Genomic DNA, 51,059 nt, shown 5'->3' with positions numbered 1-51,059 from the left:
GAAAAAGATACACAATCACACACACATACACAATCATACACATTATCACATGTAGTGAAATGCTTATTATGATCTATTAAGATAATAGTCAAGTTAAAAATACTCAAGGAATGGAATTAACAGTAGACAAGAAAACAGAAAACAAAACGAGATAATAAAACAGAATATGTATAGAATATAGGGGAATATGGAGCATATGGGGAGATTTCATTCAAGTACTCTTATCTATGTACCTGGTAATGGATGTATCTGCCTCGGAGCAGCTTCTGTAGGCAAATCATAGCAAGCTCCTCTTCCTCCTTTAGTTAAAATGAATAAATATATAAATATATCTAATAAAATTTAATAACAATGTTTTTTTATTTCATGATAAAAATCTACAAATACTTACACACCTACTAGTACACTTCTATTTAAAAATGATGAACAAGCAATTAAAAATGATTCGAATTAAGTGTGTTTTAATTATATTCATAGGAGTGATTCAATTTTTGTTTTCATTTCTTTACTTTTCATCTATAATACCCAATTTTTGAAATTAGAATTGTCATTAGATGTCAGATAACGTTATTTAAGGCACAAAAACTAGAATAATGTTGAGTTAGAAGAGTACTGTAACAAAACTAGAGCCCTTGGCTATGATTACGGACCCCACATTCAGAACCATGGTTCTAGATAACACCGCTGGTGTCTAGTATGGGATCTGTCATGGGAACCATGTAGTCAGTCTTCTACAAAATGAGTCTTGTTTTTACAGGCAGCGGTTTTCTAATTCAGTGCCAAGAAAATCAAGATGCAGTAAAGATAGAGCGTGTTTATTTTTTTCCACAGCTAGAGTGTGTAAGTGGTTTACCTCAGGAGGCACGTCCACCGTGGGCGTTGGGGGACGAGGGGCTGGTTTCTCCACCCTATGAAGGAAGCGTAGGGGCTTCTTTTCCTCCACCTGGTCCTTCTTGTCTTTCAGTGCCTGCAGAAGAAGTATTGAATGACCAAACTGTCTGCACTGCAAGCTCAAACAGGCCATCTGTGCAGTTTATAAATTCAGCATAGGGCCTGAATGTAATGCAGATGTACTATATACTCCTAGCTGGTCAAAGAGGTGAGTAAAAGATTTTAAAAAATCACCACTGTTTAATTTTGAACTTTTTTTAAGTATTAAAAAGTTTTCAGTAAGTATTAAAAGCAAAAATGTTTCATATCAAATGCAACTATTTTTTTGTTAGTATATTAGTCCCACAGGATTTCATGCGACTCTTGTTGCTTGATTTTGCGCCATTTTTCAAAATTAGCAATGGAACTTTTTTGTGTTTTTTTTTTTTTTGCTGATATTGTGCAAGCACAGGAATCTCCTTTTAAACTCCTACCCGTGAAGACGTATGTATTATTACTTTCAGTGATAGCTGTGCTCATGTGCGATGCACAGGAATCGAAGCGGGCTTGTTATGACGACATCACACAACACGTCTTGGCCCAAATCTGTGATTTAGCTTGGCGTTTTGCTTGATTTTGCGTTAACTGCTAAATTTTTTCTGAAAACATCAGTCACTCTCGCTTAATTCACTTATTATATGCATAACTAATGAGATACACTGTTTGTTCATGAAATAAATCAAACAAAAATACCCTGTAATTAAGCAGTAAAATTAACACGAAGAAGGTCAGTTCTATTTGAAAGCATGTTGTTCTTCTGCTCTTACCCATTAAAAAGCTGCTGATTAAGTGTTTTCTTACCTGGTGAGTCTTCAATAACATCTCTATGCGTCTTGAGCGTCTGATGGCGTCTTTGTCCTTTCTTGGGACTTTAGGTGAAAGATCTGTCTCCAGCTCTAACAGACCATTCACACACACACACACAAACACACACACACACAAAACAGAAGACACAGTTAGAGATATGCTCTAAGTAACATCTCTGTAATTACACAATAGCAAACATTACAGGTCATACATTTTTTTATTTTCATAAACCAGATGAAATGAATTAGTATAATGATGAAAAACTAATGAACTTAAATCGTCACATGAATGCTGATGGACAAGTTTTTATGTTCTAGCCTGCTAATTGCAATAAAATATTGTGTTATTGTGTCCTTTTAGCTAATTTGTGTGCATAGGGATTGTGTACTGATTAAACCTGGTTTAATTTGTTGCTAGATAAATAAATGACACATCAATCTGCCCTGGAAAAATACCATGTATGTGAAGACAAGGACTGCTCTAGACAGAAAAAGTGAACCTGAACCACAGAACAGCAGATGTTGTGGTGTGAATTCACGATATAAGGTGCAATAAAAACAGTAACTGAGTCGGCTGAAGTGTGAAGATTGTTAATGAAGAGCAGACAGATGGTTTAAGTTCCAGTACTGTTGTTAGCCAAATTGTGTAGAGGCTACTGTAATTTTTACTACACGTATCACAGTGTTGCTTTTCTTTGTACTACAGCACTAATGGTTTCTTCATTCTAATTGGTTGAAAGGTTTTCAATCTTTTTCTATAAAGGCATAGGTTTATATAAAGCCCTTTGTTAACAGTGCTGTATAAATAAAACTTGAATCAAATTGACGTTTGGGGCTATAAATAAGATGAAGACGAAAGGATTATACTTTCACCATGGACTCTAAAATAGATGTGTTCATGACTGTTTTCAACCCAGTGGATTAAATTTAAACCACTGTTACACTGACCAGGAGAAGTGAAGATGTAGGAATGCTCTCAGAGTTTTGTAAAACAACTTGTACTTTCCCATGGTAACCCATGTAACCTTTCTTTGCTGTGCGTGCCTTCATATCTGACATCTTGTATTAAATTAAACACATGAAACACGTCTGCTTTAAGTTTGAAACGGAGGAATGGGTGCATGCTTTCTGTATACATTTTTATCATGGACTTCTTTTTATCAACAAGACGCAAGTTCACGAATCTAAGCAGAAAGCTAAATAAATAAATAATTTTCTTTTCTGATGTCTTCAGTTCTTTCAGTAGCTCTTTTCATTCTGGTCTGATTTGCATTCAGGTAAATAATGTTTGCATAAGCATGTGATTCTGTAACCTGAAAAAAATTGAACAGCTGGACTCAAAGAACTATGGCCAGCTCATTTTGCTGAAATAATTTGCTTGAGCCATCATCTGATGACCTGTGCTATACAATATTATGCCCTGTACTATAAAATGCCCTGTACTATAGAATGTAAACACTTTTATAAAAGAAAACCAACAAGCTGTCTGAAGGCTCTGAACTGAGCATTAGATATGAGGTGGAAGTGATCAGTGATACCTTGGTAGGTGTCGGGGAAGCAGCTCTTGACGACGTTGCTTTGTGATTGTTGATCAGGGAAGACTCCGTGGCGTGGCTTGTTGATAATGTCTCGTCTCTTCAGCTTCTCTTCCAAACCCTGTCTCTTTGCATTGAGTTTACGCAAAGCTGAGAGAGAGAGAGAGAGAGAGAGAGAGAGAGAAAGAGAGAGAGAGCGTAATTAACGAATTAACAACTTCTACTTTGTCTAATATTTATTCTCAATATAAATGCATGTATTTATTTTCATCAGTAATGGTACTATACTAACTAATGATATGTATGGTGAGCTACTATGTATGTAATTGTTTGCATAATATTGACAGATAATGGATGTGGCTTTTCCTCTAATAAAGATGTAAGAGTGTGTGGTCTTACAGCGTTCATAGTCACTGCATATTTTCTGGACTTGTTCTTCTTTCTCTTTCTGCAGCTTGTAAAAATGCTCATCCAGCCTCTGCTCTGTGACCTTCTCCTGTTGTGACTCTCTCTCCCATAAAAAACGCACCAAAAGAGTCAAACGAGTCTCTTGCAGCCTGCAGCACAAAAAGACAAATGTACAGACACCTAGGTATAACAACAATACACACATATTCATATTTACAAGCAAACAAACATAACAAATGACAAAAATTTTGTGAAAAATATAGGTTTGTAATGTTGTCATTACCATAACACGCGTGTTTTATTTCCTATCTCTTTCTACATACATTGGAACCTCAGCATACCACTTATGAATTTTCACCTTAAGAATTGAAATTTTGCAAAGGAATGTGCATCGGCATATGAAGAATTTTCAGCATACGAACAAACCGAACTGAACGCCAGCAAAGTTACGCATACGTCCGGGAGCCGTTCAAAACAAAAGGTTATGAATATTAACTTTTTTTTCCAGCCAATGAAAGCTGTTTGGAAAGAGTCAACCAACAATACTAACGTTGCCTTCGGCTTGTGTTCAAAAGCTACGTGATTTTTTTTGTTAACAGAATGGTGGTGTGGGTGGTCTGTTTTATTTTTAGCCCAAGCTTGGTGACTTCCTGTGAGGATCCTTGACATGGAATGCTTGGCTTGGGTCAGTTCTTTGTAAGCAGCCATACAGTTTACATTGGTCATATTGGTAATATAGGTAATATTTTTGGGTGGCTGGAATGGTTTATTTGTATTTACATTATTTCTTAAGGGAAAATTAATTTCGCAATACAAATTTTTGCCTTAAGAACTCGCCTCCAGAACAAGTTAAATTTGTATGCCGAGGTTCCACTGTAATTGTCTTGTGGCTTAAAAGCAAATACTTGGTTTAGATGCTACTGAAAAATCATCTTGGATACTGACATATCTTGAGACTGTTGTGTCTGTGTATATGTATGTGTTTGTTTAGTGAGAAAGAGGCCATAGGTCAGACCCTGAAAGCATAGCACAGATGTCTGTGGTAAGAGAACTGTTTCTCACTTTTCAATCTCCTGCTCTCGGAAAGCCCACTCCTTCCTCTCCATCTCATCCATCATCCTCTTCCTCTTGTCCAGCTGAGTGAGATCAGTCAGAGGTGGTAATGTGGCCTGACAGGCCCTCTCTTTCCTTGCACTTTCGATCTTCTCCCCCTCGTCCAGGCCAGCAGGAAGCCCATGACCTGAACATGCAATTCCGTTGGTTATTTTCCGGTCTCTAACATCTCAGGCTTATGGACAATATGTTTCTTCAAAGGTACATGAACTGGAATTTCATTAGTAAAGTCTCACAGGCTGAGCAACTTAACACAGCCGCATAAGAGACAAGCATCTTCTCTTAAAGTGTCTTTGAGCCAGATAGCTTAGCACATTCATGGATGGATCATAACAAACATGAGCCATCTGACTTGTTCTTTAGCTGGCAAAAGCCTTGTGCTTCAGCTGGTGCTCTAACATTACCTAGCTAGCTTACTAATATCAATTTAATGCTGTGCACAGCACAACTCGCAATAGCATTTTTCTACAAGAGAAGACGCACTTCCAAAATCCTGGAGCAATAGTTCATAATGTTTGTGGATGTACGTAACTATGTAGATCTTTATGTATATAATTTCAGAGAAACGTTTCTGTTTGCTGTACTGCTCTATTATACAAGTTTCAACATTTAATGTCTTGTATCAGTCGGAATGATAAGGCCAGGACTGTAAGCTCAGAATCTGAAGCAGTAGTTCCTGTTGTTCTCTGGATCATTTTACATTAGCGCCATTTGTAATCAACATGTTTTTTAATCTAGCTAAAGTGTATAGTGTTAGTTTGGGCCAAATTCTCACCTGCTGCTGACTCTCATTATTACTCTCACTATAACATTATAAGTATAGAATACTAAGAATTAAGAGCAGGATAAAGGGGGTCTTGCCTTCTTTGGGGGGAGTGACGGTCAGTCCCACATCCTCAGTCTTCACGGAACTGATGTCTTGCTTTTCCTCGTGGACTCGCTCATCAAAACCACAGCTGTCTCCCTCCCTGGTTTGTTCCATGCTTCCCTCTGTAGGTGATCCCTCAGCTGACTCGTCCAATTTAGTCCTATGCCTCGGCCTGGAGAAGTAAAAAGGCTGATGTTTAACTACTGAAGCATGAAGTGTAGACGAACCAAAGGTGGATTATGGGCTTCGGAAATTAGCAAAATGAGGAAATTAGGATTTATGATTTCCTTAAAAGAAGTGAAACTAAGCAGTATAAGGGTAAAACAAGACACTTCTGTAACTCTTTGTTCGCTAGTTGATTGCTGTTCTTGTTACAGTTCTTTCCACCTATACATGTTATTATTATAGCCATGATATAAACTAATGAAAAAAATTAGCTTTACCTCCTGTTGTGCTTTGGAGCGGGGGAACTTGGAGGCTTAGGCAATACCAGCATGGATCTGAGAGCATCCAGAAAAAAAGAAAAAGAATCACAGGACAGAGTAAATTTTTAGTACTCAGTCACGTAGAATACATTAAAATGGATTTAAAGCTCAAAATGCAAACATACGGTTCAGGAATACTCATGTTGTCAGGTCCATCAAAGGGGAGGCATTTGAACTTTGTCAAACACTGTCTGTTAGGAAGAGGGAGAAAAAAATGAATTAATGTGAAGAAGAGAATGGGGATAATATGATTCCAACACTGGCTGCTGTATTTTTATGTACTACATTCTGCAAATAAATTCTTATCTAAAAAAGCACAACAAAAGGGCATTCCAATTATCTGGTCTGGAGAAAGCAAATCATTTTTTGATATAGTTTTGAAGTGCTAGCTAATACAGGGGAAAAGGTAACAGGGCAGAACCAATCACTCTCAAAACCTACTGTGGAATTCTTGTGCTATTATAATGTCATATAGCATCAAATGCCATAGAGGAATAAAATTAAAATTTCCCTGCAGGCTGATAATCACCAAAGCTGTACCTCTGAAATGTAAGATCCAAAAGTACAACTGGAAAAGGTTTGGACAGTTTATTGATCATTATTAGGTACTAAATTTGGCCTGCAATCACATAGTTTAACCAAAACTGGTAAACACAGTGGCACAGATGAAATTACGCTGGATTTAATTGGGGCAAGCACATAATGCACATGTGAGCAGGAAGCGTGGAGCTATCATTAAAAAGAAAAACATCATAATATAGAAGCATCTTTTAGAGTGTGGCTATAGAGGGTTTCCGCTTACACTGAAACACACTGACACTGTTTGCATTACTTACTTCCTGACGACAGCAGCATCATCACTTTCTGCAGGTAGGGTGTGTAGCTTGAGGATTCTCAACCTGAAAACCTCTAGCTGCTTCTTCAGATGATCCATCTCAGTTTGGTTCACCTGAAACCAGAGACACAAAACATTACAATGAGATGTATATTCAGAGTTCATCAGAGCCTTGTTTTAACTTTAAAAATTAACTCATCTTTCTGATTTCACAGAATACCATATTGTGTTTTGCTTTTCTTTAAGGAAAGCTGCAGCACATTTAGTGTTCTTTTTGCTCTAGCATATAATTTACCTTACAACTGACTTGTTGACTGAAATCAAATGTGCTAGACCAAGCAATCACTGAACAATTCTGACAGGAACGGGAAACCCGTACAATGATATTTTAGCAACTTGTTTTTCAGCAGGCCCAACAAAAAGGTTTTTCATGTTAAGTCACAGATCTGCTCTGTTCACCTTGCAGTCCAGTTCTTGGAAGATCTTCTCATGAGCCTTTTCACAGGTCTCCTTATGGTCAGAGAAGTTGCTGAAAAGATCCATGAACTTCTTCTTCAGCTTGGCTGCTGTTTTATCACACAGGAGGACCTTGTTCTCCAGTGTCTGCATTTCCGATTTCTGAATGAGGGAGAAGAATTTCACCCACTGAAAGTGACATTCGATGGACTTTGTATTTGATAATGCGTTATAATTTAGGACACTCACGATGTCTTCTACAGTTTTCATTATCTCCTTGTCTGCGATCTTCTCGTCCAGCTCCTTCATAAACTTGTACAGTTCCTGAGAGATAAGCATATTATTACATGTATCTTTCTGTGTGTATAATACTGTAATGCCAGTGCTGAATTTTCCATGACTTTTATAACCTCATTATTCCTTACCTCGGTGTGACTTTCTTTCTGTTTCTTATCCTTCACCAGCTGGTGGGTGGTTGTGCGGAGCTTCTCATACTCAGCCTGTAGTTGCAGAACAGCCTCCTGCACATTTATAGGCTGATGTGTATCCTGCATTTCCTTCTCTAAGCTTCCCTTCTGTTCCCTGAGTGCCAGCACTTTCTGCTTTACATTTTGGAGCTCCTCATGCAGCTTCTGCACTTCAATCCTGTCAAAGTGTATGTTACATTGTAAGAAAGATTGTGAGGATGTATTTAGTAGAAATTTGTGGCACGGAGGACTGATGACTTATTCTACAACTGTTTTTTTTACTATCTGTTCAGATTTCCACATCCATACATTTTTCTCTTGACATTAATGTAACCTTGAATTCAAAATCCTGCTTTTTAAATTCATCTCTTTATGGTTAAAAAGACTGGTGTTTACGTCTGTGGCATATATATGTTACACAGATTACAAGTTAAAGGTTACAAGTACATATGTACATTGCATGTCCATGTAGCCCTAGCTAATAATATTTCAATTTGCATATACAAAAATACTTCCTCAGATTCTTAGATATAGAATTTAATGTAATGTAAGAGAAGTAAGAGAAGGATCTACAACTGTTCCCAGTGTTGCTTCCTTTGGCCTGAGAATGGAATTTACCTGAGGTCAGCTGTTTGCAGATGATGCTGCTGCCCTAATCCAGAGAAACTGTCTCTGCTCTGGCTGACTGTCACCTGAAACTTGGAAAACCTCTCCAGCATATTTTCTCTTTTTCCTAAGCAGAAAAATTAATACATGCTTCTAATACCTAGATTTGGACCAGCTACATATGCACAGCAGAAAAAGGGGCACTAAGACCTAAATATCAGACAAATCACAATATTTGAATTGTGTTGTTTTAATGTTTTTATCTATAAGACTCTCTTTTAAACATAGTTGTCAAACTGCAGTTAATGAAATTTGTATTATATAGTTATATGCCAATATTGGCCTATAGTTTATTTGCTCTTGTCTTAGTAGTTGCATAAGCATGTCACCTTCCAGGCGCTCCACATGAGCCTCCAGGCTCTTCTGCATCTTATCTAGTTGAGCTATATCCATCAGAGCTTCAGGTGACTCTGGGTTCTGCTCAGCCCCACTGCTGACCTGGCCCAGGGCTCTATCAGATATGTTCGTTGAAGGGTCTCTTGGGGTCGAAGAGACATTAATCTCCCTACTTGTATCTGGGAACCCGGTGCCAGTGATGCTTTCTTTCAGTTCCTGTATGAAAATGGATCATATATCCACCATTATGAAATCTTGAGAGGACGCAGTTCTCTAAATTAGGACTACATGCAATGCAATCAAGCAACCGAATCAAGCATTTGTTTGCTAAACATCTCAGATGGTATGTTACGTTCATTTCAGTAAATTATCACATTCTATCCAATCTGTTTTAATTAAGCAGGTTTTCTAAAGTATTAGCTATTCAAACTGCACACAGTGCCAATCCATCATCTTACCTTCAACATGTTTTGTCTCTCGATGACGAGAGCCGCTTGCATTTCCTCCAAAGTCATACACTGGATAAACAAGATTATGAGCAGGTTTAGGTTTTGTTGCATTTTACTGTTTACTGTGTGCAAATCAACAGACTTCAGTATGAACTGATGTTCTGATTTTGACCTAGTTGAATGTATTCGATAAAAAGGAGTGAGGTTTATGTATGTGCTCACCTGACTAAGCTGATTTTGAAGCCTTTCCACTTCTTTCTTCAGCCTGTCTTTCTCCTCCCTGAGCTCCTGATTCTCATCTCTTCCTGACTCTTGCATGAGACTTGTAGACTGAGGACAGAACATATGGGCCTTCAGATACTTATTAAGGTTTCAGTTCAAGTTTCTACACTAAGATTTCACAGACAGACCATTAAACATGTCAACATCACAGTTACTAACAGTAAGTAGTAAAGCTTAATGTGGAGGCTAATTTAAACAACGTGTAAAATGGGGTAGAAAACATTACAGGTATTTGTGTAGTGTTAGATTTCTGCTGGACAAGAAAACGAAGTTCAGACGATAGAGAATGGGGTCATACCTTGGACACTGCTTCCTCGTTGTCCTCCAATTGTTTGCTCATGTCCGAGATGGAGAGGCTTGGAGGCTGCGACTCATCTACATCCTGGCCAACGTCCTCTTTCCTCCTCTTCTCTGTCTCCATCTCCATCATGTCTGCAGTCTCCATCATGTCCACAGTCTCCTCGCTGTCCTCTGTGTCACTCATTAAAGCGAGCAGCAGAACTCGTAGGGACGTAAAATTCACAACGTCCCCTTCACTGCTGAAGGACTCGTTCAACAGCTCTAGCAAACTTTCTTGTGATATTTCTTCACGAAATTCACTCATCGTGTCTCGCTAACAGTTTCGTAAATAACAAATCTGTCTATCGCGCTGATCTGACCTTGACTTTCGTTCTGGTTCTGTTCTGTTGCGTAACAAATTCGAAAACGTCACCGTAGAGAACTGACCGGTCAGCGGTAACTATTGGCAACCGGAAAGTAGTCTTTCCCAGTCTCTCCTTACAAGAGCAATGAAAAACACTTCACCAAACCCCAAAATCAGTCATGTCTGCCATATGGCAACAAAAAAGCGCCTAGCTGCTAACTAGCTAGGTCAGTTTTACTGACGGAGTTTGTAGCTTGCTGCACCAATAAATAAACCTAAAAATGAAGAAACAAACACATACGTTAATAGTAACAATTTACAGCATTTACCAACTACACACATATAATAACAGTATAATTGTGTAAAACTGAATGGCCCAGTGAGCACATACGTCTTTAGTATGTCCCCATATTCATCTGTACGCCTACATACCTCTAGACTGGTATTATTTCAGTCTATAACTTCATTCAGTCACACAAAAGGAAGAAAGTTGCTCTTCATTCATCAGGTAAAAGGGTCAAACCATGATGTTGTTGTGAACAGGGCAGAGGGTAAATGATATGGCAAAGTACATGAGAAATACAGAAATACATCTATGTCATAATTTTCCAAAATCATGCAGAATGAAGACAATAAATGTAGAGGATCCTGATTATGTTCCAGGGCATGCAGGTTGCACTGATGATGATGATGATGATGAACCTAATGATATACTAATAACTTAATGACACAGATATTGCTTGTAGCCAAAAGCAATTTTTTTTAAGAAGACACAGCTCATGTATATCCCAGATCAGACTGCAGATGCTCTGACCAGCACCTTGGCTAAACATCACCCATGGCTGAAGGTGGACATTACACCATTTACCACCCCTGACATTGTTCCCCCTGAAGTCAGTGCACTTGGGTCTCCTCTCACTTTAGCAGGCTTTTCACTGATGAAATGGTGAATTACATACATAAGCGAGCGAGTCAATGTTTACTATGCTCAAGTGAATGGATATCCAATCTAGAATATTCTAAAAGAGATGCAAGAGTTTCTCACCATTCAGCTCGACATGGACGTATATAAATTTCTCATCACTAGTTGATTATTGGAATTCACAAAGCCAGTTTGACTGGAGATGTTGTGAACAGAAGGAGATGTATGGTCTCTGCACAGATTCATTCCTGTCACAGCTAACTATAGCTAAGTTCTACACCATTTGCCTATTTCTGACATGCTAAGGCTGACATTGCTGGAAATGTCATAACTCCTGGAGTAAAATGGCTTAAAAACTTGCAGTTCATGGAAGAAAAATTCACTTTACAAAATTTACTTTACTTTTTAATTTACAAAGCTTGTTCTTGTCGTGCAAAATGAATTCATTTCCTGAAAATTTTCTTGAGAATGTTATGAATTAAGACTGTGCCTGAATAAAACTGAATTAAAATCACTAAAATGGCCTGGATATTTTATTGACAACAATATATACCAATATATGGATGTATATGACGTATGTACCGATAAGCATGCGTCTCTGTTTTCTGGGTTCCATACTCCTCTCTGTTGTTGATCTCTCATACTGGCCCAGGTTAGTGCACAGCTTAATCCTGGGGAAGTAAAAAGGCTGAAGATTGAGTATTAAAGCATAAATAGCAGGAAGGTGGATTATGGGCTTAGAAACTAGGATTTAATTTTGATTTTGCACCACTTTCCACTTATACATGGTTAAAAAAATTATTTTTATGTCCTCTGGTGGACGAAGTAAACTGGGAGCCTCAGGCAATGCCAGCATAGTGAGGAAGAGATAAAAGAGAGGAAGAAGCACAGGACAGAGTAAATATACAGTACTTAGCCATGTGGAAGACATCCAGATAGATTTAAAGCTCAAAAAGCAAACATACAGACCAGGAGTAATTATCTCAGGGTGATCACAGGAGAAGCAATCACAAGCTATCTGTTTTGAAGAATGAAAGAAGAGTAACAACAGCAGCAGCAGTGAACTGAGACGGGTAGGTGCCAGTCAATTTAGGGCTTTGTGGGCATCTTACTTTTTAAAGCAATTTTAGCAATGTTTTATTGAAAGAAAAGACAAGGGGGAAAAAAGCCCTTAGAAAAGATTATAAATTGGATCTATTAAAATACCGAAAATGTGGGCATTTTATGCATTTTAAGTTAAATTTGGGGCATATTTTAGATTAAATAGCCAAGCTAACAGCGAGAGGTTCAGTAGCCCAGTAATATAGCCTCTAACACACTCCTGAATGAAGGACAAACAGCTGATATAAAAGTTGCCGACGTAAACTGTATCTGCATTTTGCAGAGAGCTCACTGCTTTTTGTCTAGCAAAGTCAGTCATGTTGTAGCACCCAGATGATCTCAACCAAATTTTTCAGCTGATGCTTTCCCTAAGATGGGACATCCAGCACATTGGCATGTTAAGAATGTGTAGTGTTTCATAAGTATTTCTGTTTTTATCTAGCATACTAATGATGGGAACTTCTGATGATTTTATTGACTTGGATCTTTGAATCTTGTTCAGCAAAATGAACTAATCTTTTTTTTGTCATTTCATTCATTTCAGCAGAATATAGTTACCATGTTAAGTGTTAATAGCCAATTACCTCGACACATGCAAACGATCACATTTAGAATAACACAGAACTATACATCAACCAAGGACAGATTGTAGGAAACAGAAATGATTAATTCACTGCTTGGCAGGGTTTTTAAGCTATGCAGACCTCAAATCGAGTCTTTCATTCTTTTGTCACGTTACATTCTCATGTAAGCTAAAACCATGCAGTGGACTCGATTCATCTTCCCTCGGATAGTAATGCCTGTGACCATGACGACGTATTACATACAACAGTTTTAAGTTACGCACGAGCAAATTAAAATTACACACAAATGTTTCGGATTACGCACGATTATTTTATTCCATAAAACGCTAGGAATTAAAAAAACAAACTTTTATTGTCCGTGCTTACTTTACTCGGATGTTTGTTTTCCCCAAAAATCACGCGTAGAGTTTTATACAGATTAGGGGACAGGATAAAAGTCCCCATTGGTCCACTGCTTCTTAACCTACTGCCCTTCTCTAGCCAATCAGTAGAGTGACGTCACTGACGCGCGACTCTGCCGGTTAGTGTTTGAACCTGTCGTGAGCAAGTGAGAAGATTTAATTAATACACTTATAATAAAGCTTCTTATATGTGTTTCTATTGTAGTGTCGTGTCAAACCTCCTGTTATTATGCTAAAGAGTATTTTAATGAACTGGACAAGTGTATCATTGTACAATCATTAGCATCATAGCATAACGTTATTGTTGCTCAAACAGTAGAGTAGTGCGCTAACTGTTCAGTTTCATCATGTTGAAATGTATACCTTTAAAGTAATGTAATTCACTTTGTGTTTACTCTGATCTCTGTATTAACCCAGACTCTTAATCAGAGTCCTGTATCACCATGTCCACAGGCTCAGGTCAGTCAGATACAGGCTCAGGTCAGTCAGATACAGAGTCAGGGTCAGCAGGATCAGAAATGGACACATGCACTAATCAGGACATGGCCAAGTGCATGCTGGTGCTGTAATGAAGCATAGATTCCTCATGCAATGTTTTCAAGATGACCGTTAATAAAAGCTAGATATTCAGTTTTATATGAGGATATGAAAGTCTGCTGTATTACTCTTTATGACACTTTTAGCTCTTTCCCTGATATTTTCAGGAGGCAGACCGCCTGTGGAAAAAGAAGAATAAACACTGCTTTCAGAAACCAGGAAAGATAAAAGCTTTAGTCTGAATGTTCAGGGCTGCCATTACAGCAGTGTTCTTGTTGATAAAATACATAATATTTTAAAAGTATTTGACTATTTTACTTCTCTTTCTGCCCATTTCAGTAGGTTTTTTTTTTTTGCTGCAGTTTTTATAATTCTGTGTCGAGGGCTGTTACTGCTATAGTTCTGTCCTATATTGAAATTTAATTTGTTTGTTAAACTTTAATATGTTTAAATTAGAAATTATTGCTAGATGTTTTATTTCTGTCAGTGTGCTAAAGATAGATCAACATCATCATGGAGTTGCATGCCACCCCAGCACTCTGCTCCTCTAGGAAGAAGGCAATGCCATCCACACCTGCACAAACAACTGGAACATTTAAAAACCATTTTAGACATATTACAACTGATTCAATGGACAATTAAGGCATCTAACTAATGTATACATTGATGTCGATTACATGTAGTAGTGCGTAATCGCCCATCTTCTCACTTGCTCAAGACATACTAGAGGGTTTAAATATCTTTATTGATAATGTTGAATTCACCGCATATAATAAGACGTTGTATTCCATTTTTCATACCTATGCTTTATTTAAACATTATTTTCTAGGTCTCTTATGAAAACAGAAAAAAGAGGTCTGGTCTTTAGGGTTTTACATTTGTGAATAAAGAACTTCCCAAGTAATAAAATGACATTTACAAGAAAGTCAGCTTTATTATCAGGCAGCAGCATGCCAAATATAATATCATTTCGGGTGAAGGGTGGAAGGGCATGTATTTTACTGACCGACCAATCATGCACATCATCCCAGAAAGCTGAAGAGAAATCACAGAAGTTAAATAAATGTTCGGTTGTTTCTAACTTATCCTCACAAAAACACACAATTATTGTGATCTTTTCCTCAAGAGCTCATTTGATGGATAATTATTGTTGAGAATTTTATAATGGATTTCTTTAGTTTTGGAGGACATGTATTGTTTGGAGAAAATCGGATTAATTGTATTCCTGCTCGAGAGAGTATAATCATCATAATAATCATCATAACATCATAAATGTTATATATAACATTTATGATGAGTATGATCGACACATATGGGTTTTTTGATGCCCGATGATGATGTGGTGTGGCCGATTGAACTGTAAATTATGTTTGTGAGGTGATAGTGCAGAAATTTGTTCGTAAGATTTTGCTTTTCAAAATCTTTGCCATTAACATTAAGTAAACGAAGGGTTGTAGCAACTGATTGTGTTGTAAGTGTATTTTCTATTTTGTATGTTCACGTCTTTAGGTAAAGCCATTATCATCCATCAAATGAGTCACTGACCAAATACCCTTACGCATCCATTCTTTAATAAATATTGACTTTCTTCTGTGTAATATATATTTATTATTCCATATAGGAGTTCTATGTGGTGTAAAGTTATGACTGTATGAGTTTCCAAAATAAAAGTGCCTGCTGGTGAAATGCTGATAATTTAATCGGGGTTATTCCACCAAATACTGATTTATTGATGTTATTAAGCCAAAGCATTAACACAATTTGTTTACAAATTATTTGCATTTTGTTTAATTTGAATTATTAAAGCTCTGCAAATACTGCATGATCTTGGGTTATTTTGATGTGTTGTCATTTCCTTTAAATATATATAAACAACTCCACTAAATCTTTACCAGTGGAAGTTTGTTTTCTGACAAGGCAACCTGCTGAAAATATGCTAGTAACTTAGTGGTTAAGATGTTAGACTACTGATCAGAAGAATCTGGGCCCTCGAGGAAAGCCCTTAACTGCTCAGTTGTATAAAATGAAATTAATGTTCATTGCTGTGGATAAGGGTGTCTGCTTAATACTGTAAATGTTCAACATTTCTTTTTTGTCTGTAAGCAAACGAAACAAGAGTGTAGAAGGACTATGAAACAATTTCCACACACTTGTTGCTATATAAACTGCTTTATTTGGTCTTTTATTTGGGATTTAACTGAGCCCTAAGCAGTGTGTTCATTTTCTTAATGGTCCTTGCTGTTATGTGAAGCCTCCTCCACCTGCTTGATTATCTGAGAGAACAGAGAGGTGGAGGCTCCACTTGCGGGAGAAAGGGGCCGAGGGCTTGTGGAAGAGCTGTGAGTGCCAGGGATGAGAGTACGTGCAGCAGTCAAGTGCCTCCTTTGACTCTGTTTCACTGAAAAAGATAGAGGGGGTGGTTATGAAAAATAAATCGAGAGAGAAAAATTACAGATAGGCCGATGTTTGCAGGGGACGATCATGGCAATATATTCAGAGAGTAACTTCCAGTACACATCCCTCGCATGCCCTACCACAAAGCCTGTGAATTTTTATTACTTATTAATATTTACACAGTAGAACTTTCCAGCCTTTCACCCCACCATCTGGATTGGATATCTGGCACACACTCAAATGTGTCACTGCTAAGAGTGATGTGGGTGAAGTGAAAACTAGCATCTCCAAATTAGTCTGGACTGACCTTCTTATCTCCCACCAGGAAAAATGAAAGGAACGGAAATCAAGTTTGCTGTCTAGTGCACACCCTGATTGAAGGGTACTGTACAGCTTTACCCATAATCCCTTGTGTATAGTGCTGCACTTGTGTTTGTCTTAGACACTACTGCACTTTATGTAGTCATGTTTTAGGGTTACTATGTTCTATGTTTTGTGTTGCACTATTGTCTTGAAGTCAATTATTTTTTCCATTGTACATACTATATACCCATATTCAACCACCTGATGCGAACTCCATATCTGTCTTTGTTGAATGTGGCTAACACTTGAAATTTTAACCTACAATATGCTCAGAATAACAGATAAAAATAATAAAAGACAGATTTTTAATCAGAGGTAATATTATGTGGTAACTGTATGATTAGAAAAGCTGGTAGGTCAAGGATTAAAGAGACATTATAAGATATTTGATGATCAATAGGTATCAAATCAGTGAGATGGAAACGTGTGGTTTAGTGTGTTAATTACACAGCCGAGACTGATTAGATCGTAATTGGTGACTATGAGCAAGCGTGACATTTTCCATGGAAACAGAATGCTAAAACATAAAAACCTCCACAATCATACTCATAATTGTGACTCACGTCTGTGGTAATGCCATCGCAATTATCCAACTCTGCTGTGAATTTCTAGTTTGCCTGATAACACAGTTCATGGCTGGGAATGCTGGACTGTTAGGCAGCAGACTGTTTTGGCAAAATGGAAACTAAATTGCGACCTTTAGTGGTTTAACTGAACTCGGGGTCATTAAAATACTTCAAAATAGTTGTTATTGATAACAGTTTAAATAGGCTACACGTCACTTTTTATCTGTATGTGGGAGTTCAGGTGCATCTGAGGCGTGTTTTAGTATAGCATCAGGTCACTAACAAAAACGGCTGAACAAAGCGTCTCCATTTAAATCCTCACTGACAGAACAATCTAGTCAGGTCATGACGGTTTTATTGTCATTTTAACTGGGAGAGTAAACCACCTTCCTCCAGGACCCTGGTGTTACAAATACGCAGAACTACAGGAAACATCAAAGAACTAACTACACTACATAGACCTACAGAGTACTACATAAAGTGCATGGGTGCAAGACAATACAGCACAATAACTGACAAGGGACAGTGCAGCACAGACCAGTACAGGTTTATGTTGTACTTAAATAATTACAGACTCTTGCTATGGGAGGAAAACCCCACCTCTCTTGTGACCTTGTTTACTTCAGCAATGAGGAAGCCGTAGACATGTTGAGTGACAATCTCCTCTGACTGCTCATTGTTTCTCCTGTACACAAACACACACACACACACAAACAGGAAAAGGAGACAGCATAAGCATCAGACATCATGTACAGTGTTATAAATAACCAAGCTTTAATAATCAAAGCACGTTAAGATTAATGTATAAAACAGTTCAGACAATGCTCAAATGAGACTGAACAGTGAAGCATTTGTTTGTTTGTTATATTCAGAACCTGGAATTGCTGGAATATAAATTGCACACTTGAAGATCCACAGTTTAAATACACCTGGAGTAGAGAGTGTGTGATCCGGGACAAAGAGCACACACTGCTTCCCTTCATCTCGTATGATACGATGCTTATATACACTTCTGAATTTTATACACAAACACCAAATCTCCCCAAAGAATCTTTTATTTTATTGACTAGAAAGCTAATTTGACGTCAAGTGGCATGCTAGATGTGCCATGACTGAGTTACTATAGCAACTAGTAGAATGACTGTGATTTCAGAGTGCAGCGACTGGCAGCAATAAAATTATAGCATGCTTTAATCACACAGCTTTAATCACTTGCCTTCTTATCACATGGACACAAAGAGTTTGCCCTAAACTGTAAAAAGCATTTTTTCCTTCTTGTTCCCGTTCTTTTTCCCATGGCCAAAGTTTTAACTTGTCATATATTAATAACCAGGCTGAATGATCACAAATGTCCTTTATTCACTCATTACTTTAATTTACACCACAAGTGAAGAGTGTAATGAGTGCTTTATTCCTGATAACCACTATAATAGAATCTTCTACTCGCACTGAATCACCTTCAACACAACTATAGATATGAAACATAATGGGGCTCTGAAGGCCGGTCTAGAAATTTACACAGTCGACTTCCAAGGCAACAGCATTTCCATAACGTATAATCGATATATAACACTTATGATGAGTATGATCGACACATATGGGTTTTTTGATGCCCGATGATGATGTGGTGTGGCCGATTGAACTGTATGAGGCCAATATAACACAAATTTAATTACAAAAATTTGGACAATTGGACAAAATATTCACTTGTACAAATAAAAATTGTACAAATAAAAGTAAAAATGTTTTAGTATAGTTTCTCTTTCTGTCTGTTCAAACAGCTACAAGAAAAATGAAATATTGATACTGTTGGCTCTGTAAGGTGGTAAACTCCCATAGATGATCTGTATTCTGTCCAGGCATCTAGTATCGGTGCACATCTAATCGATAATGTCTTTTGTTGACAACGATTTTCATGATCGATTATTATCGACTTGATCGATTCGTTGTTTCAGTCCAAATATTAAGTGTAATCACATTAAAGGTGGAAAAAAGAGGGTGTGAACTTTTTATTTCACTCCTTTGTGAGCAGTTAATTAAAGAATTATGATAATGTAGACCGAGTGTGTTCACCTGTCTGAAGATCTCATCCTCCTCTCTCTGTCTCCGCTCCTCCACCTGTCTCCGCCCACTCTCTTCAGCCTCACGAAGGCGCCGGTCCCTTTCTGCCAGCAGCACGAAAGCATGGATCCTCCTTTCCTCCTGCAGGCGAACCAGCTCCTTCGACAGGAAGTCCAGCATGTCGACAATCACTTCCCCGGAAATGCCGTCTACATAGCTCTGTGTCTGAGCCAGCTGAGAGAAAGAAATTCAGCAGTGGTGGATTAGAAAACCTCAGAAGGCTAATTACTGTTCACTAACATCATTTCTGACCATAGTTTATAGGTTTATATTCATTTTATTAGCTTTATTTTTACATTTCAGATATTATATTTAAGTAGACCAAATATTCAATTCAGATTTTTTATTTCAAGCCATTTCAGGAATATTTGGAATTATTTTCTTTTTTTTACACAAACGTAGGATATGTTTTTCTTTCACCCTCATATCCTTGTAACAACTTTAGATCAGGAATGCTTTACAACAAAAAAGAACTGGAGCAGAGGTCAGTGATGTAAATCAGTGCATGTCCTTTTCACTGTTGCAGTCACGCAGATCATGCAGCATGGCTCACAGAGAAAGTGTTGAATGAACAGGCTGTTTATGTACTTACTCTGCTCTCACGCTCCTCTCTGTCTCTGCAGGGCCTGTGTGACCTGCTTCTCTTCTCTCTGGAGTTCTTGCTCCTCCCACTGTAAGGTGTGGTTCGTGCGCAGCTCCTGGATCAGTTCCTGGTGCTTCTCTAGACCTTCCAGCATCTGGAATACACCAGACACTCCATCAGATAACAGCTGTAGAGATTAAGGCTTGACAAACAGAACAGTGGGAAATATAAGCTGGAGTTTGTTCAGCTGAGTCGATCGTTTCAGGAAGTTTTAACAGCCGATAAAGACACAGGTAGGTTAGAGAAAAAGATACACAATCATACACATTATGGAAAGAGCTTTATCATTATTTGTACATGTAAACAAATTAATAGTTTATTGTTTAACTTTTTTTTTGGACATCAACATTTAAAGAAACAAGTTCTCTGTGGTCAGAAAGCTGATGGAGGTTTTGACATGCTTGATTTTTTTGACATTAATTACAATTTCAAGCTAAATTGGGTTGGGAAGTGTGTCAATTCACCAGATTCTATTTGGTACTTTATCCCACACAATATTTATAAAAACGTGGGAGGTCTTAAATTTTGTATTAACTTTAAATTTTCCCCTTCTAAACTCCCTATAAAACTTTCTAAATTCCATGAACAGGCACTTTTGTCATGGAAACTGTTGTTTTGTTCACAATTTCTCCCCACATAAAGTGAAGCAATGGAACAATGAAAGTATTTTAGTAAAGAACAAGTTGATTTTTCTTGAGAATTGGCATGAAAAAGGTATTAATTATCTTTGTGTTATACTAGATCCACAAGGGATTTATTCTTATTGTGATTTCATGTCTAAATACAATTTCCCTGTTGTTCATAAAGGATTTCTTACAGTTGTTAAAGCTATACCAAATGGTCTTTTGGCCACTTAATGAAATGTCATCTACCGTTTAAAGTAATTATAAAAAGAAAGCCAATTTTTTTTGGTTGATGACAAGTGTATTTATGATGCAAAATGTAGTAATAAAATTATAAGAAATGTGTTTCAGACAAAGAAAAGAATTACTCTGAGAGGAAAATTTGTTTGGAGTTCTTTTTTAACAGAAAAAATTCATTGGAAAAAAGCATGGCTCTTACCTTATAAATTCTGTGTCCCCAACAAAGTTAAAGAAGTACATTTAAAGATTTTGCATAATATATACCCCACCGATGAGATTACATCCAAATTTGGTAATCCACATTTAAATTGTAATTTCTGTAATGTCAGTATTGAGTCTATTTATCATCTTTTTTTTAATGCCCCCTTGTTAAGAAATTTTGGTCTGACTTTGACTCTGAAGTTTATTTTCTTCAAAATCTAATGTAGACATTGCTTTAACTATGTGTGATGTATTTTGCTACTTTTCTCATTGTAAACATAACATAGAATATATAGGAAATATATTTAGTTTATTGGGAAAATATTACATTCAGAAATGTAAATTTTCTTCAACATCCCCAAAATTACATCATTTTCTATGTGACTTAAGCACATAATTACAACACTAAGAAAATATTTAATACCAAAAAAGTGCCACATTTGTGAAACTGTATAATGATCTGATGAATGTTACATAATTTTTGATTTACTACATCTGAACTCTCTTATTTTATATCTTTTATTATTTTTTTTCTTAATTGTTTTATTTATTTATTTTAAATATCTCCCTGTTTTAATTTTGTAATCATAATGGCATCCATTATAGTTTAATGTTGAGGTTAATTGTTTATGCTTGCAATAAACAAATAAATAAAAAAAAATCTGATGACAAAAGATATCTGCAAAATATCCACAAAATGCACAAAGAGTTAGCCAGCAAAGCAGATGAATCCGCTGTTAAGCCCTCAGCACGGCATATCCATGTTTAAATAAGCCAAAACGATTGATTCGCCTTACATACCTGCTAACCATAGACCAAACATGCTGATGAACACAAACAAAAAACGACACTCTGGACAAGATCTGTACTCATTAGTTTTAAACGATCTGCAGCAAATTGTGGAATAAATGTGTTTAAATTACATTCATGTCATCAGTCTACAATGCTTACATCTAATAACCCTAAATCCTTCTGCAGCTTTTATGGTGGCATGCAACTCCATGATGATGTTGATCTATCTTTAGCAGAGAGATAGAAATAAAGAGTCTAGAAATAATTTCTAATTCAAAGAGTTATTTTGAGTTGACAGGTTTTTGACTATGACAAGAAGACATTGTTATAATATGAATAAAAAGCTCACTCTCTCTCTCTCTCTCTCTCTCTCTCTCGCCTTAATATAAAACAGTAACAGTCACTGCTTAATATAATTTTATTTTCTTTCTTTCTTTTTTTCAATATAGGACAGAATTATAGCAGAAACAGCCCTTGACACAGAATTATAAAAACCTGCAGCATAAAAACTACTGTAATGGGCAGAAACAGAAGTGCAGTGTCAAATACTTTAAAATATTATGTATTTTACAAATCAATCAAGTACATCTTTAATCAACAAGAACACTACTGTAATGGCAGCCCTGAACATTCAGGTTTCAGGCTTTTTCCACAGGCGGTCTGCCTCCTGAAAATATCAGGGAAAGAGCTAAAAGTGTCATAAAGAGTAATACAGCAGACTTTCATATATTCATATAAAACTACAGATCTAGCTTTTATTAATGGTCATCTTGAAAACGTTGCACGGGGAATCTATGCTTCATTACAGCACCAGCATGCACTTGGCCATGTCCTGATCAGTGCATGTGTCTGTCTCTGATCCTGCTGACCCTGACCCTTTATCTGACTGACCTGGTCCTGTGGACATGGTGATACAGGACTCTGATTAAGAGTCTGGGTTAATACAGAGATCAGAGTAAACACAAAGTGAATTACATTACTTTAAAGGTATACATTTCAACATGATGAAACTGAACAGTTAGCGCACTACTCTACTGTTTGAGCAACAATAACGTTATGCTATGATGCTAATGATTGTACAATGATACACTTGTCCAGTTCATTAAAATACTCTTTAGCATAATAACAGGAGGTTTGACACGACACTACAATAGAAACACATATAAGAAGCTTTATTATAAGTGTATTAATTAAATCTTCTCACTTGCTCACGACAGGTTCAAACACTAACCGGCAGAGTCGCGCGTCAGTGACGTCACTCTACTGATTGGCTAGAGAAGGGCAGTAGGTTAAGAAGCAGTGGACCAATGGGGACTTTTATCCTGTCCCCTAATCTGTATAAAACTCTACGCGTGATTTTTGGGGAAAACAAACATCCGAGTAAAGTAAGCACGGACAATAAAAGTTTGTTTTTTTAATTCCTAGCGTTTTATGGAATAAAATAATCGTGCGTAATCCGAAACATTTGTGTGTAATTTTAATTTGCTCGTGCGTAACTTAAAACTGTTGTATGTAATACGTCGTCATGGTCACAGGCATTACTATCCGAGGGAAGATGAATCGAGTCCACTGCATGGTTTTAGCCTACATGAGAATGTAACGTGACAAAAGAATGAAAGACTCGATTTGAGGTCTGCATAGCTTAAAAACCCTGCCAAGCAGTGAATTAATCATTTCTGTTTCCTACAATCTGTCCTTGGTTGATGTATAGTTCTGTGTTATTCTAAATGTGATCGTTTGCATGTGTCGAGGTAATTGGCTATTAACACTTAACATGGTAACTATATTCTGCTGAAATGAATGAAATGACAAAAAAAAGATTAGTTCATTTTGCTGAACAAGATTCAAAGATCCAAGTCAATAAAATCATCAGAAGTTCCCATCATTAGTATGCTAGATAAAAACAGAAATACTTATGAAACACTACACATTCTTAACATGCCAATGTGCTGGATGTCCCATCTTAGGGAAAGCATCAGCTGAAAAATTTGGTTGAGATCATCTGGGTGCTACAACATGACTGACTTTGCTAGACAAAAAGCAGTGAGCTCTCTGCAAAATGCAGATACAGTTTACGTCGGCAACTTTTATATCAGCTGTTTGTCCTTCATTCAGGAGTGTGTTAGAGGCTATATTACTGGGCTACTGAACCTCTCGCTGTTAGCTTGGCTATTTAATCTAAAATATGCCCCAAATTTAACTTAAAATGCATAAAATGCCCACATTTTCGGTATTTTAATAGATCCAATTTATAATCTTTTCTAAGGGCTTTTTTCCCCCTTGTCTTTTCTTTCAATAAAACATTGCTAAAATTGCTTTAAAAAGTAAGATGCCCACAAAGCCCTAAATTGACTGGCACCTACCCGTCTCAGTTCACTGCTGCTGCTGTTGTTACTCTTCTTTCATTCTTCAAAACAGATAGCTTGTGATTGCTTCTCCTGTGATCACCCTGAGATAATTACTCCTGGTCTGTATGTTTGCTTTTTGAGCTTTAAATCTATCTGAATGTCTTCCACATGGCTAAGTACTGTATATTTACTCTGTCCTGTGCTTCTTCCTCTCTTTTATCTCTTCCTCACTATGCTGGCATTGCCTGAGGCTCCCAGTTTACTTCGTCCACCAGAGGACATAAAAATAATTTTTTTAACCATGTATAAGTGGAAAGTGGTGCAAAATCAAAATTAAATCCTAGTTTCTAAGCCCATAATCCACCTTCCTGCTATTTATGCTTTAATACTCAATCTTCAGCCTTTTTACTTCCCCAGGATTAAGCTGTGCACTAACCTGGGCCAGTATGAGAGATCAACAACAGAGAGGAGTATGGAACCCAGAAAACAGAGACGCATGCTTATCGGTACATACGTCATATACATCCATATATTGGTATATATTGTTGTCAATAAAATATCCAGGCCATTTTAGTGATTTTAATTCAGTTTTATTCAGGCACAGTCTTAATTCATAACATTCTCAAGAAAATTTTCAGGAAATGAATTCATTTTGCACGACAAGAACAAGCTTTGTAAATTAAAAAGTAAAGTAAATTTTGTAAAGTGAATTTTTCTTCCATGAACAGCAAGTTTTTAAGCCATTTTACTCCAGGAGTTATGACATTTCCAGCAATGTCAGCCTTAGCATGTCAGAAATAGGCAAATGGTGTAGAACTTAGCTATAGTTAGCTGTGACAGGAATGAATCTGTGCAGAGACCATACATCTCCTTCTGTTCACAACATCTGCAGTTAAGTCAAACTGGCTTTGTGAATTCCAATAATCAACTAGTGATGAGAAATTTATATACGTCCATGTCGAGCTGAATGGTGAGAAACTCTTGCATCTCTTTTAGAATATTCTAGATTGGATATCCATTCACTTGAGCATAGTAAACATTGACTCGCTCGCTTATGTATGTAATTCACCATTTCATCAGTGAAAAGCCTGCTAAAGTGAGAGGAGACCCAAGTGCACTGACTTCAGGGGGAACAATGTCAGGGGTGGTAAATGGTGTAATGTCCACCTTCAGCCATGGGTGATGTTTAGCCAAGGTGCTGGTCAGAGCATCTGCAGTCTGATCTGGGATATACATGAGCTGTGTCTTCTTAAAAAAAATTGCTTTTGGCTACAAGCAATATCTGTGTCATTAAGTTATTAGTATATCATTAGGTTCATCATCATCATCAGTGCAACCTGCATGCCCTGGAACATAATCAGGATCCTCTACATTTATTGTCTTCATTCTGCATGATTTTGGAAAATTATGACATAGATGTATTTCTGTATTTCTCATGTACTTTGCCATATCATTTACCCTCTGCCCTGTTCACAACAACATCATGGTTTGACCCTTTTACCTGATGAATGAAGAGCAACTTTCTTCCTTTTGTGTGACTGAATGAAGTTATAGACTGAAATAATACCAGTCTAGAGGAATGTAGGCGTACAGATGAATATGGGGACATACTAAAGACGTATGTGCTCACTGGGCCATTCAGTTTTACACAATTATACTGTTATTATATGTGTGTAGTTGGTAAATGCTGTAAATTGTTACTATTAACGTATGTGTTTGTTTCTTCATTTTTAGGTTTATTTATTGGTGCAGCAAGCTACAAACTCCGTCAGTAAAACTGACCTAGCTAGTTAGCAGCTAGGCGCTTTTTTGTTGCCATATGGCAGACATGACTGATTTTGGGGTTTGGTGAAGTGTTTTTCATTGCTCTTGTAAGGAGAGACTGGGAAAGACTACTTTCCGGTTGCCAATAGTTACCGCTGACCGGTCAGTTCTCTACGGTGACGTTTTCGAATTTGTTATGCAACAGAACAGAACCAGAACGAAAGTCAAGGTCAGATCAGCGCGATAGACAGATTTTGTTATTTACGAAACTGTTACCGAGACACGATGAGTGAATTTCGTGAAGAAATATCGCAAGAAAGTTTGCTAGAGCTGTTGAACGAGTCCTTCAGCAGTGAAGGGGACGTTGTGAATTTTACGTCCCTACGAGTTCTGCTGCTCGCTTTAATGAGTGACACAGAGTTTTCTACCCCGTTTTACATGTTGTTTAAATTAGCCTCCACATTAAGCTTTACTACTTACTGTTAGTAACTGTGATGTTGACATGTTTAATGGTCTGTCTGTGAAATCTTAGTGTAGAAACTTGAACTGAAACCTTAATAAGTATCTGAAGGCCCATATGTTCTGTCCTCAGTCTACAAGTCTCATGCAAGAGTCAGGAAGAGATGAGAATCAGGAGCTCAGGGAGGAGAAAGACAGGCTGAAGAAAGAAGTGGAAAGGCTTCAAAATCAGCTTAGTCAGGTGAGCACATACATAAACCTCACTCCTTTTTATCGAATACATTCAACTAGGTCAAAATCAGAACATCAGTTCATACTGAAGTCTGTTGATTTGCACACAGTAAACAGTAAAATGCAACAAAACTTGAACCTGTTCATAATCTTGTTTATCCAGTGTATGACTTTGGAGGAAATGCAAGCGGCTCTCGTCATCGAGAGACAAAACATGTTGAAGGTAAGATGATGGATTGGCACTGTGTGCAGTTTGAATAGCTAATACTTTAGAAAACCTGCTTAATTAAAACAGATTGGATAGAATGTGATAATTTACTGAAATGAATGTAACATACCATCTGAGATGTTTAGCAAACAAATGCTTGATTCGGTTGCTTGATTGCATTGCATGTAGTCCTAATTTAGAGAACTGCGTCCTCTCAAGATTTCATAATGGTGGATATATGATCCATTTTCATACAGGAACTGCAAGACAGCATCACTAGCACCGGGTTCCCAGATACAAGTAGGGAGATTAATGTCTCAGCAAACTGAATGGTTTTTGGTGAGAGACCTTATTTTGACATATATTTTAGAAATATGATTTAAAAAATTTTCAAGTCTTTAGTTTACTGTTGGCAAATTGACTACCTTAATGTGATGTTTGTGGATGAAAACAGCCACTAAAATAAACTCTGTAAAAATATATCAGATGAATATTTTTTCAACTTTTTTTTTTTGCATAAATCTGTTAATCAACTTCAGTTCTAATCAAAACTATTTTCAAAAAAATTCCAGGATTTTAACTTTTTTTATTTTAGTTTATCAATGACATCACAGATTTTGGAACAAAAACACACAAAATGACAGATTTCAATATAAAAAAAATTGTGGGCTGAATATTTTTTTTACTTTTTATCACAACCTTGGACACGTCAAAGATTAGTAACAACATTAGCTTTTATGCATTGTTTTTTTGTAGCATCAGATTTAAATTTTTTCCCCCTATAGGCCCCATAGACTTCCATTACAACGACATTTTTTGATTGCATAGCCATGACACTTTATATTCATGCATTCTTGATTGTTGCTGGTTTTCCCTGTTGGGAAGAAGTAAAATTTGTCATTTTTACTGTTGATCACAAGATGGCGCCCTTTACCTTTTAGGCAGGCCTGTGCAAAAAAAAGCTTAGTTTCTGGCTTTTTTATGTGGAGTTCCATGGAGTATATCAGAATATTATAGTGTATAGAGAGAGACCTTTGCGCACAAACAAAAACAAAGTAAGTGTATTTATGCACCTGCGGCCTTTGGCTAGTATGAAATGCTAGTCTTTTCTTAATGGTCAAGCCAGTTTGAAACTACCTTAAAATCTTTCAGTGATACACTTTTTTCCTATAAAAAAATCCACTCTGCATCAGATTTATGAACATAATTTATTTAGAACCAAAACAACTTCAAATAAACTGAACAATGATAAGAGTTAAACTAACTATTTAATGTGTGCATGCGCGTGCATTTAGTTTTTCCAGCAGGACGTGCAGCATATAATTTGGTGCTCTTTACAAATGTGTTGTGCCCCTCCGCAACAGATGCAAGTGCTGACTGTTCTTCTTTTTTGTCCTGTGCAACACTTGCAAGTTCCCCTCTTCACTCCTGAGCTGCTGGTGTCTGCGGCATTGTGTCTGGAGGGGCAGCTGTAAAAGACTCGATCCCTCTCACCAGTGCAGCAGCAACTAGTGTTTGAGGGAGGTGCTCTCTCCTCAGTATTGCAGCAGAGACCATAGAAAACCATAAAAAATAGCATTTGTGGCCACCGATTGGTGTTCCTTCTACAACTGTAGGTGCCGACAACCTACAAAAATAAAAACAAGAAAAGAATAAAGTACAGATTTCATCATGATAAGTATGTTTAAGCTGCATGTGACAATGTGAATTATCATGCAAACATCGTCAAAACACAAACTATCCCCTAAATTTATCTCCAACAAGCACATGAACTCAGCAAAAATTAACAGGAATAGGATGCATGTAGTAACAAAGAGGTAATGGCACATACCTTGTCTAGATTGTCGCGGTGGTGTTCTTTGTGAAAGTGAAGATGGAGGAGAGGGAAGGTCTTAATTCAATCTGCACCAGGTTGGGTGGCAGCTCCGGTTTATTTTTACGGATTCTCTTCAGAAGCTCCTGAGCAAGTGAGTATGATGTGAAAAAGTTGTCAAGTCACAGTGACACGCTTGCCCTGACCCACCTCTGCAGTATCAGCTGTCTTTCCCAAGTAAATCTCACACCTCCAGGCATAAGATGTGGCAACATCAGTAGTCACCCAAATTTTCAGTACATATTTGGCCACTGTTTTTGGGTATGTACTGTCGAAAGCTGCAACGCCTTTTAAATGGCACAAGCTACTCATCCACAGTGACATCTTTGCCGAGGTTAAATAGGAGGGGAAGGCGATGCATCCACATCTCCACAGGGATCTGATGGGGGCAAGCTTGTCCTCTCTATGACAAGCCGGTCTCTGTAGCTTGTCATCAAAGCAAAGAGCTCTGCTGATTTTGTGAAATGTTGAGAGGGACATGGTGGCTCTAAAAATTGCACAACCACTGCAATCATCCCACAGGCAACGTGTGGACTCTCCTCTGGTACGCACAGAGCGCTATGGAGTCCACGTCGGTCCAGTTTCTCATTGTGCGGCGCCCATCTCCTCCGTAAAAAAGAGATTGAATGCAGATTCTACATTCTGGACTCCTGTGATGGCATAACCTGTCGGCCCTGGAGTCACGCCTCTGGCAGGCTGAAAAAATGGAGTTGTCTCCACATTGGTGGAAAACCACACTTGGCTGCTTTGCCCAATCCAGGATCCTCTGAATCCTCCTCACCTTCAGTGAAAGAAGAGGATGATGAGGGTGCCACCACAAAATCAGGATCTGACTCTCCTGAGTCTGTGGTTTCAGAAGGAGAAGACAGTGTATCCTGCAGCTCACTGGAGGGATCAGGCTGCATAATCATTTGCAAAACCTCAGTTTGAGTGAAGCTCTCTCTCATGTTGCCTGCTGCTCTTCTCACAATCAAATGACCAGCAGGATGACATACAAGTGTTCAAATCCACTTACCTTGTTTTTGTTTAGTCTGCACTTCTCACCATCCAGAGGCCGCAGGTGCATAAATACCATGTAGTTCTGAGAGCTGAGGTACATGTTTTGATTTTCTCAGACACATCAAGTTTAGTGTGCAAAGGTCAGTGTCACACACACTATAATATGCTGATATACTCCATAGAACTCTATAAAAAAAAGCTCCATAGAACTCCATATAAAAAAGCCAGAAACTAAGAAACTTTTTTTTTTGCACAGGCCTATCTAAAGGGTTAATGGTGCCACTTGGTCATCAACAGTAAAAAAACTTTTACCTCTTCCCAACAGGGAAAACCAGCAAAAATCAAGAATGCATGATTATGTAGTGTCATGGCTATGCAGTCAAAAAATGTCGTTATAATGGAAGTCTATGGGGCAAAAACAGCCACAAACATCACATTAGGGAGAAAAAATTAAAACCTGATACTGCAAAAAAAAACTAACAATGCATAAAAGCTAATGTTGTTACTAATCTTTGACATGTCCAAGACTGTGATAAAAAGTATAAAAATATTCAGCTTACAATTTTTTTTAATATTGAAAATCTGTCCTTATGTGTGTTTCCCCCCCCCAAAAAAAAGTCGTCATTGATAAACTTGGCAATTAAAGAGTTAAAATCCTGGACTTTAGTAGTTTTGATTAGAACTGAAGTTGATTAACAGATTTATGCAAAAAAAAGTTGAAAAAAATATACTAATTTAATATAATAATTACAGAGTTTATTTTAGTGGCTGTTTTCATCCACAAACACATTAGGGTAGTCAATAGGCACAGTGCAAAACATGTCAAGTACAAATGGTGTTAATGTAAAATGATCCAGAGAACAACAGCAACTACTGCTTCAAATTCTGAGCTCACAGTCCTGGCCTTATCATTCCGACTGATACAAGACATTCTATTTAGATCAAGCAGGATTCCTCTTACCTAATCAAAGTGATGTAAAAATACATTGAGCAAAACCCTCTTGCATGTGTGTTATATCCTGCGTATGAATTGGTGACAAAAAAAAAATCTATAATAAATTATAGAAATTATGTTCAGGTCATGGGCTTCCTGCTGGCCTGGACGAGGTGGAGATGATCAAAAGAGCGAGGAAGAAGAGAGCCTGTGAGGCCACATTACCACCTCTGACTGATCTCACTCAGCTGGACAAGAGGAAGAGGATTATGGACAAGATAGACAGGAACGTGTGGGCTTTCTGAAAGCAGGAGATTGAGTAGTGAGAAACAGTTCTCTTACCAGACATCTGTGCTATGCTTTCAGGCTCCGACCTATGGCCTCTTTCTCACAAGACATAAACAAACATACATACACAGACATACACACACCCACACCAGTCTCAAGATGTGTCATTATACACACAGGGGAAATATTCATAGGTCATTTCCGAGATGGTTTTTCAGTAGCATCTAAACCAACTATTTGCTTTTAAGCCACAAGACAATTACAGTGGAACCTCGGCATACAAATTTAACTTGTTCTGGAAGCAAGTTCTTAAGGCAAAAATTTGTATTGTGAAATTAATTTTCCCATAAGAAATAATGTAAATACAGATAATCTGTATTTTTGTTTTGAACGGCTCCCGGATGTACGCGTAACTTTGAAATTCTTCGTATGCCGATGCACATTCCTTTGCAAAATTTCAATTCTTAAGGTGAAAATTCATAAGTGGTATGCTGAGGTTCCAATGTAAAAAGGCTGTGAACCAACTGAACCATGACTTGTCCGCTTGCGGTGGGGGTCTAATCGCATTCCTCATGTGGTTGAGCACCTCTGGAACATTAGCAGACACATCTGGTATGTTAAAACACAAGATGTCAAGCATTTTGCAATAGACCACTTGGGGTGTCCAAACCGTGTGCACAGGAGTGTTGTCTTTTTGAGGTCCACCTTTTCGTGTCTCAGTAGCAGGATTCTTAGAATGTCTCTCAGATGATTCCTATGAACAACACCAAACTTTAAGTGAACCTTCACCTTTCTTGACGTATATTGGTGCTCAGAGTGCAGGCTCTGCCCTTACGCATTCGTCCCACCTCACCAAGGCTCTGGAACACTATCCGTTAGGGTTGTCTTCCTAAGTGCGGGTGTGAGATTTTTTTCTAGATTTTATCTAGGAACCAACAATTCTACCGTATGGGTAGAACTTTACTCTCCCCTAGTTCCTGATCCAGCACTGGTACCCGCTTACAATGACTGGCTTGTATCCACGTTGCTCTCTCTGCTATCTTCACAGCAGTGGGTGTAGTCAGCAGAATCTGGAACGGTCCCAGCCAACGCTTAGCTTTCCAATTCTTCCTCCTGAAGTCTTTCACCACGAGCCACTCGCCAGGCTTCAGGTCATGCAAGGTGTCTGTGTGCGGTTTAGGAAGGGCGTCCTTCACCTGCCTGTGAATATCAGATAACACAGAAGACAAATTTATACAGTAGTTCAACATTTGATCTTCACATTCGCCGATACTGTGTCTCTGGCTTCCTGGAAAACCCACTCCTGTGGTAAATGGCCTGCCAAAAAGGATTTCAAACGGACTCAGGTTAGCTCTTGCTCGCATGTACATCAACACTATTGGGAGGGCTTTGACGCATGACAAACCTGTCTCAGCACAGCATTTTGCCAATTTATTTTTTAATGTGCCATTCTACCTTTCTACTGCTCCACCACTAGCTGGGTGGAGTTTCAGGTTGCATCCTAAGTATTCACTGACTTTCTGTAATGCCTGATTCACCAATGGGGTACCATTATTACTACCAATTCTCTCAGGAATTCCCCACTGTGGAATAATTTCAGTGAGTAGTAAATACAGTTTTTGCGCTGATTTGTTCGGAAAAGCCACGAAGAAAGGAAAAGCAAAGACAGTGGGTAAAACAGTGGATTGGCAGGCATGGACAGCAAGGATTATCTGTGTTACAGAGAGAGTTGGAGGTGATTAAAACATGTTGCTGCCGGCTCATGTTTTGGTTCGTCAACATAACATGTACAAAAGGCATGTGTAATTTCTTTATTTCTCGTTTAAACAGAAGAATGATAAGACTGGCTTCAGAGAGCTGCTGCGAATGACTGCAGAGGAGTTTGATTTTTTGCTGGGCAAAGTTGAACACCTCATAAGAAAGCAGGACACCAAGATGTGACTGGCAATAACACCTAGAGAGTGTCTGTCTTTGACCCTGCGGTTCCTTGCAACAGGTTGGTGTGACTGAAATCAAAGTCATATGAGATCGATTATTATTAATTTTACTGTCCATCACTGATTTGTGACAAAACACATCCAGCAACTGTAACTGCTATTAGCTTTAAAAATGAAAATATTTCAATTGTAAACATTAGCAATTAATGATAGGATATATTTAACCCAATTATCCCCTTCAGTTTAATTTTACAGTCACCACTGTCTGATGTGTCAACTCCGTTAGGACAATGTCACCTCCATCAGATTAATATTTTGTAAATATTCAATTTTGGTCATTTTAAAACAAGGTTTCATTAGATATTGTTAGTTAATGTATATACTAACATGAACTAAGAATGAACAATGCATGTAGATAATTTATAAAGCATAGTTCAAATATTTACTAATACAAAAAAATTAAAGTTGTGCTTGTTAACATTAGTAAATGCACTATACATGATCTGACAACGAACGACTATTTTCATCAGCAAACGTTAACAAAGATGAAGAAATACTGTAATAAATGTTTTGTTCATTGTACTTTTATCTCAGTAAACAGTAATGGAACCTTATTGTCAAGTGTGACCTGCTGTTTAGTATTTATTGAATAATTGTTGGTCAGATTTTAAAATGTAATCTGTCTGCTAACACGAGACTGTATTTTCAAATGTTTAACACATTTTGATTGCTGTTTATTGTCTGATGGTGCTGAGATGGCAAGGTAACTTGCAAGATACAAAAATGTAGTTGTACTTCTATTTTTTTTTTTTTTAACAATACTGCACCCTGTTTTGTACCTTTTAATTTTTTTTTCTATTTATCTTACACAGGTGAAACATTCAAGTCTCTCAGGTTCCAGTACAGGGTTGGGACCAGCACTATCTCACAGATAGTTGTGGAGACCTGTGCTGCTCTGTACCAGGTCATGAAAGTAGACTACCTTAAGGTAGGCTGTGAATGGCAAACTGCGAGAAATGACATTTCAGAAATCCACTATACAACTGAATGTTGATATGAACATCCAGAACATATACACTTGGAAATGAGTATATATACTATGTACTGCAAAAATTCCCTTGCCAATTATTTTACTACAATCTATGACTACAATGACATTGTGAAATTCTGCCAATTTACTTCTATTCTACTGCATATACATACCATTATGTATTACTTTATCCTTACTGCAGCTGTATGCCTATACTATATATACAGTTAAAGACAAAATTTTTAGCAAATAATGTGAAAAATTTCATTGCTCTGTTAAACATCACTTATATTGATCAAATATTTGAAAAAGAATTACAATTTCACAGGAGGGCTAATAATTTGGCCTTCAGCTGCATTTGTATGTGATGTGTTTTTTATCCTTACTTGAATTATGTTTAAAATAACTAAAATATTTACACAGTTTTTTTCCCCCTGTTGTTCTAGACACCTTTATCGGAGGCAGAATGGCAGACAATAGCCCAGGACTTTGAAAGGAAATGGCAGTTTCCACATTGCCTTGGGGCACTTGATGGAAAACACCCACATACAGCCTCCAAAAAAAAAGTGGCAGTCTTTACCACAACTACAAGGGCAGGTTCTCTGTGCTAATAACGGCTGCAGTAGATGCAAACTACAAGTTCATCTATGCAAGTGTGGGTACCCAAGGTAGGGTTTCAGATGCTGGACTGTTTGCACACACTGACCTGCGCAGAGCAATGGTGATGGTGAAGTTTACACACTCTGATGGTGTGTCGGGTCTTGATTCGGACAGATCCTGGTCCTCTGTGTCACCCTGCTCGCTTAATGATTCACCAAGCGGAAAGAAAGATGACATTGGTATGATTATGGAACAGTTACTTAATCTGCATTTAAATTTTGTTTCAATATTTTAGTAATAAAATAAAATACCAGTACCTTCTCTATTCTGTCCATTTCTTTTATTTATTATCCAACTTAGTAAAAAGGCCTCTAACACTAGCTAGCTGTGTTCCCTTTGAATATCTATTTTTGTATTTTATATAATAAAAAATAACTTGCCACATATATAACATTAAGCTGACAGTTATTATAGCACTTGCATATCATTGCTCTTTTACTGATTTGTCTAGGTTTGTAAGTTTCCAGTAAATGTAATATTCAGAGCACATTATCAATACAACTTTGTGGTGTGTTGTGTAGACTGTGTAACTTACAGTGGTTTCACACTGACGGTGAACAATGTAGCTTTTAATGAAATCCATGACTCTGAGGAGCCACTTTTGCCTTGGCGTCAGGCGTTTGTTGCCACTCCCACTGGGCTCTGGTTTCAGCAACCTGCAGTACTGGGTTCGTAGGGATACTGCCCTTGTCTTGACATCCTCAACTGAAAAGGTAAAACAAGAAAGAAAGTGTTTTGTTGTTAGTTGTTCTGTACTCCAGAATTGTATTTGTGTTTTTCAAACCGTCTTTAGAACCCGGAAATGCTTGGTGGTGCTTGCGGTATTATTTCAACTCAATGAAGAAATTGTGGGCAAAGAAATTTAGTTTTTAACCTGTTTGGAACTACCAGCTCTCTGTTCCTATTTCCAAGAATCATAAATAATGAATTTGATTTGAATCAGGTATAACTTTCACCATTGGCCTACATATTTCTAGTCTCTGTCAAAAGCTAAAGAATATGAATATATTGTAAATAAATGGAGATGAAATAAAGGAAAATATTATATTTTCATCTACGACTAGAAACAAATCTCAATTTCAAAGGCAATATCACCATTACAATCATGATCCTGCATATTTTAATGCAACTTTGACACCACGTGATGTCGAGTCGGCCGACCGTCCCAGATATTTAACATGCCAGATATCTGGATTTTGTCTGCGAGGTGTCTCCGAGCCTCTTTGATGCATCGTTGAGTAGTTCACACAAAGATTGCTGAGCGCCGATCACCCGCTGATTTTCCCACGATCACAACCCGATCTGTCGACGAGCTCGTTAATTTGCAAATCGGGCTTAAATCGTGCTTAAAATCCTGTAGAGTGAACTAGGCTTAACACAGCCTAATCGAATATGAACATCCTACAGTATGAACACATACCCAAGAATGACATTTACTGTTTTTTAGTAAATGGTTTGGGAATTTTCTGTATTGCTTCCACTCTACCTGACTCAAGTCTTTTACCTTCTGCAGAAATTAAATGTCCTAGGAACTTCACTTCTTGTTGTACAAATTGCAGTTTTGACAGGCTTGCTTTATGTCCTTCTTTAGCGAGGTGACAGAGCAATTTAATGGTGTCTTTTTCACACCGCTCTTTAGTAGGTGCGGCCAAAAGAATGTCATCTACATACTGAAGCAACACAGATTTCTCAGTTAGCTGCAGTGTATCTAAACTGTTCTTTAATGCTTCATTATAGATTGTAGGTGACTCACAATAGCCCTGACATAAACGTGTGAAAGTATAGGCTTTTCCATTAAAGGAATATGCAACCCAAAATTGACAATCTGGATGTACCGGTACGCTAAAGAGTGTATTAGCCATATAGACAACAGAGAACCATGCACTGTCAACTGGAATTTAGGACAAGATAGTGTATGGGTTAGGAACATTAGGTGCTTGTTGGATTACAGCATCATTACCCATTTCTAAGTCTTGTACGAATCTCCGCTCCCCTGGAGCTCTTATTTTCCTTACTGGGAAGAGTGGTGTTCACACAGGAGACATCTCACATGGCACTCACAGATTTTAATAGAGAATTAAACACCGGTGTTATTCCTGCTATAGCTTCTGGTTTTAGGGGATATTGAGCTCTCTTCGGCCTATAATCCGATTTTGGAGGGCAATTTTAATCAGCCCTACATCATATTTTCCACTCGCCCACAATTCCTCGGGCACTTTTTGAAGCCGCACACCTGAAAGTTCCAATTTAGGTAGGGCCAAGTCGGTTTTGTACCATGGGTTGGGATCTGTCATCAGGAAGGATCACCACGCCTCTCTCAGCTCTAGCCAGCCAATTTAGTGCTGTGCTATATGGATTTAATTTTGGGCTGTAAAGAACAGCTGGCTGCTCAGTTGGTTCCCAATCATGACTTTGAGTAGCCTGTAACATCCATTCTCCCAAAAATTCCCACTCGTCATTGACAGATTTGGCTAGAGAGAGATGTGGAGATCCATGATTCATTTGGAATGGGTGTGGATGACCAGCCCGAATTACCCCGAGATAAATCTACCTCTACAGCACATCTGTGTTCATTCCATATCACACGCTTCAATATCAATATGTCTGGCCTATCTAACTTCCTGTACCATTCTTTCTCATAACTCTCATGTGGTTCGTATCTGTGTATGTGCGCAGTACAGTGCAGCGCTTTCGGTGTCATGTAGTCTGTGAGAGAAAAGGAGGTGAGAGTTTTTGCTTTCTCTACTAGAGAGTGTGTGACATCAGTGAAAGAAGAATTACTCCGTTTCCATTCATACACATAGAGCAGGGGTCTGGGATCATATTTTACAAAGCAGGAGTTATCTCCCCATTCTATCCTAAGGCCTAGTCATGTGCTGATCAAATTTATATTTAGTTTGCATGTCAAATCTCGACCCAACAGATTTATTGGGCAACACTCAGAAATTAAAAATAAGTATTCAAATTGTTTCTGTCTACCTACTATCTCACATTTTATGGGCACAGAGAATGTCTCAATTATTGACATCCCTGATGCTCCTGTAGTACACAGAGAGTGATTGCTCATTCTAGGTGAAATAGAAAATTCACACAATCGTATCACAGAATGCCCCGCTCCTGAGTCAACTAGAAACCGTATGAGCATTTGCTCAAGAAGTAATGTAATCACAGGCATATTCCGGTTCAGTCAACGCAAAATCAACAAAATCGCAGTTTTCCAGCAGATTTGGGCCAAGACGTGTTGTATCACAACAAGCATCAAGTCAAAGCCCGCTTCGATTTTTGTGCATCGAACATGAGCACAGCCTTCAGTGAAAGTAATCATACCTTTGTTTTCACTCTTAGAAGTTTAAAAGGAGAATCATGTGTTGTGGGAAAACAATTTAACAACCAAATTCATTAAAACATTCAATAACTTATCAAAATATACCTTTGAGCCTAATGTAACGTATAGATGCCTCAGAAAACTCATACATATTATTTTGTTAAATTTATATGCAGGTACATAGACATATATTTAAACCTAACATAGATCTATAATATTGATTATATCCAATGAGCGCAAACAGAATGTCTCAAAAAATACAAAATAAAATCTATCGCGATACCACAAAGTCTAAAAGACCAGAAGGGGGGAAAAAAGTACTGGTGCACGTGTTAAAAACTCAAAATGGCGGCTGAATACTCAAACTGGCGGCCGAATACTCAAAATGGCGGCCGAATACTCAAAATGGCGGCCGAACCAAATAGACAACATACACTTAAGAAGTGTTATTTTAAAACACTGGCAAACAATAATATATCTGACCTGGACTCAGTATTTCAGTTTGATAAACATTTTTCTCATGTCAATCAACAAACCATACATGACATACAGTTAAACTCACTCTTCAGCTGCTTTTATAATCCTCAGTGAAGTAAAACACTTTCGTTTTGATTAGACACACTTCAGAACTCACTGTATTACATATTTAGATACACGTGAGTACAATGAAGTTAACATTTTTAATGAATTATATTCATACCTGTGAAAAACACAAGTTACATCTTTCCACAGCGGCAGCCCGAGCCCGCCAACCGGAGATAAGCAATTCCCTCGGGTCTTTCATGGGCGCGTGATCGCCATCTATTGGCGCGGCGGTGTAATGCCACAAAAGATATTTACCTAGAATTTATTTTATTTTTCTATTTATCTAGAAAAGTTCTCATTTTGAGAAAAAAAAGATGCACACACCCATACACATTTAATTTTGGGGGTGGGAATTACTGTTTTAATTAAACTCAGATTATATTTTCTCACCACATTACAGATACATGGTCTATGTTTTGAGTATAATTTCTCAATACTTTGTTCACCCATGTAACCAGCTAAGAATATATAGTATATCTGCATTACATACAGGCCCTGTGCTGAATTTATAAACTGCACAGATGGCCTGTTTGCACTTACAGAGTGCAGTTAGGTCATTCAATACATCTGCTGCAGGCACTGAAAGACAAGAAGGTCCAGGTGGAGGAAAAGAAGCCCCTACACTTCCTTTATAGGGTGGAGAAACCGGTCCCTCGTCCCCCAACGCCCACGGTGGACGTGCCTCCTGAGGTAAACCACTTACACACTCTAGCTGTGAAAAAAATAAACACGCTCTATCTTTACTGCATCATTTCTTGGCACTGAATTAGAAAACCGCTGCCTGTAAAAACAAGACTTCAAGACTTCATGACTACATGGTTCCTATGGCAGATCCCATACTAGACACCAGTGGTGTTATCTAGAACCATGGTTCTGAATGTGGGGTCCATAATCATAGCCAATGAGAGCCAGTAGTTCTAAACCAACATTATTATGCCTTAAATAACTTTATCCTACATCTAAAGACAATTTAAATAATAAAAACGGTTAATAAAAATGGTATTATACTTGAAAAGTAAAGAAATTAAAACACATTTAATTTGAATATGTGTAAAATATGTTGTAAAATAAATGTGTACTGAGAGGTACATTTTATTTTATAATTTTTTTATTATGATTTTATTCTTAAATAAAAAATTAAAAAAAATATTTTTTAAATACAATTTAAAAAAATAATAATAATTATTTATTAGTGACCAAAGTTGTTCCCAACTGCAAAAAGATAAAGAATATAAAATGTATATAAATGTATATATAAACATAGGAAACATAAGAAAATGGCAGATTCTGTATATAAATGGAGTCTTGTCATATATAGCAATGACATTATGTGGAAAATATATTACATTTTCAGGGAGACGAGGAAAAGGAGCTTGCTGTGATTTTCCTACAGAAGTTGCTCCGTGGCAGATCCATCCAGAACCAGGTACACAAAGAAAAGTACTTAAGTACAACATTTATTTTATTCTTTCTTATTTTTATTTTTGTCTACTTTCTTGTCTACTGTTAATTCCATTATTTGACTATTCTTATATGAATCTTCTTAATTAGGTCAGCCATTAAAAACATTTCACTGCATGTCATACCATGTATGATTAAAATTTGAATATGATTTAAAAATCTTTTTCTCTAACCTACTTCTGACATTCTTTTATACTGACCTTTATACGTCATGACTCTTTATTGACTATTAAAGGATTGATTCAACTGAACAAACTCCAGTTTATATTTCCTACTGCACTTTATATGAACGTAATGAATGTAATGTCTTTCTCAGAGACTGTTTGTCAAGCCTTAATCTCTACAGCTGTTATCTGATGGAGTGTCTGGTGTATTCCAGATGCTGGAAGGTCTAGAGAAGCACCAGGAGCTGATCCAGGAGCTGCGCATGAACCACACCTTACAGCGGGAGGAGCAAGAACTCCAGAGAGAAGAGAAACAGGTCACACAGGCCCTGCAGAGACAGATAGAGCAGAGTAAGTACATAAACAGCCTGTTCATTTAACACTTTCTCTGTGAGCCATGCTGCATGATGTGCGTGACTGCAACAGTGAAAAGGATAACTGACCTCTGCTCCAGTTCTATTTCGTTGCAAAGCATTCCTGATCTAAATTTGTGGGATATGACACAAATACACACCCTCATATCTAAGGATATGAGGGTGAAAGTAAAATGTATCCTCTGATTTTTATCACTGCAAGTCTCCAGTCGCTGCACTCACTAGAATTCGACTTGTCAACAAATTCGTTTTCTAGTCAATAAAATAAATCATTTTATTTTCATCATGCTGGAAGTGGTTTGAGCCTCTTAGTTCAAGGAAAATTGTAATGCAACAGAATACAAAGACCTATTATACAAATGTGTGTTTCCAACCTTGTGGCTAAAAGAACCACATGGATGTGATGGTCAGGTGTCCAGAAATGTTTGGCCATATAGTGTATAGTTTCTAACTGACATTATTATATTCATATATTTTTTTTCTTGGACACTGTTGTGTTTACTGAACTGTTTTCCTGTGATAAACAGGTGACATGTGGAGACTTTTAAATACCAGAATCAGCCACCAAATAAAACAGTTTATATAACAACATGTACATTTTTAAAGTAATGTATAAATTATGTATAAATTGGTTATACTACACTTTCTGGTTTCCTGCTTTCTAATCCCACACCTGATGCCTCAGGTCTGATGCCTTTTGAATAAAAATGTGAATATATATGGTTTGAATTTTCATGTGCATGAAAACTAAACAACTTGAGTAACTGCCTGTCTCCTAGAATCTCCTCCATGCTCTTGAGACTGTGCTGAGAGACACAGCAAACCTTCTGGCACTGGCACATATTGAAGTGCCATCCTGGAGGAGTTGTACTGCCTGTGCAACCTCTGTAGGGTCCAGGTATCACCTCATGCTACTAGTAGTAATACTGACCCTAGACAAAGCTAATGCTAAGCTAGTGAAAAACAGTCAAAAAGGATGAGCAGGGAAATAATGTCAGTGGCCTCCACTTGTAAAACCATTCATGTTGTGGGGGTCGTCTCATTGTTGCCCATCTAGTGCACCTGTTGTTAATTTCATTAACACCAAAGCAGCTGAAACTGATTAACAATCTCCTCTGCTACTTAACTGACCAGATCAATATCCCAGGAGTTTAATTGATTTGATGCTATACTCTTATTTACACAGAACTACAAATTACAAATAGATTTAACTCATGGCAGAACAAATGAAAGTGCCACAATGCTGTATTTTAATTAGCCAACTGGCTAGTTCCATCTGCTGTCACTGGGCAACACAGATTTTATGACCATTGTTACGTGCCTGATCAAGAATCAAGACAAATGGTCTCAAAACCACATTTGACTAGACTCTCGAATTATCACACAGACCTGGTTCTCCCCCGGGGTCTCTTCCCGGTGGGGCATGCCCGGAACACCACCCCAGGGAGACGTCCAGGAGGAATCCAATACAGATGCCTGAGCCACCTCATCTGGCACCTTTCGATGTGGAGGAGCAGCGGCTCTACTCCGAGCTCCTCCCGGGTGACAGAGGTCCTTACCTGTCTCTGGTACCTGTACCTGGGAGTACCCTGCCACCCTACGGAGGAAACTCATTTCAGCCGCTTGAATCCAGGATTGCGTCTTTTTGGTTATGACCCAAAGCTCATGACCATAGGTGAGAACGTAGATCCACTGGTAAATCACCACAATAGACCGGTACATAGACCGCATTACTGCTGCCGCTGCACCGATCCGTCTGTCAATCTCATGCTCCATCCTTCCCTCACTTGTAAACAAGCTCCCTGACCTGCACTCAATCTACAACAAGCGGTGCTGGACCAAGGCCAGGAAGATCATGAAGGACCTCAGCCACCCCAACAATGGACCTTTCTCCCTGTTGAGGTCAGGGAAGCGCTTCCGCTCCCTGAACACCAACACAGAGAGACTGAGGAGAAGCTTCTTCCCACAGGCTATACGTTCTCTCAACCAGAACTCCACATAGGACTCAACTGATTGGACTTGCAATGCTTCCTACACACGTATTGGAAACACCAAACCCTACCATACATTTGCACATTACAGGACTGTGACACACAATACATAAACATATATGGCACATATATGGGACATTCTGGTCCCGTTTATACACAAAGAGGACTTGTGCACATCTATGCTTTAAGATGGACAATACCACTGCTTTCATCATCTCATCACCTTATTTCACTGAATGACCACCCCATACTGCTGCTGTCTGCACGTTGCACATTGTTGCACACTATTCACTTTATATGGTTCTGTATAATACAGTTGTTTACATTTTACATATCTTACATTTCTTATATATATTCTATATTTTATATACATATTCTGTATACACAGATACCCTACCTTACTTTATTTATATTTTTATTTTATTTATATTATATTCAATTTTTATTTATCTACTGTAAATTGTAGTTTTTTTATATTTCATAATCGTAGTTTTTTTATATTTCATAATCGTAGTTTTTTTATATTTTATATTACGTATTTTATATTTTACATTTTATCCCTGTCTTTTCTGTCCTTATTCTTTTTCCTTTTCAAGGGTCAAAGCAGATAGCCATGTAAGCATTTCACTGCATATCATACTGTGTACGATTATGTATGTGACAAATAAAATTTGAATTTGAATTTGAATTTGACTCCAACCTGGAGGGGACAAGCCACCCTTTTCTGAAGGAAGGAGCCAACAGAACAACATCATCTGCAAAAAGCAGAGATGAAATCCTGTGGTCTCCAATCCAGACTCCCTTCAGCCCCTGGCTGCACCTAGAAATTCTGTCCATAAAAGTAATGAACAGAACCGGTGACAAGGGACAGCTCAGCCAGAGTCCAACATGCACTGGGAACAGGTCTGACTTACAGCCAGCAATTGGAACCCAGCTCACACTCTGGTTATACAGATACTGAACAGCCCTTAACAGAGGGCCACGTACCCCATACTCCCAGAGCACCTCCCACAGAATGCCACAAGGGACACAGTCAAATGCCTTTTCCAAGTCCACAAAACACATGTGGACTGGTTGGGCAAACTCCCACGAACCCTCAATCACCCTGTGGAGGGTTTAGAGCTAGTCCAGTGTCCCATGACTAGGATGAAAACTGCATTGTTCCTCCAGAATCTGAGGTTCGACTAATGGTCAGACTCTCCTCTCCAGTACTCTGGAATAGACTTTCCCTGGGAGGCTGAGGAGTGTGATCCCCCTATAGTTGGAACACACCCTCCAGTCCCCTTTCTTAAAAAGAGGGACCACCACCCCAGTCGCCCAGTCCAGAGGTACTGTCCCTGACTGCCACGCTATGTTGCAGAGATGTATCATTCAAGACAGCCCCACAACATCCAGAGACTTAAGGTACTCATCCACCCCCGGTGCCTTGCCACCGAGGACCTGCTGAACTACCTCAATGACTTCAGCTTGAGTAATGAGTCTGACGGGATGAGTCTACCTCTGAGTCCTCAGCCTCTGCTTCCTCTACGGAAGGCGTGTCAGTGGGATTGAGGAGATCCTCAAAGCATTCCTTTCACCATCCGACAATATCCCCAGTCGAGGTCAGCAACTCTCCACCTCCACTGTAAACAGTGTTGCCAGAGAACTGCTTGCCCCTTCTGAGGCACCGAATGGTCTGCCAGAATTCCCCCAAGGCCGACCGATAGTCCTTCTCCACAGCCTCAATGAACTCCTCCCAGATCCGAGTTTTTGCTTGTGCAACCACCCGGGCTGCAGCTTGCCTGGCCTGCCAGTACGTGTCAGCTGCCTCCGGGGTCCCACGAGCCAAACAAGCTAGACAGCATCCCTTACTTCCAGTGTACACCAGTGGGTTCGGGGATGGCTGCCACGCAGGCACCAGAGACCTTATGGCCACAGCTCCAGACAAGACTCACTGTCCCCAACTCCCCAACCTCCCTCGGGATCTACTTGAAACTCCTCCAGAGGTGGGAATTGAAGACCCCCCCTAACAGAGGATTCAGCAAGACCCTCACAATACATTTGGGTCTGCCAAGTCTGACGGGCATCCTCCTCTGTTAATGGATCCAAGTCACCACCAGGTGGTGATCGGTTGACAGCTCAGCCAATATGTGGCCGAAGGTCAAAAGAAACCCCAACACATGGTCGATCATCGACATGCGGCCAAAGGTCAGATGACACGACTACAAAGTCGATCATCGACCTCTGGCCTAGGATGTCCTAGTACCACATGTACTGATGGGCACCCTTATGCTTGAACATGGTGTTCGTTATGGACAAACTGTGACTAGCACAGAAGTCCAACAACAGAACACAACTCGAGTTCAGATCGGGGGGGGCCCTCCTCCAAATCATGCCCCTCCAGGTATCACTATCATTGCCCACATAGGCGTTGAAGTCCCCCAGTACAACTATGTCCCCAGTTGGATCACCTTCAAACACCCCTCACAGGGTCTCCAAGAAGGTCAGGTACTCCACACTCCTGTTCAGCCCATAAGCCGAAACAACAGTGAGACACATATCCCCAACCCAAAGGTGCTGGGAAACAACCCTCTTGTTTACCGGGGAAAACCTCAACACATGGCTGCTGAGCTGGGGGGCTATAAGCAAGCCTACCCCAGCCAACCAACTGTCCCAAGAGCTAAATTATTTGACCAGATTTTGGGTCGTCGAACCCCCGTCCATGACTGCTACCCAAACCACATTGCACCGACCTGTTATGCTCCTTCCTGCAGGTGGTGGGCCTACGTCACTCCTTCGGGATATGCCCGGCCGGGTCCCATAGGCCAAGACTCGGCCACCAGGCACTCGCCTGTGCTCCCCAATCCCAGGCCTGGCTCCAGGGTGGGGCCCCAGTAACACCAATCCGGGGGGTGTAACAGTCCTTGATTTTCTTCTATTCATGAGGGGATTTGAACCGCTCTTAGTCTGACCCATCACCTAGGACCTGTTTGCCTTACCCTACCCTACCAGGAGCACTAGGCCTTCAACAACATGGCTCCTAGGATCATTCGCATTACTTTGTAAGATAGCTGTACTCATGCAGCAAAAGCTGGGCACGACATTAAATGGGACTCGCATTTTTTTCCCTCAAAAAAACTATTTGCATTTCACTTTAATTTTGTTGACTGCCATATTAAGTTAAATGTGGAAAAAGTTCTGACATGATTTATAATGTTTTTTTTTTCTTTTGTAAATCACAACGTTTACAACTTTATAAGGGATGTGACATTGTGTTGTATCCAGTAGGGATGCAACAATACAGTTAACCCAGGGTTCAATACGTACCTCTGTTTTTTAACCACGGTTTTCGGTTTGGTTCTGATGGCTTGGCAAATTAAAGTGTTTTTTTCATTATTCTTTGCTTAGGTGACAGGAAATGTAGGATGTTAAGAAGAAAAAAACTGGTTTAGTTGCGATTCTCTTTATTATACTTAAATGCAAAAATCAACTTGTACTTATTCATAGTGTAGTGAAAATAGTGAGATATAAAAAATAAAGATAGCTAAAAAATTAACACTGGCAGCTCACAGAACGTCAGCTTCATGAATTGCTTGCACAATATTTGCAGCATTATCTGTGGTTACTGGGAGTAATGTTAGGGTGACCATATTTTAGTTTTCAAAAAAGAGGACTGGGGGCAGGAGGCAGACGGACAACCACTGTGGGTGGAAGGATCAGGATAGGGGTGGGAAGTTTCCATTCAACTTTTGGCCCTTAACATTAGAATAATAACAAACAAATAAAAAAAATTGTTTGGCATTTAACACCTTTATATGACACTGTTTCTTTTCAAGGCCATAGGTTAAAGTCAAATAAAAAATCAGTTGAAATAAAAAAAAAGAAAAAAAAAAATCGACTATTTCAGTGAAAAATCATTTCAGTCCTCCTGATGTTCTCTGGTATACTTTCCTGAAGAGCAAACCTTTCCCAATAGTCCCTGATTAACAATCAAGTAGGCATGAAAGTCTTTGCAAGAAAAGTGTTGAAAGTTGTACTGTGTGCACAGAAGCCCCTTTGGTGATTCAAAAGACTAGTGATTACTTTCTTTTGTCCACTGGCTTTGCATCAGTGAAAAAACTCTCTCGACATTTGCATTGTGAGAAGGAATAGAAAACAAAACTGTGCAATCTTCAGTAGCTCTGAATGAGAACCTGTGTTTTTGGACCTTTTAAAATATTTTGTCCTCTTCTTGCATGCTTGCACATCACTGAAATCCCCATCACTGTTACACTTTTCTGTAATTTCTTCAGGTTGGTGACCTGATCAAAGCACTTTGCATCAATTTGGCACCATGGAGGACCATTAGGAAAATGAACACACTGCTTAGGGCTCAGTTAAATACCAATAAAAGACCAAATAAAGCAGATTATATAGCAACATGTGTGTGGAAATTGTTTCATAGTCCTTCTACACTCTTGTTTCATTTGCTTACAGACAAAAAAATGTTGAATATTTACAGACACCCTTATCCACAGCAATGAACATTAATTTCATTTTATACAACTGAGCAGTTAAGGGCTTTCCTCGAGGGCCCAGATTCTTCTGATCAGTAGTCTAGCATCTTAACCACTAAGTTACTAGCATATTTTCAGCAGGTTGCCTTGTCAGAAAACAAACTTCCACTGGTAAAGATTTAGTGGAGTTGTTTATATATATTTAAAGGAAATGACAACACATCAAAATAACCCAAGATCATGCAGTATTTGCAGAGCTTTAATAACTCAAATAAAACAAAATGCAAATAATTTGTAAACAAATTGTGTTAATGCTTTGGCTAAATAACATCAATAAATCAGTATTTGGTGGAATAACCCTTTTTTTCACATTGCTGTTGGGGAACTTTATACCACTCTTTTTGCAAAAAAAGCAAACATCTCAGCTTTGCTTGATGGTGTGTGATCATCCGTCTTCCTCTTGATGACATTCCAGAGGTTTTCAATATGGTTCAAATCTGGAGATTGGGCAGTATATCTATCTAACTATATATATATATATAAACAACTCCACTAAATCTTTACTAGTGGAAGTTTGTTTTCTGACAAGGCAGCCTGCAGAAAACATGCAAGTGGATGATAATAGTATCTGGTTTCACATTCCCACAGCCTTATTTAAAAAACTAGGAGGTATTGATCTTCCCTTAAAATGTGACTTCCATATTCCCAGATTACCGGTTAAATTATCAGCATTTCACCAGCAGGCACTTTTATTTTGGAAACTCATACAGTCATAACTTTACACCACATAGAACTCCTATATGGAATAATAGACATATTCTACATAGAAGAAAGTCAATATTTATTAAAGAATGGATGCGTAAGGGTATTTGGTCAGTGATTCATTTGATGGATGATAATGGCTTTACCTAAACACGTGAACATACAAAATAGAAAATACACTTACAACACAATCAGTTGCTACAACCCTTCGTTTACTTAATGTTAATGGCAAAGATTTTGAAAAGCAAAATCTTACGAACAAATTTCTGTGCTATCACCTCACAAACATAATTTATCTGACTCTCTCAAGCAGGAATACAATTAATCCGATTTTCTCCAAACAATACATTGGTAAAATTAGAACTATGTATCTTAAATTTCCAGTGTCCTCCAAAACTAAAGAAATCCATTATAAAATTCTTAACAATATCTATCCATCAAATGAGCTCTTGAGGAAAAGATCACAATAATTGTGTTTTTTTGTGAGGATAAGTTAGAAACAACCGAACATTTATTTAACTTCTGTGATTTCTCTTCAGCTTTCTGGGATGATGTGCATGATTGGTCGGTCACTAAAATACATGCCCTTCCACCCTTCACCCGAAATGATATTATATTTGGCATGCTGCTGCCTGATAATAAAGCTGACTTTCTTGTAAATGTCATTTTATTACTTGGGAAGTTCTTTATTCACAAATGTAAAACCCTAAAGACCAGACCACTTTTTTCTGTTTTCATAAAAGACCTAGAAAATAATGTTTAAATAAAGCATAGGTATGAAAAATGGAATACAACGTCTTATTATATGAGGTGAATTCAACATTATCAATAAAGATTAAATGGACCCTCTAGTATGTCTTAAGCATGTGAGAAGATGGGCGATTACGCACTACTACATGTAATTGATATCAATGTATACATTAGTTAGATGCCTTAATTGTCCAATTGTCCAGTTGTAATATGTCTAAAGTGCTGGGGTGACATGCAACTCCATGATGATGTTGATCTATCTTTAGCACACAGACAGAAATAAAACATCTAGCAATAATTTCTAATTTAAACATATTAAAATTTAACAAACAAATTAAACATTTTCAATATAGGTCAGAATTATAATAACTGCAGCAAAAAATTACTGCAATGGGCAGAAACAGAAGTGCAGAGTCAAATACTTTTAAAACTTTATGCAAAAAAAACCCCCTGTAATACAGAAGTCTCCTTGCACCATGCACCATGCTTCTTGAGTGCAACACAAATAACTTTATGTCCCTTAAAGTCAAGTGACTATTGGCACAAAAGCACAAGGGTGGACTTTGTAAGAGGTGTGACCATTTCAGTGCTCAAGTACAGGGTCTGTACAGTTCATGCCTGGAGAATATGGAGAAACGTTTGGCACCCACAGAGGAGTTCTCCAGTTTCATGTGGATGGATCTGAGTGAGACACCTGACTGGAATGACATAGAAGCTTGTATCAAATACCTGGGGAAAAGGATGATGCAAAGTGCTTTGATCAGGTCACTAACCTGAAGAAATTCACAAAAAGGTGTACCAGTGATGGGGATTTCAGTGATTTGCAAGCACACAAGAAGTGGACAAAATATTATATAAAAATATATTATATAACTATATTGCCAAAAGTATTCGCTCACCCATCCAAATAATCAGAATCAGGTGTTCCAATCACTTCCATGGCCACAGGTGTATAAAATCAAGCACCTAGGCATGCAGACTGTTTTTACAAACATTTGTGAAAGAATGGGTCGCTCTCAGGAGCTCAGTGAATTCCAGTGTGGAACTGTGATAGGATGCCACCTGTGCAACAAATCCAGTCGTGAAATTTCCTCGCTCCTAAATATTCCACAGTCAACTGTCAGCTGTATTATAAGAACGTGGAAGTGTTTGGGAATGACAGCAACTCAGCCATGAAGTGGTAGGCCATGTAAACTGACGGAGCGGGGTCAGCGGATGCTGAGGCGCATAGTGCGAAGAGGTCGCCGACTTTCTGCAGAGTCAATCGCTACAGACCTCCAAACTTCATGTGGCCTTCAGATTAGCTCAAGAACAGTGCGCAGAGAGCTTCATGGAATGGGTTTCCATGGCCGAGCAGCTGCATCCAAGCCATACATCACCAAGTGCAATGCAAAGCGTTGGATGCAGTGGTGTAAAGCACGCCGCCACTGGACTCTAGAGCAGTGGAGACGCGTTCTCTGGAGTGACGAATCGTGCTTCTCCATCTGGCAATCTGATGGATGAGTCTGGGTTTGGTGGTTGCCAGGAGAACGGTACTTGTCTGACTGCATTGTGCCAAGTGTAAAGTTTGGTGGAGGGGGGATTATGGTGTGGGGTTGTTTTTCAGGAGCTGGGCTTGGCCCCTTAGTTCCAGTGAAAGGAACTCTGAATGCTTCAGCATACCAAGACATTTTGGACAATTCCATGCTCCCAACTTTGTGGGAACAGTTTGGAGCTGGCCCCTTCCTCTTCCAACATGACTGTGCACCAGTGCACAAAGCAAGGTCCATAAAGACATGGATGACAGAGTCTGGTGTGGAAGAACACCTTTGGGATGAATTAGAGCAGAGACTGAGAGCCAGACCTTCTCGTCCAACATCAGTGTGTGACCTCACAAATGCGCTTCTGGAAGAATGGTCAAAAATTCCCATAAACACACTCCTAAACCTTGTGGACAGCCTTCCCAGAAGAGTTGAAGCTGTTATAGCTGCGAAGGGTGGACCGACATCATATTGAACCCTATGGATTAGGAATGGGATGTCACTTAAGTTCATATGCGAGTCAAGGCAGGTGAGCGAATACTTTTGGCAATATAGTGTATTTTGAAAGGTCCAAAAACATAGGTTTTCATTCAGAGATACTGAAGATTGCACAGTTTTGTTTGCTATTCCTTCTCACAATGCAAATGTTGAGAGAGTTTTTTCACTGATGCAAAGCCAGTGGACAAAGGAAAGGAATCACTTGTCTGGTGAGTCACTGAAGGGGCTTCTGTGCACACAGTACAACTTTCAACACATTTCTTGCAAAGATTTTCATGCCTACTTGACTGGTAATCAGGGACTATTGGGAAAGATTCGTTCTTCAGGAAAGTATACCAGAGAACATCAAATGGACTGAAATGATTTTTGACTGAAATAGTGGATTTTCTTTTTTTTATTTCAACTGATTTTTTTATTTGCTTATTGATTATTTTTTATTTGATTTTATTATTTATGGCCTTGAAAAGAAACAGTGTCATGTAAAGGTGTCAAATGCTAAACAATTTTTTTTTTAATTTGTTTGTTATTATTCTAGTGTTAAGGGCCAAACGTTGAATGGAAAGGATGTTATTAGTTTATGTATTAAAGTTCAATAACATAGTTTCATTGTTCTCAATGCATTTGTCAAGTATTTCCATCCTCCCAACCCCATCCCG

At 38.4% G+C, this 51,059-nt stretch overlaps 1 protein-coding gene and 2 long non-coding RNA genes across 3 annotated transcripts in view; 1 reads left to right on the top strand and 2 right to left on the bottom strand.

The window, feature by feature from the left end:
* The window catches only part of LOC131353954 (calponin homology domain-containing protein DDB_G0272472-like), a 21,403-nt gene extending 9,856 nt beyond the window's left edge, over positions 1-11,547 (bottom strand). The window contains exons 1-18 of the mRNA XM_058391117.1: positions 9,935-11,547; positions 9,577-9,684; positions 9,364-9,423; positions 8,899-9,121; positions 8,522-8,636; positions 7,862-8,081; positions 7,686-7,760; positions 7,440-7,598; positions 6,982-7,094; positions 6,271-6,336; positions 6,104-6,160; positions 5,654-5,832; positions 4,742-4,919; positions 3,671-3,828; positions 3,275-3,421; positions 1,732-1,826; positions 854-967; positions 234-299 (exon numbers count right to left, since the gene is read on the bottom strand). Coding sequence (XP_058247100.1) covers positions 234-299; positions 854-967; positions 1,732-1,826; positions 3,275-3,421; positions 3,671-3,828; positions 4,742-4,919; positions 5,654-5,832; positions 6,104-6,160; positions 6,271-6,336; positions 6,982-7,094; positions 7,440-7,598; positions 7,686-7,760; positions 7,862-8,081; positions 8,522-8,636; positions 8,899-9,121; positions 9,364-9,423; positions 9,577-9,684; positions 9,935-10,240 — 2,439 coding nt within the window. The 5' untranslated portion in view covers positions 10,241-11,547. The remainder of the gene's footprint in view (positions 1-233; positions 300-853; positions 968-1,731; positions 1,827-3,274; positions 3,422-3,670; positions 3,829-4,741; positions 4,920-5,653; positions 5,833-6,103; positions 6,161-6,270; positions 6,337-6,981; positions 7,095-7,439; positions 7,599-7,685; positions 7,761-7,861; positions 8,082-8,521; positions 8,637-8,898; positions 9,122-9,363; positions 9,424-9,576; positions 9,685-9,934) is intronic.
* A 20,293-nt stretch (positions 11,548-31,840) lies between these two features.
* LOC131355119 (uncharacterized) lies at positions 31,841-38,607 on the bottom strand. The gene is made up of 4 exons (XR_009204827.1): positions 38,524-38,607; positions 35,034-35,203; positions 34,545-34,640; positions 31,841-32,071 (listed from the first exon to the last, which is right to left on the bottom strand). It is a non-coding gene; the product is annotated as an uncharacterized LOC131355119 (long non-coding RNA).
* Positions 34,919-42,680, top strand: LOC131355120 (uncharacterized). The gene is made up of 3 exons (XR_009204828.1): positions 34,919-39,098; positions 39,763-39,834; positions 40,249-42,680. It is a non-coding gene; the product is annotated as an uncharacterized LOC131355120 (long non-coding RNA).
* Positions 42,681-51,059: the final 8,379 nt, after the last annotated feature.

This window comes from Hemibagrus wyckioides, linkage group LG06 (assembly GCF_019097595.1).
Source record: "Hemibagrus wyckioides isolate EC202008001 linkage group LG06, SWU_Hwy_1.0, whole genome shotgun sequence".
NCBI lineage: Eukaryota > Metazoa > Chordata > Actinopteri > Siluriformes > Bagridae > Hemibagrus > Hemibagrus wyckioides.
This window is presented reverse-complemented; position numbering and strand designations above follow the sequence as displayed.